The sequence below is a fragment of the Protomyctophum parallelum genome (assembly GCF_964188405.1).
Source record: "Protomyctophum parallelum genome assembly, chromosome: 9".
In the NCBI taxonomy this organism is placed as follows: domain Eukaryota; kingdom Metazoa; phylum Chordata; class Actinopteri; order Myctophiformes; family Myctophidae; genus Protomyctophum; species Protomyctophum parallelum.
Genome location: NC_139706.1, coordinates 46,667,055 through 46,739,143, shown reverse-complemented (window position 1 = coordinate 46,739,143; position 72,089 = coordinate 46,667,055). Strand labels below are relative to the sequence as shown.

General features: G+C 42.3%; 2 protein-coding genes across 2 annotated transcripts; both read left to right on the top strand.

Moving 5' to 3' along the window:
* Window positions 1-13,055: 13,055 nt before the first annotated feature.
* LOC310864598 (pregnancy zone protein-like) lies at window positions 13,056-36,420 on the top strand (the record flags this gene model as incomplete). Its single annotated transcript, XM_083773287.1, has 31 exons — window positions 13,056-13,154; window positions 13,380-13,533; window positions 13,760-13,815; window positions 14,825-14,842; window positions 17,200-17,404; window positions 17,599-17,683; window positions 18,353-18,485; window positions 19,386-19,556; window positions 19,971-20,198; window positions 21,845-21,908; window positions 22,047-22,192; window positions 22,387-22,536; window positions 23,382-23,528; window positions 23,766-23,853; window positions 25,007-25,130; window positions 25,865-26,090; window positions 26,358-26,484; window positions 27,212-27,333; window positions 28,241-28,292; window positions 28,401-28,484; window positions 29,047-29,223; window positions 29,517-29,589; window positions 29,973-30,129; window positions 30,584-30,658; window positions 31,345-31,510; window positions 32,067-32,257; window positions 32,843-33,055; window positions 34,801-34,925; window positions 35,106-35,196; window positions 35,316-35,384; window positions 36,250-36,420. 31 exons carry the CDS (start codon window positions 13,056-13,058, stop codon window positions 36,418-36,420), a joined length of 3,987 nt encoding a protein of 1,328 aa, XP_083629413.1.
* Window positions 36,421-48,010: 11,590 nt separating this feature from the next.
* LOC310864597 (alpha-2-macroglobulin-like) lies at window positions 48,011-59,545 on the top strand (the record flags this gene model as incomplete). The annotated part of the gene is made up of 20 exons (XM_083773286.1): window positions 48,011-48,215; window positions 48,817-48,962; window positions 49,159-49,308; window positions 50,135-50,187; window positions 50,412-50,637; window positions 50,919-51,045; window positions 51,285-51,406; window positions 51,707-51,758; window positions 52,364-52,456; window positions 53,085-53,261; window positions 53,417-53,469; window positions 53,907-54,008; window positions 54,149-54,314; window positions 54,606-54,787; window positions 55,880-56,107; window positions 56,245-56,375; window positions 56,725-56,815; window positions 56,989-57,057; window positions 57,450-57,555; window positions 59,499-59,545. 20 exons carry the CDS (start codon window positions 48,011-48,013, stop codon window positions 59,543-59,545), a joined length of 2,526 nt encoding a protein of 841 aa, XP_083629412.1.
* Between the last annotated feature and the right edge of the window lie 12,544 nt (window positions 59,546-72,089).

Here is a 72,089-nt window from a genome sequence, read left to right as displayed (position 1 = left end):
GGTGCAACCAGCACTGGTCAGCCACACCCGGCCAACAGGGCACTGCATATCACTGCATGGATATTAGTCTCGTCCCTCTCAGTCCATCCATCCATATTCAACCGCTTATCCGTAGTCGGGTCGCGGGGGCAACAGCTCCACCAGAGAGCTCCAGACTTCCCTCTCCAGAGCAACATTATTAGTGACTTCCTCCTGGGGGATTCCGAGACGTTCCAAGGCCAGTGAGTCGATGTATTTCCTCCAACTGCGCCTTGGTCTGCCCCGGGGGTCTCCTCCCAGTGGGACGTGGTCCTTGGTCTGCCCCGGGGTCTCCTCCCACTGGGACGTGGTCCTTGGTCTGCCCCGGGGTCTCCTCCCAGTGGGACGTGATCCTTGGTCTGCTCCGGGGTCTCCTCCCAGTGGGACGTGGTCCTTGGTCTGCCCCGGGGTCTCCTCCCAGTGGGACGTGGTCCTTGGTCTGCCCCGGGGTCTCCTCCCAGTGGGACGTGGTCCTTGGTCTGCCCCGGGGTCTCCTCCCAGTGGGACGTGGTCCTTGGTCTGCCCCGGGGTCTCCTCCCAGTGGGACGTGGTCCTTGGTCTGCCCCGGGGTCTCCTCCCAGTGGGACGTCCCTCTCAGTGTTAGGTCTTGGTTGGTTATATTCTGGTTCCAGACGAATCTGGTTGACTCGTCACCATTTCGGCCCTGAAGTCCTCCCACAATTGAGAGGGCCCAGACTTGATCTGCCTGGGGAAATATGCATTGCGATGGCAGATGAAGGCTGGCTAAGCAAGGCTACCGCTATCCATGGAGCATTGTCCTACCGGCCAGGTGCAGCCAACCACAGCAACGGCCACGCCCAGGGTACCCACCCCCCACCCCTCCAGGCTCCATGAACCCGCCCATTGTCCTTTCTCTTTTATGCCAGAGCCCACTGGAGGCTCTCACTGTCTTGTGTGTTCTTGGGGGGGGGGGGGGGGAATCCCTGTTTAAATTGTCATACGTTTACAAGTGTGTGATATTATAGGTACAAATAAAGTTACATTTCAAAAGTCAATACCGTACCACTGTTATTTTTAATATTACATTTTCACGTCGACTGTAATTTATCGAGCCATGAGGCCCACACTTTCATAAACATTTCAAATGTACTATACAGTTGTTCTCAATGTGTGTCCTCTTGGCTAGAGTCTGTTTATCAAGACCTCATATCATCGTCTATTTTTAGACCGAATCTAGACGATTGAATTTAATACCTTATTCAGTAAATATTGATTAAAAAAACAACTGTAAGTTGCATAATTGATCTCCAAAATATTGGACTAAAATAATTTGAATAGCCATGCATTGATCAAAACTACAGCTACAGTACATAGCACACAAACAATATAGTATGCACGCATTGTGCGTGACATAACATAGTTATGCGGGAATGCCTATTGAGTGGCAAAAAATGACTTTATGCAGTTTCTGGCCTTGACAGCCCATACAGTACATCCAAACAGTCCTATCTGGTTGCATTAAACAATGTTAAACAACGTTAAACTCACTTTGACACTCACTATAATACTATGTAGAGGACACTATATGTACTTAATCTGTGGTTGACTATATCTACAGCATCTAGCTATGTATGTATCTATAGTATATGTTACTTTGAAATACCTTTACACTGATTCTAATCCAGGTTCTTTGCCCCATATACAGTTACAGTATATTCATTATAACATCATCACTGAGTGAGTTATAGGCGGCGGGTATGTAAGGCTAGGGAAGGCTTAGCCTTCCCAAAAATTATGCTGGGTATTTTTTAAATATACAATATATGTGCGCAGCATTATATAGAAGGCTATTGTGTGTGTGTGTGTGTGTGTGTGTGTGTGTGTGTGTGTGTGTGTGTGTGTGTGTGTGTGTGTGTGTGTGTGTCTGTCGCTGCCCCCTGGTGATAGCTGATCGGGTATAGGCTATACAGCAACTGGCCTAATCAGCATATGATTGGCTACTTGGTAATATTATGTCTGTAAACCTCGTCCTTCCAGTCGCTTTGTAGCAAACAGTAGCGCGCTGGTTTGTTTTGGAAAACAGCAAAACGCAAAATGGATACAGCCTAGTACGCCCTACGGTCTTTTTCAAGGCAAAGATAAAGTAACTCAGAACTATTAAAGAAGAAGCTGTGAGTCGGCTCGGCTGTCAGCACTCAGCAGCAGCACCATGCAGTGACCGTCCGCACGGTTCACAGTCCACACCACTGTCTGCAGCAACACTGACACGTTCAGCGGAGTGGCTGCTGTCTCTGTGCCGTCTGTGAAGAGCCATGAGCCGGGAGGGGCATGCAGCAACACACCGCCGGGTAATCTCCACACTGACTCGAGAAGAATACCCCATATCGGCCAAAACAATGCTCGGGGAACTTTTAATTAAAAGTTATATATGCAGTGGCTATAATTGGGTCAAGGGTGTTGCTTTCGTGAGCAAATTTGGTCAAAGTATAGTGGAGGATATTAATGACACGATCGTTCACTTTATGGTACAAGCACCAAATTTGGTACACAAGTGCTTCAGAACCTACTCTCTCAGAAAAGTACGTTGTCCACTTGAAAAAACTAAATGGCCACCATTTTTCAAGATGGCCGCCAAATGAAAAGGGCCTTTTGTGGCGGTTCTGGACAACCGTGGGTCCGACCGACTCGAGACCGGGCACTGCACTCCCTGTGGGTGTGTGGAACATGTGTGTCGAATTTTAAGTCGGTGGGGCGAACGGTTCTCGGGTTATGTGGATTACAGATGTACAGACACACAGACTTGAATATATGTCAATGGGCAATGCCCATTGGGTTTTTTTTTAGATGATGGGTAAGAAGAGAGAGATGTGATGTCAGGTGGTGTGGGCTAAGAAGTGGTCAGGGCTATTTGAGATGTACAGTAAGTGCAAAGAGAGATGGTGAGGGAGGGAGAAATTTATTTGTACCAATTGACCAGACAGTAGACAGTAGTGTAACAGGTTAAGGTGAGTATAGAGATGGAAATGTTCTAGCAAGAGAAGCCAATGTATTGAGAATATGGGACATAGTATGTGTCAGGAGTTATTTGTGACAGAAGGCTACCAGTGAGAGGGAAGATGTATATGATGGTAGTGAGACCAGCCATGCTGTACGGTTGGAAACGGTGGCACTGATGAAAAGGAGGCACAGCTGGAGGTGGCAGAATTAAGGATGCTATGGTTCTCATTAGGAGTGAAAAGGAAGGACATTGTCAGAAATTACTGAATTAGAGGATCAGCCCAGGTTAGAAGGTTTGGGGATAAAGCAAGAGAGGTGAGGTTGAGATGGTTTAGACATGTGAAAAGGAGGGATGAGGGTACATTGGGAGAAGGATGCTGAAGATGTAGCTGCCAGGTAAGAGGATGGCCAAAGACGAGGTTAAAGGATGCTGTGAGAGATGACATGAAGGTGGCAGGTCACAGAGGAAGATGCAGAAAACAAAACCAAATGGGGTCCATGTGTGGTCCAGCCCTATGGAATGTAAAATTCAAGCATGTGCTAATGAAAAGTATTTAAAATATATAGTTTTGATGCTCATCCTAGATCCTACTACTATATATAGGGGATGCAAAGCAATATGTCCGTTTATCCGTCCGACTTCTACCAAATCACTCCGTTAGTACACATCTCTCTATGCACAAAAAATGATGCATGCCACAGAAATCCATCTGCACTACATTGCATCCATGTCATATTTACTGTACAAATATTGCTTTTGTATGACATACTGTTATTGCACAACATTTCACTGTGACACAAATTACATTACAATTTCCACATTACCCGACCCCTCCCCTTTTCCCTGCAAGTGCACACACACACACACACACACACACACACGGTACTGTACAGTACACTATAGTATGTTACAGTACAGTATGGTAAAGTACAGTACGGTACAGTAACGTGCGGTACGGCATGGTACAGTATGATACCATAAAGTATGGTACAGTACAGTATGATGCCGTACAGTACAGTACGGTACGGTACAGTACAGTACAGTACGGTACAGTATGGTACCATGCAGTATGGTACAGTATGGTACAGTACAGTACAGTACGGTACAGTATGATACCATACAGTAAGGTACAGTACGGTACAGTATGGTACCATGCAGTATGGTACAGTACGGTACAGTATGGTACAGTACAGTACGGTACAGTATGGTACAGTATGATACCATACAGTAAGGTACGGTACAGTATGGTACAGTACGGTACAGTATGGTACCATGCAGTACGGTACAGTACGGTACAGTACAGTACAGTACAGTACAGTACGGTACAGTGCAGTACGGTATGGTACTGTACTGTACAGTACAGTACAGTACAGTATGGTACAGTATGGTACAGTATGATGCCCTACAGTGCCGTACAGTATTATACAGTAGTATGGTACATTACATCACAAAGGTATAGCCAAATATATGCTGAAATGCAAAACCAGTCTAATTTTGGTGGCCATCTTGAAATATCACCGCCATATTGGATTTTTGGATGGCTCGGTTTAAGAAGTTAAAGAGTTGACCAAAGGAATGTTCACGGCAAATGTCACGCTTGTATCACCAAGCGAACAACCGTTCCAATGATCTGCTAATTGCACAAATTCTGTGTGTGTGTACGTCTGTAATCCACGTAACTCGAGAACCGTTCTCCCCACCGACTTCAAATTCGACACACACGTTCCACACACCCACAGGGAGTGCAGTGCCCGGTCTCGAGTCGGTCGGACCCACGGTTGTCCAGAACCGCCACAAAAGGCCTTTTTCATTTGGCGGCCATCTTGAAAAATGGTGTCCATTTTGTTTTTTCAAGTGGACAACGTACTTTTCTGAGAGAGTAGGTTCCGAAGCACTCGTGTGCCAATTTTGGTGCTTGTACCATAAAGTGAACGATTCACATGAAATATTGACTTAATATCCTCCACTAGTAGGCCTAACTCATTTTTAGACCATCTGGGGGAAATAAATATATAATTCTAGCCTACCCAAAGGTAAAATCCACCCACCGCCTATAAAATCTCATCCCAACTGGCAACTGGCTTAGTTTAGCCCCTTTTGGTCCCATGCAGTGGATACTTACTGTATGTCCATGATTAGACACGAATGCTTATATGTGAGCAAATTAGTACATTTAGGTTAACAGTGTTTTAAGCAATCCCTTTAATCAGCTATGGCTTTTTTTAAGAACATTATCAGGCCACACTGAGGTTTACTTTTAACCTGACGCTGCCAGATCCAAGAAGCTTGCTACACAAATTGGAACATGGTTATCCAATACCGCCCCCATCTGGCAGCGTCAGGTTAGTTTAGTTTACTTACTACTAGACATCTGATATTTTGCCCTGAGTCATACATTTGTGTGGTCAGCTCAAACATACTCAGAGTAAAGGTCAACAGGTCTAGTTTACTCTAGAAACAGAACTATAGGCTAATAACCATTTTGGATGGGCACATTTACAGTGGCCGATGGGATACTCATTTAAATTTACATCCAAAGTGAAACATTGACTGGTATGGATAATGATGGTTTTAGTGTTGACTGTAATGATTATTTTCTACCCAACAATTATGACCCTGCAGGGTTACCCTGTTTACCAATGGTATAAGATAGAGGCATGATCTAATGAATTGCATTTTTATAGAGCTTTTCCAAGTGCTCAAAGCGCTCATTAATTCATTAATTCATTCATACATTGGGAGGTGAAGCGGCGAACAGTCGACGCCTCACTTCCCACATTCACACACCAATTGGTGGCAAGCTCACACCGACCAACTCATTGGAGGCAATGTAGGGTTGCCCAAGGACACTTTGACATGTGGACAGGAGGAGGAGCCGGGATTCGAACCACCGACCTGCCCTACCTCCTGAGCCACAGCCGCCCATAACTGTATAGGCCTACTATTATAGTAGTAGCATATGCTATATTTAATTATGCAATATATTCAAATAAGTAAACAATGTCAGATCCATGTAAATGTTTAAACGATTTCAGTAAGAATATCACCAGTGTTAAGATAGCATTAACTCATAACATGAGTAAGGCTACTGCACAAACTTGGTTTTGCAAACATTTGTGCTAAAATAAAGTGGGCATTCTAGCCAGTTTGTCCTGTAATTTACTGAAGTCTGCCTGACAGCTAGCTGCTTTCAGCTGTCGGAATTAAAGTTTAGCTGTTTTGCACCAATTGTCCCTCCCATCCCACTGTGTGAGCGTGTGTGTGTGTGTGTGTGTGTGTGTGTCACTGTGTGTGTCAGACTGTCTGTCAGTGTGTGTGTGTATGTGTGTGTGTGTGTTTGTGTGGGGGGGGGGTAGTAGGCCTAGTAGCCTAAGCCTATCTATTTATCTATAGTCTGTCCCCCCTCAGTAGTCATGGCTCTCTCTAGGGTTAAGACGTGGACATGGATTCTTCGGTCTGCCTGTTTAACCTGGATTTGTATCAGTCAAGCAGCAGCAGGACTCCAGTTTTTGGTGATAGGTTATCAGCGTTTTAGGTGATAGCTTATCACCTAAAACGGTGATAAGAGTTGGTTGAGGCCATCATACTCGTGGTGATGTCCTTAAGGATTGACCCCGCCTCCCTGTGGTTTACCCAACTTCTAGAATCTAGACCAATCAGTGAACGGGGTGATAGCTCTAGAGTGAAAAGACTTGTCTGATAGTAAAAACAGAGAGATGGGTCTGTGTCCTCACCAAAAACTGGAGTATGTATGAGCATTTAGTCTAGCTAACTCACAGCTTGAAAAATGATAACAGCATTGTAAAATGTTATGTACGTGTGCAGTATCACTGGATTTGATTTGAACGCGTGCTGACTTGGATATCTTGTTCTATAAGCGTAAATTGTAGCCTGTAGGCTACTGCACGTCGTACATAGTTCCAGTTTTAAAACATTATACAGTAGACATGATACAAGCACTCTTTTCATCCTCTCTCCATCCAACTACCGAACATGTCTGCTATGTTATTTTCCAAGTGTGGTGGTCACCCCTGCCCACTTTGACAGGCTGGAATGGCTTTAGGGTCGATGACTTGTATTGGTAACTTTGACTGTTGCTCTGATCCACAAAGGACTGCTTTACCAGGAGAGGGCGCTGCAGGACGTGACAGAGCCTGCAAGTTAAGGGCACTGCGTGTGTCTCAGCTCAGGTCAGCTCCTATCTGTTCTATAAATACAATACAATTCAATTCAAAGGGCTTTATTGGCATGAGAAAACACGTTTACATTGCCAAAGCAGAAAGCACAATACATCAATACAATCAAAACAAAGATTTGAAAGTCAGAATCTTCAATAGATCAATGTCTATGTACCAAGATCACTGGATGCAGGTACAGTGCAGGAATATACACAATGATTAGTCTTTAGGGTGGTTGTGTTCCGTTTGATATCCTTCTCCTATCACAGCAACTCACGAATCTTGCTGCTGTGTTTGCACATTGTTGTACTTCGCCCAGCAGATATGGGAGTTTTTTTGTCATTGGTCATGTTTTCAAAATCTCCGTGTGTGGTTGTAATCTGTGATGTATGTGTATGTGTCTCTGATGTCTTGGTACAATGGACAGATGGTTAGGAAGTGTAGCTCGGACCGGTTTCCACTTCATGTTGTGTGCAGTGGGTAAATACAGTAGGCCTACTTACCCTGAACGTATTCGTCATGCCTTGTAGTTGTAATGATGTAAGAAAAGGGCTCTTTACTCTTCATAATTGTACAAATCAAATTCCACTTCTGTTTCCTCAGATGTCTCTTAACTACAACATCCCGACACCAGTTGAGTTTGTCCATCAAGGTCACACCACACAGGCTGCAGCAGCAACTCTCTGAGACGGACGATGACTCTGAAACTACAAAGCCTGTAAGGATCACCTGTAGAGACAGACATGTCAATGACACAATAAACTCAATGTGCCGCACAGAAAAATGAAATCCACACTAAACATGAAAAGATTAATTAAATATATGCTACCGAATAGCAAAGATATTGGAAATAGCTTTTGTGAATTCTTGTAAATAATGTAAAATATATTTTCAAATATCTACAGATATAAATGAATGATACTAGAAATTAAGCAACAACAAACATGGTGTTGGTTGATGTAACGATGCTTTCTGGATTCATCCCAGACCCTGAGTCTTCGAAAAGGGTGAGTTATTGTAAACATTTATTGCCTGAGTGAGAAACTTTATTTTGTAGATTTGAGTTACAGAGTTCACAGATAACCAGATCAATGTGATGGTTTCTTCACAGAAAGGGGCGCTGCTGGTGGATGGTGTGTAGAGCAAAAGGATGACCACGTCATGTATTTCAATGAGGTGAGAGACCAGTTCACAACAACACATTATGTTTAATACGAATAAGACCACCTCACACGAAAAGATGAGATTACCTATAGGTTCCATCCTGGAGGCTAATCTTTCCGGTGATAAAATGGCCACCAACATAATCAAAAAAGTCAACCAAGATTCCTTTACAGGATCTCCTCACTGGTCAACAAAAACACCTTGAAGACCCTATCCCTTGTACAAGGTTTCTTCGACTATGCATGCACCTCTTGGTACCACAGCACTTCAAAGGCCCTTAAAACAAGGCTCCAGACTTCCAAAAACAAACTGGTCAGGCTCCTACTTGGCCCCCCGAACCCACCTCACCCCTGCCCACTTTGACAAGCTGGAATGGCTTAGGGTCGACGACAGAGTACAGCATCTTGCAATGGGTCTGGTCCACACGATTCGATACACCACCAAGATACCCATGTACCTGTCTAAATTAATGTTAACTAAGTCCACACCCACAACACCAGAGGGAGTGCAACAAACCATGTGCAACCCATATTCGGCACAAACAAGGGACTAAATTCTTTTCACTCCTATGCCACCAAAATGGGGAACGCCCTACCAACAGTCATTAAGACATGCAAATCCCTTGACTCCTTCAAAACAGCTCTCAAAGGGCACCTACGGAGTACGGACGGCTGCAATTCGAAACTGGCCCCCGTAAAATCGGAATCCATTACAGCTTTACAGAGATTGTGTATTACATTCACCCATTAATTCACACACCGATGCCGGAGGAAACCATGCAGGGCACCAACCAGCACATCGGGAGCAATCAGGGGTTCAGAGTCTTGCTCAAGGACACTTTGACACTAACTCTGAGGGAGCCCACAGGGATCGAACTGGGAACCTTGCAGTTGCCATCCGGTGACTCTACCCCTGGGCCCTGAGCCACAGGGTCAGTGATGTTACCCATGTTTTAAATGGAGAGTTTGTACTTCTGCCCTCTGGGAGAAGAAGGTACAAAGAACCAAAGTGGAAGAAACAGTAGTGACTGTGAAATGTTAGATTAACCACACAGTGTATACTTGTGTAATGTTGTGTCTCTGTTATGTATTTCTGTTTGTCACATGATGTTTCATGTGTGGCTGGCTGGCTGCAGCAGCAGCAGGGGTGTAATATCTTGTGTTTGTGGGTTAGTTCAATAAGGCAACGTTCTTGAAAGAGTAGACGTTATTTACTTAAAGAATATGAGGCGAGTTACAAACAGGAGCACAACAGGTCCTGGCGTGCTCTGTATTGAGAATGCAAGAACAGCACCCTGGGAAAGCTGTGTGTAGTCTTTAGGGCATTACTACAGTAGGCAAACTCTGCAGTGATCAAGACAGATCAATACAACACAGACGTGAATAGTCAATGAAGCTAATTCTCTCATATCATTACAGTCTCCATTTTACGCACGTTGACGCAATGCATGGACAGGTTGGTAACGCTATGCTTGCTGGGAAACCGAGTTTTTTTCCCCCTCTCTTTTTCCCCCTTTTCTGAAGAGCTAGATGTGAGCGTGTGAAAACACTGTGCTCAGGAAGAACATCTTGGTGGACCTCTAACCTTTCACCCCTGTTTGATCCAAATGGATACTGTGTATATCAATAGTCATCGATTGCTTTATTAATTTGTGAACACATTTTAGTTAAAGAGTTTAAAATAACCCTTTTTTTTTGGGTAATCAGCTAGAATAGATGTTTGAGGACGTTATCAGGCCACACTGAGGTTTACTTTACTTACTAGACTAACTGATCTTTTGCCCTGTGAGTCATGAATGTGAAGCTGTTTGTGTGGTCAGCTCAAACATACTCAGAGTAAAGGGCAATGGTACAGAATATTGTCCTAAATTCAACCAACCAGTGTTAATATATTATATAATAATATTAATAATAATATTCTAACTCTAATTATTTATTAGTTTATTAGACTGTGTTCTCCCTATAGCTGCTTTGTTGTTGTTTTTTTGCAACATCCCTGTGGCCTGTTTTGGCTCTGTTTGTGTATGTTGTAAATAGTGTAGGCTACATAAAATACCTCATACCTCAGTGTGCACGTCAAATGCTCAACATCCTATTACTTATTTTACAAAGTCCACCCTCTAAGGGGTTTGTAACAATGAGTTTACTAGGAGTAGGTAGTCGTTTTGAAATGACCAAATGGCAGAAAATGGGCCTAAATAGGAGCTGCAGGGCATGATCAGGGACGTGCACACATAGACATTAACCGATTCTGACCTGAGATCAGATTCATACAAGGTTTCCACTGGGGACATACTGGTCTGATGAACCCATTCTGACCTGAGATCAGATTAAAAAAATGTCAGTCGCTCTTCGATTTTTCAAAAATAGCAGACCTACAAGCTCGTATCGCGCCACTCGGTGGCGCGATATGAGCTTGTAGATCTGCTATTTTTAAATAGCTAAAGCATAACATGATGCTGACACCAAAATGGGTGCCCGTTCAGAATGGGTTAAAGGGGCCTTCAGCCCCTGCCCTTTTTACCCGTCTGTGAAACAACTGCCCTCTCCAGACCACGAGTGCAGCATTTGTGACTACATTTGACTGAGGGACTGCCATTGGATTATTTTTTTTAATTTTCGTTTCTTCATGTCATATGAAAGCAGGGAATCATAGCTTCAAATTGACATATTGGATGTTCAGTTTGACCCACCAGTTTAGAGATATGGCTTTATAGAGTAATGTCTTGCAGAAAACAGCGAGTTGAGAAAACAGGCTTGAAAGGTTGGACGACCCAATTAAGCATTACACTTGTTTACAACAGGGTCCTGTGTGTGTGTGTGTGTGTGTGTGTGTGTGTGTGTGTGTGTGTGTGTGTGTGTGTGTGTGTGTGTGTGTGTGTGTGATAGAATGCATAGAGACAAACTGTAGCCTCCTACCCTAAAGAATGGCTCTGTCACTTATCGGTCAGCCCCCAGGTGGTCTATTTTGAAAGCATCCTGAAGATCTGTTCAAAGAGACCCTAAAGATAATATCAGATCAAAGCTCACTCCCCAAGAATTATCTTGAGAAGTCAATTGGGTAAACCTACAATTTGGAATGACTGTCTCTCAGCCATAGATTGGCTTCCTGCCTGTGGAGCAATTGATATGCAAATAGACTTCAGTTTAAGGCACTTTGGTGAGATGCAGGGAGAAGTTATATACTGTACAATTATGACTAACCATGTAGTTATGAATATGCTATATGGTTCATAATACACCACTCCTTTCCTTTCCATGCCATGCCATACTAGAAGGCAGCATTCAGGAGAATTGCGTTTTTTTTCTCCTGAACAAACACAGTATTTTGCGTTGAACAAAATTTGTTTAGAAATCCATGTCGTTACACACCGCATCTCCACTAGATAAAGAGTGCTGGGTTGCGCCCCAAAAATAGCTGATCTACAAGCTCTCAATGCGTCGCAGCGCAACGCAATGTGAGCTTGTAGATTTGATATTTTTGTCCAAAAGTTACGTCCTCTTACGGGATTTCAGCCCCTGCCTCTCTAACGCTCTCTGCACGTCCCTCTGGGCATGAGGATCCAATGAAGGAATCCTGGGGATTTCTTCTTTATTTTTATTTTTACGATCCTACGGTTCAAGAGTTGTACAGGCCAAAACATGAAGCGTGGCCTGTTGTTACAGCCGGTTTGAAAAGGTTGTACTGGTCAGCTCCCATGCAGGTTCACTCTGTCTGTGTGTTTCTATGTGCACGGCGTTGCTGAAAATTAGCACGTGTGCTCATGCAGATACTACCCTGGGTAAAATAAATAAATACAAAATTGGTTCTTTGTTTTTTTTCTTGGTGTGCGTACAAGGTTTCATGCCAAAATTGGTCTAGCAAACATTTGTACGTGCATTTGTGCGTGCATGGGCACAAAATTCTGTTTGTCTTACTGTACTGTAGCCTACATAAAGCCCCTAATTTACCGTCAAAGCACAGACTGATGAATTAATCTATACCCAGGGACAAATTAGCCATTGGCCCAGTTGGGGCCGTGGCCCTTGGCTCTCAGGGGCCCTTCAGGGAAATTGGACCGCGTGGTACTGGGTTTGACAACCCTGAAAAGGGCTCCTGGGGCCCTTCATTGGCCATTGATTTTGTTAAATTTAGGTTAAAAAAAAGATGATAAAAACACGGAAAAACGCGCGCTATGGGGGACCCTGCAAAAAATGACCAGCCCAGGGGCCCTCGTTGGGGTTAATACGTCCCTGTCTATAGGCTACCTGGAACACATGCTTTCTGCTGTGGGGAAACGTAGGCGGTTTGCACCTTGTCCCTTCCCCCTTCCCCCTGTGTGTGTGGGTGGGGGGGGGGGGGGGGAGGGGCGGGGGGTAACAGTATCTATTTAATAGAGATGATCGCTGAGTCTGTCCCCCCTCAGTAGTCATGGCTCTCTCTAGGGTTAAGATGTGGACATGGATTCTGTCTGCCTGTTTAACCTGGATTTGTATCAGTCAAGTAGCAGCAGGACCGTAAGTATAGAGAGCTCCATAAGTCATAGCTTTAAAACAATAACAGCCTGTAAAACGTAGGTCTGCAGTATCACTGGGTTTGATTGTCCCGCTGGGTTGGATATTCTTATTAAAAACAGTATTATGTATTAGCATTTATTTAACATTACAATTTAGGCATTTGCTGTAACAGATAGGCTAATCAGTAAATCCATGAACATATTTGTATATATTTCTTTTTTGTGCAATTCTAGGCAATACATGGTGGCCATTCCTGCAGTAATGGAGGCGGGTTCTGAGGCCAGGTTCTGTGTGGATTTTAAAAAACCCAACGAGACTTCGACCATGACCATTGTGCTGGTCTCTCAGGAAGCGAACAGAACAATCTTCCAGAAGACCTGTGACACACCGTTCTTCCAATGTGGATTATTCCAGGTCACTTTGTTCAAAAATAAATAATTCTTTGTATAATGCGTCACATTTCAATAGTTCAATATCGGTGGATTTTTGCAACGTGAGCGATGACTTCTCAGAGAGATTTGTGAGGTGTCAATCTTTATGTAACTTCTGTATCCATCACTGCAGGCTCCAGCAGAAGATAAACGAATCTGGAGTCTGGAGGTGGTGGTGAAAGGACGAACATTCCGATCTAGAGAAGTCAGGAAAATCAGGTTCAAATCCTACAGACCCATGACCTTCATCCAGACGGATAAACCAATCTACCTCCCTGGACAAACGGGTAACACTGTCTTTGTTAATATGACATCTTTATTATTTATAACATGAATGAAAGGATAGGCTTAACATTTAATTCAATAACTATCTTAGATGTCAAATAAATTAAATAATGGAAGGGTTACAGAAACCATCGGTTCTGAGTCAATTCCATGTATTAATGCCGTTCCTATTGATTCCTTAGTGTGTCGTAGATGATCTTTAACTATAATCTAATTTATTTATTGCAGTGAAATTCAGAGTTGTGACCATGGACAGCAAGTTCACACCTGTCGATGCAGGGATGGTGAGTCATATCTACTTAATTGTTTATAAGGATCCCCATTAGCTTTTGCCTTGACAAAAGCTAGTCTTCCTGGGGTCCGACACAGACAAACATTTAACATTTAACAAAGGCAATACTTACAATACAATTGTTTACAAACACTAACTCAAAATAAAACATAGTAAAATAAAATATAAAATAAACAGGAGAAATAAAAAACAAAGAAAAACATAGCAAACAATCACTTTCAACACATTATACATTTGAATTATTATTTTCCCAGTTTTACTGCAGTATGATTTACATAAGGTGTTCTTTTAACTTGATTTTAAAGATGAATTTTGTATTTTAATATCCACAATATGGGATTATGGGCATCACTGTACCTAGAGAAAACAGAGAAGAAATACATGTAATATGGTTCAATGTGTTTGAAAATAGATTTCCACTGTCAAATATGTTGTCGGATATACTTTTTCATTAGTTTTTGTTCATTTTTGGGTGAAATACATATTTTCTTTCATCATGGAACAACACAAAGAAGCCAGTTCCCCAAGAACGGGATTATAGCCACAATTTGATTACGTTGGTACTGTAAATGTAACTTTATAGATGTTTAGAGCGGCTGACACTCAGTGATCATAAAGCTGATGATATAACTTACAGTATAAGACAGTAATGGCAGATGAACCAAACCTGCAACAGTGCATATGTGCTCTTTGACCTCTTGTGTTTAACCAGGCTGGACAAACAGCTCAATGTGGAGCCTCTCTGTTGAAGGTCTTATATACATGTGCATAACATAAATGTTTTAGGGTTTTGTAGATGTCAAAAGGGTGCTTTTAGTTTAAATATAGTCTACAACAACCAAAGTAAAGTTACTATGAAACGTAATGATCAGTCAGACTGTGAATGTGGACTCCTTTATCATGTCCTTGGAGTGCTGTGGTTGTATTTAGTGAGACTATGAATCAGATAATGGTTTCCTGTTTTAACACATATCCTTTTTGTTTGTTTTCTCTTCTTGCAGTACAATGTTGAACTGGAGGTAAGACTCACTGTATTGCATACATTAACACTATCTACAACACTGACCTGAGATCAGATTCATACAAGGTTTCCACTGGACACACACTGGTCTGATGAACCCATTCTGACCTGAGATCAGATTCAAAAAAATGTCAGTCGTTCTTCGATTTTTCAAAAAATAGCAGACCTACAAGCTCGTATCGCGCCACTCGGTGGCGCGATATGAGCTTGTAGATCTGCTATTTTTCAATAGCTAAAGCACAACATGATGCTGACACCAAAATGGGTGCCCGGTCAGAATGGATTAACTTGTTGTTGATGTTCAGATCCACACAGTGAATGAATAGTGAATGTTACAGCATGTTAAAGGCACCTGGGAATAGCTTTTTCTACAGTGTATTCAGACAATCTTACATTTCCTCACAGAAAATAATTCAGATAATTCAGAGAATCTAACATTTCCTCACAGAAAATAATTCAGATAATTCAGACAATCTAACATTTCCTCACAGAAAATAATTCAGAGAATTCAGACAATCTAACATTTCCTCACAGAAAATAATTCAGATAATTCAGAGAATCTAACATTTCCTCACAGAAAATAATTCAGATAATTCAGACAATCTAACATTTCCTCACAGAAAATGATTCAGATAATTCAGACAATCTAACATTTCCTCACAGAAAATAATTCAGATAATTCAGACAATCTTACATTTCCTCACAGAAAATAATTCAGATAATTCAGACAATCTAACATTTCCTCACAGAAAATAATTCAGATAATTCAGACAATCTAACATTTCCTCACAGAAAATAATTCAGATAATTCAGAGAATCTTACATTTCCTCACAGAAAATAATTCAGAGAATTCAGAGAATCTAACATTTCCTCACAGAAAATGATTCAGATAATTCAGACAATCTAACATTTCCTCACAGAAAATGATTCAGATAATTCAGACAATCTAACATTTCCTCACAGAACATAATTCAGAGAATCTTACATTTCCTCACAGAAAATAATTCAGAGAATTCAGACAATCTAACATTTCCTCACAGAAAATGATTCAGATAATTCAGACAATCTAACATTTCTTTTTTTTTTTTTTTTTTTTTTTTAAGATATTTTTTTTGCGGCTTACGCCTTTTATTGATTTTTGAAGGGACAGACAGTAGGCTGACAGGAAACGGGAGAGAGATGGGGGGATGACATGCAGTAAAGGCCGTGTCGGGTCCGGGAGTCGAACCCGCGGCACACTGCGACTGGATTACCAGTCCGGTGCCCAGACCGTTACGCTACGGCCTGGGCCAATCTAACATTTCTTCACAGAAAATGATTCAGATAATTCAGACAATCTAACATTTCCTCACAGAAAATGATTCAGATAATTCAGACAATCTAACATTTCCTCACAGAACATAATTCAGAGAATCTTACATTTCCTCACAGAAAATAATGTCCTGAGCAAATCACAGTTTGTCTTCCTACCAAAGAGACCACATTTTCACTCTGAAAATGTTCTCCTGCTTTGTCGACTTGACCCATTCTGACCTGAGATCAGATTCATACGAGGTTTCCACTGGACACACACTGGTCTGATTAACCCATTCTGACCTGAGATCAGATTCTAAAAATGTCAGTCGTTCTTAGATTTTTCAAAAATAGCAGACCTACAAGCTCATATCGCGCCACTCGGTGGCGCGATATGAGCTTGTAGATCTGCTATTTTCCAATAGCTAAAGCATAACATGATGCTAACACCAAAATGGGTTCCCGTTCAGAATGGGTTGAGGCATATGGAAAGTGGCATTGGGGGGAAACTCACATCATAAAATCAATGTACACAAACAACACACAGACTTCTCTCACCAAAGCCGAGGTGAAAAGAGTTAGACTAGGGATGCAGCCTGAGTCAAAGTGTCCAATTAACCCATAGCAATACATCAATGAATTGGCAAAAACACTAGAACAGTCAACAACACCAGGCATCCCGCTAGCAGAAACACAGAAGTCAAATGCCTATATATACTGTTTGCAGATGAAGCTGGTGTAACTGTCTCCTACTAAAGAAGGGTTTCAGAAGCACTTTGCACAAATGCTCACAGGCCTGCAGGGCCCTGACAGTAAATCTAGCCAAGACCAAAATTGTGATTAAAAAAAGACACTCTCTTAATTGACTTAATCTTGCTCTCCTCTCCTCTCCTCTCCTCTCCTCTCCTCTCCTCTCCTCTCCTCTCCTCTCCTCTCCTCTCCTCTCCTCTCCTCTCCTCTCCTCTCCTCTCCTCTCCTCTCCTCTCCTCTCCTCTCCTCTCCTCTCCTCTCCTCTCCTCTCCTCTCCTCTCCTCTCCTCCCCAACATGTATGCTTGAACAGGATGCTAATCACAACCGGATTGGACAGTGGGTGAACCAAACAGCCAATGGAAAGATTCTGCAGCTTTCCTACTCTCTGAACCCCGAGGCCCGTGAAGGAAACTACAAGGTTCTTCTGTTCTTCTGTGCTCCTCTGACGGCATGTCATCAGCATGTTCAGGATAGCGACTGGGAAATATATCATCACTTCAAGGTGGAGAAATACGGTAAGATTTCTTATTCAGAGTGGCCAAACTGTGTGCATGTACTGTATACTACAATAATATTACAATTATCTTCCAAGAGGACTGGCCTATACCCCGTATTTTAACGTATTTCTAAATAAAAAAATAACCACAGTAAAAGTAGATCATAAATCAGTCCTTCTTCCATATAAATGACAACTGTAAATTGTTCCCAGTTTTGCCAAAATTTGATGTCAAAGTAGAAGCACCCGAGTTGATGAGCATCAAACAAGAGGAATTCACAGCTGAAGTGTGTGCAACGTAAGTATAGAATGACGCATCAACTTCTCTTGATCATGTTTATATAGTATATATAATAATAATATATAGTATATTATACAGTATGTAGTCTTGAGAGTTTTACGTCATCAAACATTGAGAAATGGCCAATTTGGCCAAAGATATACGTATTTTAGAGAAGAGATGAGCGGGACATTTTGAGTAGTAAATGTTTTGTAGATTATATTTTATTGTATGGGTAAAAATAAATGGAGGAGACAAAGACTTTCACATGTAGGCTATATGCTCCTTATGTTATCAGGTATACCTATGGACAGCTATAGTATATATATATATATATATATATATACTATATATATATACATATATATATGTATATATATATATAGTTATTGTATGGGTAAAAATAAATGGAGGAGACAAAGACTTTTTCACATGTAGGCTATATGCTCCTTATGTTATCAGGTATACCTATGGACAGCCTGTGTGTTATTCTCTGTATGTTATCAGGTATACCTATGGACAGCCTGTGTGTTATTCTCTGTATGTTATCAGGTATACCTATGGACAGCCTGTGTGTTATTCTCTGTATGTTATCAGGTATACCTATGGACAGCCTGTGTGTTATTCTCTGTATGTTATCAGGTATACCTATGGACAGCCTGTGTGTTATTCTCTGTATGTTATCAGGTATACCTATGGACAGCCTGTGCCTGGCAAGGCAGAAGTGGAGCTATGCCGACCTCTAGACATCTCCTTTAGAATGACCCCAGAACATCCAGAGGGTGACCTTGTTGCGCCCTGTCATAAAGAGAGTAAACAGGTGACTGTCACATGACATGATGTTAATTAATGCATAATTAATTAAGGCATTAATGTCCCTCATTTATTGAGTGTTCTCTCTCTCTCTCTCTCTCTCTCTCTCTCTTGAACAGACGGACAAGACAGGCTGCGCCACCTTTACTTTCAAGATGTCAACCTTTACCAGGACTGCCCAAAAGGCTCTTACTGATATACTGCATCTTAATGCTGAAGTAGAGGAAGATGGAACAGGCAAGTCTTACTGATATACTGCATCTTAATGCTAAAGTAGAGGAAGATGGAACAGGCAAGTCTTTGATACGTTTCCAGAAATAACTATACGATTCAGTGGCTCGTCATCATTCAGTGTATAATGACATTTTTCTAACACTGAATTATTAACCATTTTGACCTGGGAACGATTCTGCAAATGTCTTCTAAATCCTGTTTTCTCTAGCTATGTTTTTCTATGTCAGTCGTTCTCAAACACTTTCATGTGACTTTTCACGATTCTTCAAAAATAGCAGACCTACAAGCTCGTTAGCGCGCCACTCGGTGGCACGCTACGAGCTTGTAGGTCTGCTATTTTCAATAGCTAAAGCATAACATGACGCTGACACCAAAAGGGGCTCCCCTCCCCTCCCGCCCCAAAATGGGTTAAATGACATGGACGTTTTTTTTTCTCCACAGGCACTACACAGAAACAAGGGAAAGCAATCTCTGTCTCATATGTTATCGGAAGCCTTTCCTTTATTCAAACACCCAAGGTGTTTGAGGCCCGATCAGTGATTGAAGGAAAAGTAAGTCCAAATAATAATGGTTTCACAATAATAGCTGCTTCGGACTATATACAGTTCTATATACATACGCATCTGACCATAATGCATTCCGTATAATGTTACTTTGTCTTTTTTACCGACAGGTCAAAGCCGTGTACTTGAATAACACGGCCATTCCCGACACCATGCTGTACATGTTTGAAGGTAAAAGATGGTCGGCGCGTAGCACAGTGAACGTCACCACTGACAGGGACGGCGTGGCCAGTTTCTCATTCGACACGTCGTCCACATCCGGAAAAGAGATCTTTCTCAGAGTATGTCTGTAGGGTTTCTTTTTGTTTTTAACCACCTGCATGCTTGCATCCCACTGAGCAATCTTCGGCTTTTAGACGTAAAATTTTCGGCTTTTAGTCGTCTAAATGACCGTCTAAAAACTGGGGTGAAAATAGTCTAAAAATGAAAGTTTTTTAGCAGTCTAGGCTAAAAAAAACTCGGCTAAAAAACGTTGTTTCAACGTCTATATATAGACAGTCTACATTTAGACAGTCTTTTCATTTTTAGACTATTTTCACCCCAGTTTTTAGACGGTCATTTGGACGTCTAAAAGCCGAGAGCATGCATTCACAATTTGCGTCATTCCCGAGAAGAGGGCAATTATAAGTACAAAACATTGGTTGTAATAAATAAATCACATATTTTTCATTTTCCGTTTTGCTGTGGTGATAAAGGCCAGCGTGCTACCAGCGATAGAATACCATGGATACAGAACGCCACACTATCAAGACGCGGAACACAAACTGTCCCTGGTCCAGGAAGCCACCGTCGACACCAAGACCGTGAGCTCACTGGAGGTGAAGAAGACGGAGAACCCGCTGGTCTGCAACGTGGAGAACCTCATCACCGTCCACTACACTGTAGTTGGAGAGACTGCAGGCCCCGTGGACCTGATGTACCTGGTGAGACGCACGCACACACGCACACAGTGTCAACCTAACCTAAGTAAGTAAGTAGCCTTGCCCGAGCCATGAGGCCCATAGGGGCAGGAGCCTATCTCCTGTTTCTGTAGCCATGAGGCCCATAGGGCAGGAGCCTATCTCCTGTTTCTGTAGCCATGAGGCCCATAGGGGCAGGACTCAGGAGCCTATCTCCTGTTTCTGTAGCCATGAGGCCCATAGGGGCAGGAGCCTATCTCCTGTTTCTGTAGCCATGAGGCCCATAGGGGCAGGAGCCTATCTCCTGTTTCTGTAGCCATGAGGCCCATAGGGGCAGGAGCCAATCTCCTGTTTCTGTAGCTATGAGGCCCATAGGGGCAGGAGCCAATCTCCTGTTTCTGTAGCCATGAGGCCCATAGGGGCAGGAGCCAATCTCCTGTTTCTGTAGCTATGAGGCCCATAGGGGCAGGAGCCAATCTCCTGTTTCTGTAGCCATGAGGCCCATAGGGGCAGGAGCCAATCTCCTGTTTCTGTAGCGTGAGGCAGCTTGATGTACAAGTACACCCCCTGGACATGACGCTAGTATGTCGCAGGGACTTATAAGTACCCCCAATCCAACCCTTGATGCTGAGTGTCAAGCAGGGAGGCACTGGGTCCCATCCCATTTTTAGAGTCTTTGGTATGACACGGCCGGGGATTGAACCCCGACCTCCCAGTCTCAGGGCAGACACTCTAACCACAAGGCCACTGAGCTAACCTAACCTACGCCTACCTATTTAGATCTGATCTGGTGACCTCATTGTGGCCACTTTCATAATAATAATAATAATAAACTTTATTTGTATAGCACCTTTCATACATAAATGCAACTCAAAGTGCTTCAGGGCAGAACAGAACAGGGCTGTTGTTTATTACCGGTTTCACTTAATTAATTGGCATGCCACAGAATATTCAAATTAAGTCTGTTAATCCAGTACCGCTGTAACTTTTTGATAACCATAATGTCTCTGTCTGTAGAATGTGCACCAGTCAACACAAATATGTTCTGAGCCATATGTACTGCATATCTATGTGTATAATGTAATTTATATTTGCACTGTGGTGCTGATGTTATGAACCATATGTCTACTGTACTAACTCAGCTATAGCTTTATGTTTTCTGAACAAACGTTAAAAATCACACCCATGTGAAGTGAGGGGCGCTCTTATTATCTTACAACATGATGATCATGTAAACAAACATTAAAACTCCCTTTATTGTCAATGGCGTTTTTAAAACAAACATTAAACCTGTATATCAAAAATGCCATTGACAATGAACGGAGAACTAATGTTTGTGTGGTCTGAACAAACATTAACATTGACAATGAACGGAGAACTAATGTTTGTGTGGTCTGAACAAACATTAACATTGACAATGAACAAAGAATTTACGTCATATAGTGTCTGAGCAAATCGGCATATGCATGTCTGTGGGAACCATTGGCCAATAAGGGACCACCATTCTTGATGATGATGTATGATGATTAGAGCGCCCCACACTTCACACTTTTTTATTTTAATTTTAATTTTTTACAAAATATGCATATACTGTACATGACCATGTGCATTTACATAAGAGAGCTTATTTCCATTCTCCTCTCCTCATTCTGTCCTTTCTGTGTCAATAGATTTTATCCAGAGCAGCTATTATAACGGAAGGACTTGTAAGCGTTCAAGTGCTGGATTCTCCAGGTAAGTAATCAACAAATACAACAGCACTGATTATCTCTAATTAACCAATACATAAACACAATTAGATTAAAGGAATATAAATAAAACATTCTAGCTGATACATGGACAAACCTCTAACTGCTGTGTGTTTCCATGCAGTCACCGATGGTGAGATCTCCTTCAAGTTGGATGTCACCCCAGAAATGGCTCCGTTGCTCCAGGTCCTTGTGTACGCCGTCCTCCCCAGTGAGAGAGTCATTGCTCACAGCGCAGACTTCACCACGGAGAATTGCTTCCGTAATGAGGTCAGTTCAGGTCTGGCCTCTGCTCTCTTTTGTGCCAATTAATGTTCATGTGATCTCAAGGGATCCCGGTAACCTTGTCTGGTCACTGTGGAGGATGAGGTGTCAGAAGAAGGGGTTTTTTGTGAGTGGGGCTAACATGATTTATTGCAGGTGTCAAGGTCTGCATTCATGGTGATGTTTTGTTTACATGTCAGGTGGTTCTGGAGTTCTCTCCATCCACGGCGATCCCCGGAGAGAAGAACACACTGCAGGTGTCGGCCACGGCAGGCTCTCTGTGTGGCGTCAGTGCCATCGACCAGAGTGTTCACATCAAGGCGCCAGGGAAGCGGCTGGACGCAGACAGGGTGAGTACCTTCCATTCAATGCAGACATGGTAGTTAAAAAGGTCCTTCTTCACACTTACTTCAAGGACAGGTGCGTAGGAGCAGGCAGTCAATGCATGAACAGACTGTCTTTACTTACAGCAAGTATGTATTGACCAGTAAGATAATAACTGAACTCTGACCGGGGAGGGAGTCTAGGAGGTACAGTAGGCGGGTTATTTCCTGAATATTTCAATAGAAGTTGAAAAAGGTTGTTTTATTTGTAGAAAATCTGAATCTGTTGGAAATATCAATGTGGTGTTAGATAAATGGCACACTATCAATAAAATATTAACATGGCTGTTAGGAACTGTTCTAAAGTCTACTAGGGGTTTTACTGTCCGTAACAGGTATGAAAGAACAACACGGCTCATAAAAGAGTTATCGGGTTCAATACTCAATTCACGATAACTTACAAAGTGCATAACGAATGATGAACAGAATGGCTCTGTGAGCCCAGAATGAATACGGAATGACTTACACTACATGAGGTTCAGGCATATCTGTCTAACAAAAGAACCAACCCAACCTAACAGACAGACAAATGGAACCTAACACACAGGACAAACACTCCTTCCCGAAGGGAGTGAACTTAAAGGTCAGCAGGACGAAACACATAAGTAGAGCGGCTGGAGGGAAGGCCACACGCAGCAGTGTTCCCACCCCCAAGTCCAAGCAGAGACTGAGCTTTATAGTCCAGGTAGCGATCGAGGCCTGAGCTTCCACAGACAGGACCAATCCAGGGGCTGATCAGGCTCCAAGTTTGCTGGCCCCTGGTCTACTGTATACCGTCATGATTTTGGCTCTAAACCCTTGTCTTTGAACAGATCTTTGCCCTGTCGCGAGTCAAGAAATCATCCCCTATTCCACAAATACTTGAAGACGCTCAAGAATGTTTTCCTGTGAGATCAAAAAGATATGTTGGCTACCCTGGACACCGCCGTGGTGACAAGGACGCCTACACTGTGTTTAAGGTATATCTATGTGCCTCAATTTAAACTAAAATGGTCCTACACTGTGTTTAAGGTATATATGTGTGCCTCAATTTAAACTAAAATGGTCCTACACTGTGTTTAAGGTATATCTATGTGCCTCAATTTAAACTAAAATGGATACATTATTGCTGCTTTTAAGTTCGTTATCGCTGAAATACATTGTATACGGCTACTTTCTACTTCACCATGACATGTTTTTGTGTCGATTTAATCTAGAATCTGGGACTGTGGATGGCAACAAATTTGCTTACAAGAACACCTGCCTGCATCCTGTTCAGAGGAATAGAGTACTACAATCAGAGAAGTAAGATCCAGATACACATTATTATGTACAGTAAGAAGCATGAATTCAGCTGATTTCAGTGTGTTTGCTATCATTGTCTGAATTCTGGGTGAATGTTTGAAGTGCTTCCAGACAGAGGTTGCCTACAGATTCCAGACCACACCCATTGTAGCTGTCGCAGGTTCAATGGAATGTCCACGCGTCATACAGACGTCTAATTTGGTTTTATTTTGACATGCAACTCCTCCAAACAGTCACCAAAGACACTGTGAAAACTGCAATAAAGAAACAAAGACATTTTGTTCAGTTGAGTCCATATACACATGAAGCAGAGAGTCCTCTAGTTAGTGAGACCAATCAATTTAACAAACAAAGTCTGCAGTTATACATTACAACATTATAAGCAATCCACAACAAACACATCACAATCAAAAGAACACAATAAACAATATATACCGTGTTGTGCCTTTGAACTAAATATCGTCTCTCTCTGACGCTCCCAAAACAATACTAGGAACTCAGTTCAACCTCTGACAGGTCTGATCATGTGACTCACTCCTTTTGCCTTGTTTGTGATATAACCTTTTAACATATTTATTGTCGTTTTTTTAATTCTATTTATTCATAATGAAATTAACCCAAAATATGCATGATCTTACATAAGCAAGTCCACCTTAATATTATTTATCATCATCATCATCATCATCATACTATCATCATCATCATCATCATCATCATCATCATCATCATCATCATACTATCATCATCATCATCATCATCATCATATAATTCTAACAATGTCTGTGTGTGTGTCTGTCAGAAACACCGCCGTAGCTCCTCATTGCCTGCACCAATCGCTCCCACTTTTCACACAGGCATCGGCCATATTAATATGGAGGGCATAACGAAGCCTTTTTTTGATTTGACACATTAATGATTATTAATGAATTTATTAGTGAATTAAAAACGCACCGGGCGCAGTACCCCCCACGGCCACAAGGGTGGGGGGCAAATATCTCACAACGGGTAAGGGCTAGTATTTATAACTGAAAACACTGTCTCTCTCTCTCTCTCTCTCTCTCTCTCTCTCGTTCTGGGACAGTTAGACCCATGACTCGTCATGGTTTCGAAGACGAAGACGGTGTCGTATGGTTGTCGATGTCAGGTCCTACAGGTTCTGGAGGTCCTAACGGTCATGGTGGTTCAGGTGGTGACGGCGGTGCTTCAGTTCCTCCGCCCATACAGACCATCCGCTCCTTCTTCCCAGAGACATGGATATGGGACCTGGTGGAGGTGGGGTGAGTACAACATGAGCATTAGACATTCTCTTTTTATTTTAATATAATTTTCTTTTTTTATCCCACGATTTTGTAACCCATTTTTCACACCTGTGTCAATCATCTATTGTGATCCTGGGCTCTACACACCCTCCACCAACCTAGTCCCCCATATATGGGGGACAAGGGGAGAGCAACGGACTTGAACTCATGCTTCCTTCATGCCTGAGTGTCCAAGTTGCTCCTTTTACACCTGACAGGGGGGAGTTTCCCTGGTTGGACGTATAGCGCGTGGAAGGAACACGTTATTCCAACCAGTTCCTATCCCCTCCATCAGGCGCCCCGGCTGGCCAGGGGGAGGCCAAACATAGGTTTTTCAGAAAACTGTCAGGACTTTGTAGAATTGACCTCAGGTCTAAATGGGTTAAAGGAAGATAAGTGTATACTATAGAGCTTAAGGTTTTTAGGTACATAGGCCAGCTTGTAAATGGTGTGTCATTTGATACGCTAATCACAGAACAGGACGTTTTTAACACACAAAGTCCCTTCAATATATATCAGTTCAGTTTGTGTTATATCTCTTATAGGTTTATTAGCTTTAGCTCTAGTCATTTTATTTTATGTTAATTTGAAGTAAAGATACTTTATCAGAAAGGAAAAAACCTATAGCACATGATCATCTTAAACAATAGTAACAGATTTTATTATTTTCCTGTCTGTCTGTCTGTCTGTCTGTCCATCGTCCTTCCATCCAGGACCTCTGGAAAAGCGGACGTGTCCCTCACCGTCCCAGACACCATCACCACATGGGAGACGGAGGCTTTCTGCTTGTCCTCAAGCGGCTTCGGTCTCGCTCCTCCCAAGGAGCTCAAAGTCTTCCAGCCCTTCTTCCTGGAGCTCAGCTTGCCTTACTCCATCGTCAGGGGAGAGACATTTGTTCTGAAGGCTACCGTCTTCAACTACCAGTCCAGCTGCATCATGGTTCGTTCGTTCTGCCTGAGGATTTGAGGCTATAGGAGTATCCACAATTCCACATCATCGCCTAGCACGCTTTGCTTGTCTTATTTTGTTGTGATTTATTTTATTTATTTATGGTTGTTATTTTAGCACTGAATGCTCATTGACTGCTGCTTCTCTTCATGGTTGTATTTTATCTTGGTTTTGTAAAGCACTTTGTATTCACTGAAAAGCGCTTTGCAAATAAAATTAAAAATTTGTATTATTAATTATCCTCCACTCTTCCATCAGGTGAGAGCGACTCCCAGCCCCTCATCAGATTACACTCTCTCAGCCATCCCTGGTGAAGAGTACTCCTCCTGTGTCTGTGCCAACGGACGCAAGACCTTCCGCTGGACTATGGATGCCTCTGTCCTGGGTGAGACCTGCGCTCTATGCCTTTATCTTGTACTACAGTTTGTCACATTCAAACCAATACAATTTACAATTTAGGCATTTAGCAGACGCTCTTAATCTAGAGCGACTTACATTTAAGCAAGAACAAAAGCATGGGATTACATCACATAAAAGCATTTATCATGAAACATGCGTAAGCTAAGAAAGTAACAGTGGAATATCTATATAATGAAACTATACATACACTATACATATAAACTATACATATTTACTACTATGCTTATTATGTACTATGGCGTGCTATGACTATATACAATACAATTATAGTGCTGTCTACATAACATGCTATAAGTCTGTGTCAAATGCTATCTAAGCCAACAGAAATGCTATCTAAGGGGTTAGGGTAAGTGCTATGGGCCATGATGGAGTCTGAAAAGGTGGGTTTTCAGGCTACGGCGGAAGATTGGGAGTGATGCTGCAGTTCTGACTGCAATGGGAAGTGCATTCCACAGTTTTGGAGCCAGAAGGGAGAAGAGTTTGGGACAGAGTTTGGGAATAGAATTATATAAGATTACCCACACTCATGGAAACTTCGCCTTCGGGTTCGTGTGACACATAATCAACCCCCTACATGACACAAAGTCTTCTAGTACTATTATTATTATTATTTCCTGACCCCTATCTGCATGCTGTATTATCAGATATGCTGACAAGGCGTTACTTGACCGTTGGTTGTGGATGTTTTCCAGAGGTTGTCAACGTGACGGTGAGCGCTGAGGCGGTGGCGTCCCACGCATCGTGTGACAACGAGATAGTCAGCGTGCCAGAGAGAGGCCGCATCGATGTCGTCACACGCCCTTTGATCATCAAGGTAGGCGGAAGTTGTGACAGTTGTGAACGAGATTTATAATCTAGTTTTTAATATAGGCTTAACCCATTCTGACCTGAGATCAGATTCATACGAGGTTTCCACTGGACACACACTGGTCTGATTAACCCATTCTGACCTGAGATCAGATTCTAAAAAAATGTCAGTCTTTCTTTGATTTTTCAAAAATAGCAGACCTGGCCCAGGCCGTAGCGTAACGGTCTGGGCACCGGACTGGTGATCCAGTCGCAGTGTGCCGCGGGTTCGACTCCCGGACCCGACACGGCCTTTACCGCATGTCATCCCCCCATCTCTCTCCCGTTTCCTGTCAGCCTACTTTCTATCCCTTAAAAAATCAATAAAGGCGTAAGCCGCAAAAAAATAAAAAAAATAAAAAGAAATAGCAGACCTACAAGCTCGTATCGCGCCACTCGGTGGCGCGATATGAGCTTGTAGATCTGCTATTTTTCAATAGCTAAAGCCCAGAATGGGTTAGTTCCCTTTTTTTTCCCTTCAATTTACAATTTAGGCATTTAGCAGATGCTCTTGATCCAGAGAGACTTACATTAAGCAAAAACAAAAGAATGGCATACATCACATATATAAAAAGTAGTTATCATGAATCATGTATAAACTAAGAACGTAACAGTGGAGTATCTATATGTCAACTATACATACTATACTATATTATATATTATACAATATACATGTGTACTATAAAGTGCTATGACTACATAGAATGCAATTCTATAGTGCTGTCTACGTAACGAGCTATAAGTCTGTCTAAAATACTATCTAAGTCTACAGAAAGTGCTTTCTAAGGGGCTAGGCTATAGTATAGGGCAAGTGCTACGGGCCATGATGGAGTCTGAATGAACTGAAATCCTTTTCTGCCTTCCTCTCCTTGCAGGCAGAGGGAACAGAAGTGACTCAGACCTACAACTGGTTGCTGTGTCCGAAAGGTGAGTGTGGATCGAGTGTACAGTACATGAAGGGTAAAGTACCATTATAGTACATTCCAACGTTTATGTGCCTAACGTGATTATTTCATATCTCTATCCCTGTCTTAGGAGAGACTTTGACAGAGGAAACCCAGCTCCAACTCCCTGATAACGTGATCGTGGGATCTGCCCGTTCTTCTGTGTCCGTCCTGGGTAAATAGACTTGAGTTTTCTGCTCTTTTGTATTTGGTGCATTTCCTCTTTATCACAAACTACAGTGAGGAAGGACGGTTTAGAGAAAGGAGATTACCAGCTGTGACATAATTTACAAGCAAGATTCAAACCTCACGTCATTGCAACTAGGTCTCAGCTGCTGTCTGTCCCTCCTATGCTGTCTCCCTTTCATCTGTCCTATTGTCTCTCCTACCGTGTCTCTTTCATATCTTCCTGCTGTCTGTCTCAACAAGTTGTCCTTATATATATATATTGTGTGTGGGTGTGGGGTGTGGGTGTGGGTGTGGGTGTGTGTTCCTTCCACACGCTACGCCCTACTGGAGAAACTCCCCCCTGTCAGGTCATAAGAGAAGCAGCCTGCTCACTCCCTCGTGCATTGAAGGAAGCAGGAGCTCAGTTCTGGGTTCTCCCCATGTTGGCAGAGGGAGAGTAGCGCCCAGGATTACATTTTAGGCAATTGGCACCGGGTGAAAAATGGGTTACAGAAAACATAATCAGTCTAACAGCCTCTCTCTCTCTCTCTCTCTCTCTCTGACGACAGGCGACATCCTGGGCCGTGCCATGAAGAACCTGGATGGACTGCTGAGGATGCCGTATGGATGTGGGGAACAGAATATGGCGCTCTTAGCTCCCAACATCTACATCCTGGAATACCTGAAGAACACAAACCAGCTGACAGCGGCCATCAAGGAGAAGGCCTTTCCCTTCCTGGTCAGCGGTGAGTCCAACTCTCCTTTATCTGGATTGTTTGGCAACCGTTTCTAACCTACTCTGCGGTAGTATTTTCTACATAGTCATTGGCCATCTCACCCCCCCCTCCCCCCCAGTTCAGTTATTGTTGATGTCATTAATGTACTTTTTTTTTTTTTTTTTTTTTTTTTTCTTTTTTACTTTTATATTTTTTACATGAATGTTGAGTACTGGTGTTGTTGTTGGTTTGTCATGTATCTGTTGTCTGTCCTGTCTTATACAAAAAACTTCAATAAAAATACTTGAATAAACTACATGCAGGCTACCAGAGGCAACTGAACTACAAGCAACGTGGAGCCTACAGCACGTTTGGAACTGGACCAGGGAACACTTGGTGAGAATCCTGTACCTGAGATCAGATTCATACGAGCTTTCCACTGGACACACACTGGTCTGATTAACCCATTCTGACCTGAGATCAGATTCTAAAAATGTCAGTCGTTCTTCGATTTTTCAAAAATAGCAGACCTACAAGCTCATAGCGCGCCACTCGGTGGTGCGATATGAGCTTGTAGATCTGCTATTTTTCAATAGCTAAAGCACGACATGATGCTAACACCAAAATGGGTTCCCGTACAGAATGGGATAATGAATGCCTGCTGGGTGTGTGGGTGGTGGACCGTCAAATGCAGATTTTATGGACTCAAATGCCCAAATAGCACAATACACAACTTGAGCATTACATAATGTGGTAAACGTGTGTTTGTCCATCATCAGGTTGACTGCATTCGTCCTGAGAGCTTTTGTCCAGGCGAAGTCTTTCGTCTTCATCGACCAGTCCAACATAGAACAGTCAAAGACCTGGCTGGAGAGTAAACAGCAGGGCAACGGCTGCTTTGAACAATCTGGAAAACTCTTCAACAACAGAATGAAGGTACGAGTGAGGAGGGATTAGGTCTATGGTACACACACAGTGTAAATACTTAGTGTATCACCTTCATAATATCATATTAAGAGAAGAGGTATTGGGGAATAATATATCTCTGCTGCAGTGTCGGAAGAAATCACAAAACTTTTCAGGAAGTGAAAAATATACATCTTTCAGGAAATTAAGAAAACCTTTTACTTTGAAAACAAAGCAATACTGCCTCATCAAAGTTGGCATTGGTATAATATGACTTATATTATATTATCATGAGAGGGGGAGAGGTGGTGCAGTTAGCTGCTTTAGCAGACAGTTTGAGGGTCCAATGGAGTTAAGAGGTTTTGTCTACTTTTCATTGGTTCAATATTTTTCTTAACCAACACACAGACTTACTGTAGGTGTTACTGTAGCTGGTGTCATCCCGACAGTAACCATAATTATGTAATTGTGTGTTTTAATGCAGGGTGGAGTGTCGGATGAAGTGACTCTCAGTGCTTACATCACTGCTTCGTTCCTGGAGATGAATTCCTCACATACAGTAAGTCATGTCATGCCTACACATACAGTAAGTCATGTCATACCTACACATACAGTAAGTCATGTCGACTGGGGCGACTGTGGCTCAGGAGGTAGAGCAGGTCGTCCAATGATCCGTGGGTCGGCGGTTTCGAATCCCGGCTCCTCCTCCTCCTGTCTACATGTCAAAGTGTCCTTGTGGGCAAGAAGACACTGAACCCCACATTGCTCCCGATGTGCTGTTTGGTATACCTTGCATGGCTTCCGCCGCAATCGGTGTATGAATGTGTGTGTGAATGGGTGAATGTAATGCACAATCTATGTAAAGCGCCTTGGATAAAGGCGCTATATAAATGCACCATTTACCAATTATGTCATGCCTACACATACAGTAAGTAATCTCATGCCTACACATACAGTATGCTAATCTCAATTAGAACCCACGATGTCCCTCATGATCACTTGTGCTTCACATCCACATACAGTACGTCATTGTTTTGTTTTTTTAAACATATGTTTATTGATTTTCTTTACAAAGTAGTATTTTTCAAAACAATTTACATATATTTTTCAGTACGTCATTGTAAACATTTTGAAAGGTCTACAAGGTCACAATCTATTGCGAGTTGCTATTTTCACAAATTCTGCCCCTAAAAAGCAATACTTTGTACTAATTTGTATGTAATGCCTGTCTGTGTCTCTCTGTAGGATCCTGTGGTGAAAAGCCTGTCTTGTCTGAGGGAGGCCATCGATGTGTCCATGGAGACCAACACCTACACCACAGCTCTGCTGGCCTACGTCTTCTCTCTGGCGGGGGAAACGGAGACGCGTGCACTGCTCCTACAACACCTGGACAGGACTGCATCACAAGATGGTGAGAGATAGAAAAAACAGATGCATTTAGATCACATGAAATGATGAAATGAGATGGTTAAAACAGTTTAAGTGGTGCTCCTACAACACCTGGACAGGACTGCATCACAAGATGGTGAGAGATAGAAACAGACAGATGCATTTAGATCACATGAAATGAGATAGTTAAAACAGTGTAAGTGCCATAAACGTTAAGACGAGTTGAATCCAATTATGCACTGATTGCCATGGACGATAAGACGAGTTTTTTTTCTTTTCTTTTATATATTCTTTTTTTTCTTTAATCCATATTTTGAAAATTCCTCTAATTTGGTGTGCAGGTGATGTACATGCACATTACATGCATAATATAATTACATTTTCTTTCTTTTTTTTAATAATGGGCTAATTGGCAACCAAAGCCTAAACTGGTGACCACCAGGTGGCGCTGAAAGATATGACAAAACAAAATCCACTTTTTTAGCACGAATAAATGATTACTGCTGTATATTGTCACTGTGCATTTACCAGTAAAGGTTGGTTTTGACGAATGCTTGTTTTGTTGGTTGTTTCCCCAGGAGGTTTCCTGCATTGGTCTCAGACCTCCAGCGAGACTTCGGCCTCTCTGTCCGTAGAGATCACCTCCTACGTGCTGCTGGCCAAGCTTGCCAGCCCCAATCCTAGCGCTGCAGACCTTGGTGATGCTGCTCGCATCGTGAGGTGGTTGGCCCGCCAGCAGAACTCCTACGGTGGCTTCTCCTCCACACAGGTTCAACTCAAATAATATGTCCCACACTACAGTATCTGTCTTAGAAGTTCTGGGCGTTTCTGTAGATAGGTGTTGCGGTTAAAATGCTCACCTTTGAGTCTGAACCGCTCAAGGCCCTTACTGGTCTTTCTTCCTTTTCAAAATCTTTTTATTTTCGTTTTATAACAGTATGGGTGTCATGTCACAGATTCATAGAAGAAAAAAAATATCAGATTTTAGTATCAGTGACTGGGGTAAACAAACGTACTGTATGATCGTGGGCAAACATAATGAAAAGACTGTTATTATGCAAAACATGGCCCTTCAAGACAAAAGAAAAAACGAAAAACATTTTCTCCCCAATTTAGTAAAGCCAATTCCCAATTCCCCAGCCTCTCTACAAGTACTCCATCTCTGCTAACGCCCACAATCAGTCACTGGGAGGGTGAAGAAACGTACTGGTCTTTCTGTCTGTACATGTTTCATGTACTGTAACTCCTTTTCGTCCCCGTTATAGTCTGCATGCTTTACTGGTCCCTCTAGAATCATGCCATGCTCCCATATGCTATATAAATAAAGTGTATTCATGGTTTGTGTGCTCTGTAGGACACCGTAGTGGCTCTGCAGGCTCTGGCTCGCTACTCCACTCTGGTCTTCAGCCCAGAGGGCTCCAGCACTGTGACGGTCAAATCCTCCAAGGGGGACCAAGTCTTCCAGGTGGATCAGAGCAACAGACTGCTTTACCAGGAGAGGGCGCTGCAGGACGTGACGGGGAAGTACAGCCTGGAGGTTAAGGGCACTGCGTGTGTCTCAGCACAGGTCAGCCCCACTATCTGTTCAAATGTCATAAGTAGGCCCAGGCCGTAGCGTAACGGTCTGGGCACCGGACTGGTAATCCAGTCGCAGTGTGCCGCGGGTTCGACTCCCGGACCCGACACGGCCTTTACTGCATGTCATCCCCCCATCTCTCTCCCGTTTCCTGTCAGCCTACTGTCTGTCCCTTCAAAAATCAATAAAAGGAGTAAGCTGCAAAAAAAAAAAAAAAAAAAATGTCATAAGTAATGATGTCATTGTGACCTTGGTAGACTACAGGGTTGTAATGGAATCACAGTTTGATGAACATACCAATGTGGGGGGGGGGGGGGGGGTGCATATCTTTGGTCCGATGTACTAACAGTCCCCGACACGCAATAGTCCGACACCCTACCCTAAACCCTAACCGCACGCTAAAGCCATGGGGGAGTCTGAACCAGAGCCTTAGATATAGACAGAGTAGGGGGCACGGTGGCACAGTTGGTAGTGCTGTCGCCTCACAGCTAGAAGGTCCTGGGTTCGATTCCCACTCGGGACGCTGTGGGTGCTGGCGGCGTGTTTCCTCCTCCGCGTCATCAGTGCCCATACCCGAGGCGGGGTTGGCGAAAGGGCCCTTCTGTGTGGTGTTTGCATGTTCTCCCCGTGTCCCCTAGGGTAGGTACCCTCACAAAAAACATGCAGTAATCCTGGTCTCTTAACTGCCAGCCGGGGCGCCTGATGGAGGGGAAAGGACCTGGTTGGAATAACGTGTTCCTCCCACGCGCTACGTCCAACTAGGGAAACTCCCCCCTGGCAGGTGTAAACTTGGAGACTCAGGCATGAAGGAAGCATTAGTTCAAGTCCGTTGCTCTCCCCTTGTCCCCCATATATGGGGACTAGGTTGGTGGAGGGTGTGTAGAGCCCAGGATCACATTAGATAATTGACACAGGGGTGAAAAATGGGTTATAAAATCGTGGGATAAAGAATTTAATAAATAAAAAAAGATATAGACAGAGTTATGCAAACTGCGTTCACTTCATGGGGCTTCAGTCCAGTCTTCTACATTGAGAATGCGGGGACAACCACCTGGGACCGGACCTGAAGTAGGCAGACATGCATTGGACTCAGGGCAACAGCCCAGCTTTATTCATCTTAAATCCCTTTATTTTAGATTGTTTTGTAGTAATCGTACAACATAAACATTAAAGAGACTTTAGTTGTTACTGTACAATGCTTTAAAACAGTTGTCATGTGTAAAATAGCTCTTATTTGCGCCGCCCTCGTTGAAAACAATTTATTTCCAACTCCAGCTTTGTCTCACTTCAGGCGCTCGAGTGCTCGGCGTCTGCCACCTCTTTTATTAGATGGCTCTGGTCTTAACCAGCCGCATGTCGGACCGCTGGTATGTCGGATCAACGGATGCCCTGTAACAATACTTTGCAGCAGCATATTAATACCACGGTCTACTGGATTGTGGTATACAGTATGCTATATGCTTTGGGTATATGCATAGACAGATAGATGCCTCCTGTGGCTCTGGGGCGTCTGTACGGTATATGTGATGCTGTACTGTATATGTGATGCTGTACTGTATATGTGATGCTGTACTGTATATGTGACAAAATGTTCTGTCATGTTCCTTCCTTCGGACGGAACAACAAACAAATGCACTTATTCTACATGACGTAGTAGTTGTAATGATGTAAGAAAATGCCACTTTACTCTTCGGATCTGATTGTACAAATGAAACTCTATACTTCTGTTTCCTCAGATGTCTCTTAACTACAACATCCCGACACCAGTTGAGGAAAGCAGTTTGTCCATCAAGGTCACACCCGAGGCCGACTGCAACAGCAACTCTATGACACAGACGATGACTCTGAAACTACAAAGCCTGTAAGGATCACCTGTAGACACAGACAATACAGCCATGTCAATGACATACACAACAAACGCACGGAGAAAAAAAATTCATACTAAATATGAAATAGTTCACGTTACAACAGAATATACCAAAAAATGAGATTGTTGTGAATTCTTGTAAAAAATATATTATCAAATATTTTATACCTACAGATATACTGGAAATGAAGCAACAACAAACATGGTGTTGGTTGATGTAACGATGCTTTCTGGATTCATCCCAGATCCAGAGTCTTTGAAAAAGGTGAGTTATTGTAAACATTTTGTGTGAAAAGCTTTTAAGTTTTAACTTTATCTTGTACATGTTTCTATTTGAGTGCAGAGTTCACAGATAACCAGTTCAATGTGATGGTTTCTTCACAGCTGAAAAAGGCTCTGCTGGTGGATCGTGTAGAGCAGAAGGACGACCACGTCATTATGTATTTCAAAGAGGTGAGAGACCAGTTCACAACAACACATTATTGTTCAATACAAATCAGACCACCTTTAAAGGAGAATTCCATACTAGAAGGCTTTCTTACCTTTCTTTGTAGTTGTTATGTAGCCACCAAAGAGGTCCAGGTGTTATTTTGTGCAAAAGCTCCTTATTGGCTATTTCCCTTACCATAAGGCTTAGATGAATTGCATTGAATTGAATGGGGCTATGGGGTGTTGTGCTAATTCGCTTATTTCCATCGCTCAAAATTAATGAATAACAAAAATTTGTATATATCCTCTCTTCATAATGTAAATAATATCCCAAGCGGCACACTTTACTACTTATTTCGATGGAAAATAAGCAAATTAGCACAACACCCCATAGCCCCATTCAATTCCCATTCAATGAAATGCAATTCATTGAGGGCTTATGGTAGGGGAAATAGCCAATAAGGAGCTTTTGCACACAAAAAACACCTGGACCTCTTTGGTGGGGACGTAACGACTACAAAGAAAGGTAAGAAAGCCTTCTAGCATGGAATTCTGCTTTAACCCATTCTGACCGGGAACCCATTTTGGTGTTAGCATCATGTTATGCTTTAGCTATTGAAAAATAGCAGATCTACAAGCTCATAGCGCGCCACCGAGTGGCGCGCTAAGAGCTTGTAGGTCTGCTATTTTTGAAAAATCGACTGAACGACTGACATTTTTAGAATCTGATCTCAGGTCAGAATGGGTTAATCAGGCCAGTGTGTGTCCAGTGGAAACCTCGTATGAATCTGATCTCAGGTCAGAAGTAAAAATCTAACCTTACAGGTAGGCTAATCTATACTCTATACTCACATACTCTTGATCATCTACTGTACATTTCTGCCAACAGTTAACAAAAGGAATAGCCATCAACCACGTCTTAGAGCTCATACAGGAAGTCCCAGTTCAGAACCTGAAGCCAGCACTGGTCAAGATCTATGATTACTACCAGCCAAGTAAGTACATGTGTAACGCCCGGGGTTCGAACTCGGGCCTCCCACCTGAAAGTCCAACACCTTAACCACTAGACCAAAGGGATATCCCTCTGGACTGGGGGAGATATTAGACTGTTGAGGCCATCAGGCAGAGGCTCTGCTACACAGTACAGTACAGTACAGTACAGTACAGTACAGTACAGTACAGTACAGTACAGTACAGTACAGTACAGTACAGTACAGTACAGTACAGTACAGTACAGTACAGTACAGTACAGTACAGTACAGTACAGTACAGTACAGTACAGTACAGTACAGTACAGTACAGTACAGTACAGTGTTACACAACCTCTCCTGTGGCTATCTGCATAGACTACAACACTACACTACACACCAGTGCTCCTCCTTTTTCTCAGGATTCAATCTACAAAAATACACATTTTAAGCATTTTCTTTTTTAACTCTTTCTTTTTTGAATTTTTGAATAATGCAAGACGAGACACAAAAGACAAACAAACTTGGCATACAATAAAACAAAAACATCAACAGAAAAAAACAGAATGAAAAACGAACACATCATGGGATGTACAGTACAGCAACAAGCAACAACAATACATATTACATTTAAGCATTTTAACGACACAAATCATGTATGGATGGATGCCCCTGGCATGCCTTTCAGATGTGGGTCCATGGTCAAATACGCATTCATTTGGGGGTCCTTGACATGAAAAGATTTTAAAGCACATGCTGCATTAGAAACCTTTTCTCTCATCTAAAGTTTTACTTTTATTATTATTTCAGTTTATTAGACCAATCAGTTGAGACGAATAACAGTCTAAAAAGTCCATAGTTATTCTGACCCCTCCACATTCATACATGATGGATAAAGACTGTTATTCGTCTCAACTGCTCATAATTATGTTCATGCTGAAACTGAACTATAAACGAACATTGGACTAAAATGCAAAATGGTGTTTTTGTATCACGCAGGTGACAACATGGAGACAGAATACAGCTATCCTTGTGATTTACAGTAATGGCCATGCGTGTCATAAGCCAGCAGTTCAGCAGGTATTGCATCATCATCATCATGTGAAGAATGTTACCATTGGCCCAGGCGGTGGCGTAACCGTCTGGGCACCCGACTGTCGATCCAGTCACAGTGTGCCGCGGGTTCGACTCCCGAGCCCGACACGGCCTTTAACTGCATGTCTTCCCCCCCCATCTCTCTCCCGTTTCCTGTCAGCCTACTGTCTGTCCCTGGCTCTGATAAATGTATGTGCAGTGCGAGGTTTTGAGTGTATCTAAACTTATCTAATCAAAATGACCTAATTATCTGTACTTTTAAATACTATATGCAATCATCTATTAACCCCCCCCCCCCTGTGTTTCTGACACACAGACACTCAGACATTGTTGCGAACGCAGTGAGCCACTTACTATGACAGCAAGGGCTGAATGTCTGTCTGTGTGTCTGTGTGTGTGTCTGTCTGTCCCGCTGTTACACCACCCGCCCGCCACCAGAGGGCGCAGCTGTAGCACACACACACACACACACACACAGGGCGCAGCTGTAGCACACACACACACACACACACACACACACACACACACACACACACACACACACACACACAACCACACACACACAAGCTGCGTTCGCTTCCCGCGTTTGCGCGTCTTACTTGTTAGAATTATAGTATGATGATGATGATAGTATGATGATGATGATGATGATGATTATATAATTATATAAATCCATTTGTTAACATTACTGGAGAGATTTATTATCACAATGAATAACCCTAAAAGTAGGTTGGAAAGGGTTGGACATTTACATAGGTACAGTATAAATGCTATGTACAACACATCAGTTCGATCCCAGGCTCCCCTAGACAGAGTGTCGAAGTGTACTAATTGCTCTCGGTGAGCAGGTTGGTGCCTTGCGCACACACACACACACACACACACACACACACACACACACACACACACACACACACACACACACACACACACACACACACACACACACACACACACACACACACAATGTGTGAATCTACAATCTATATGTAAAGCGCTTGGATAAGCACTATATAAAAATGCACCATTTACTATGTATGTAAAATTACCCCTTTTGAATAAGAAAATACAAATGTAATGTATATATTTAGAACTGACCTCAATGTTTAGTAGTTTCTTTTAAATATTCCATTTTCCCCCCCCATCCAACAGATGTTTCAAAGAGAACCATCAACCAGAACTCATTCTTCAGCCTAATGTGTTGAAAATACACCTGATTAGCATGGAGAATAATACATGTGTGTTCTTCTCTAATGTGTTGAAAATACACCTGATTAGCATGGAGAATAATACATGTGTGTTCTTCTCTAATGTGTTGAAAATACACCTGATTAGCATGGAGAATAATACATGTGTGTTCTTCTCTAATGTGTTGAAAATACACCTGATTAGCATGGAGAATAATACATGTGTGTTCTTCTCTAATGTGTTGAAAATACACCTGATTAGCATGGAGAATAATACATGTGTGTTCTTCTCTAATGTGTTGAAAATACACCTGATTAGCATGGAGAATAATACATGTGTGTTCTTCTCTAATGTGTTGAAAATACACCTGATTAACATGGAGAATAATACATGTGTGTTCTTCGTGTATGTGTTTGTGATTGCATCATTTTATAGCCTATGCTGCCTTCCAGTTATACCTTAAAGTAAGAAATTGTTTAATCAAGCAAGCTGCTTTTGTGTATTTTCTACTTGGCTTCTGTTCATGCTTAGAAGTCCGATATTACAAAATACTGACAAAAAATATATATATATTAATATTAATTATTAAAATGATGACGTCATGAACGGGGCCTCCCGATCCTTAAGGCCGCCCCTGACTGGCACTATAGAAGCAACCTATAAGTACTTGTCAAAACTTGTCAAACATGATATTCAACCACCAAACGGTTTCTGCAGATGGTAGGCTTCAGAGTTCATGGGTGAGGAGGAGGAGAGAGTTTGACCAGATGAAGAGCCTTGGCTCGAAACGTCGTCAGTAACTTTATCTTTCGGAGCAAATGAGTGTGCGGTGTTCCCTTCTCTTTTCATATTGTGTTACTTTTTGAACCCAGCACCTCCACGAAGTGATGTGCGTATTTTACTATAGTTTCTGAGGAGGAGAGAGACACAATTGTATCCATCCAGGTGCAAAGAAACCAAAACACTGAAACCTTTGATGTTCACAGAATGATTGCATACCAATCCTCCATAATAATAATCTTTATTGTCCCGAAGGATATTCATCTTCACAGGTCTGTTCAACACCAACAACAAAAGCAGCACATAGTACAGAAAAACATTACACTAAGACAAAAATACAAAAAAATGAGTTCCCCACTGTGTACAGAAACCATCCTATTGGCGGGGCAGTTTGTTTAATGCCGCGATGGCTGAGGGGACAAAACTCCTACTGAAACGAACCTTTTTCCAGGGTAAGGTTCTGTATCTTTGTCCTGATGGCATGAGGTTGAAGAAGCGATACAGGGGATGATCAGTGTCACGTGATATTGAGAGTGCTAGCCGTGTGATGGCATTATTGTTCATATCAGAAAGTGTTGGTGTGGGAAGTCCGATAATCTTGGAAGCAATACGGGTAATACTGAAAAGTTTGTTTCTGTTAGGCATGGGTAGTATGTTGTAAAAACATGCGGAACAGTACAACAGAATAGGTTGGATAATGCTTTTGTACAATAATAAAAGAAGATGAGGAGCAACAGATAATGATCTTAACTTGCGGATTACATGAAGTCTATGGACTATGAAGTCCATGGTCAAATACACATTCATTTGGGGGTCCTTGACATAGATCTCCAATTCTCCATTATGGATATATGTCAGAACCTGTTCTGAACATTACAATTTACAATTTACAATTTAGGCATTTAGCAGACGCTCTTAATCCAGAGCGACTTACATTTAGGCAAGAACAAAAGCATGGGAATACATCACATAAAAGCATTTATCATGAAACATGCGTAAGCTAAGAAGGTAACAGTGGAATATCTATATGATGAAACTATACATACACTATACATAATAAACTATACATATTCACTACTATGCTATACATATGTACTATGGCGTGCTATGACTATATACAATACAATTATAGTGCTGTCTACATAACATGCTATAAGTCTAAGTCAAATGCTATCTAAGCCAACAGAAATTCTATCTAAGGGGTTAGGGTAAGTGCTATGGGCCATGATGGAGTCTGAAAAGGTGGGTTTTCAGGCTACGGCGGAAGATTGGGAGTGATGCTGCAGTTCTGACTGCAATGGGAAGTGCATTCCACAGTTTTGGAGCCAGAAGGGAGAAGAGTTTGGGACGTGTGGAGCGTTGTCCCGGCGTTTTTAGTGAGGGTACTTCCAGTTTCCCTGCGTTGGCTGATCTGAGTGCGCGGGAGGGTTTGTAGGGTTCAATCATACTTGTAAGATATGGGGGAGCCATACCTTTGGTTGCTTTGAATGCCAGCATCAGAGTTTTGTATTCTGTGCGGGCAGCGACCGGGAGCCAGTGGAGGGAGCGGAGCAGGGGGGAGACATGTGAGAATTTTGGCTGGTTGAAGACCAAGCGAGCTGCTGCATTTTGGATCAGCTGGAGAGGCTTAAGTGCACATGCTGGTAGGCCAGTAAGGAGGGAGTTACAATAGTCGAGTTTTGACAAGACTGTTGTCTGGATTAGGAGCTGGGCTGATTCCTGGGTGAGGAACGGTCTAATTCGTCGTATGTTATAGAGTGTGAACCTACATGATCGAGTGACAGCTGTGATGTGAGCTTTGAACGAGAGCTGACTGTCCAGGACAACACCAAGATTCCTGGCTGTTGGGACAGACGTTACCAGGGCGTTGTCTACGGAAATAGTTAGCTCCTGCATAGGGCAGGACTTAGCTGGGAACATTCCATATGTTGATCCTTCCCCATCCATCCTTCCTCTTCGATGTCTCCCTTTTGACTGATGCCTCCATTCAAACTCTAGACGGGCCTGCCCCAAAGTTATTAGTGCAGCCGCACCCGCGGCATCCGGTGAAAACTAGAGTTCTCAACAGGCCTGAAAATGAAGGCCCGGCCCTACCTGGGCCCTCATGATCAAACCCTGTACACTCAAGATACTGCCCCCGCTGCCACCCATAGATCTCTATGGAGCTGACATGTTCTGACATTCCATGGATATGTTGATATCGGGCAGACCAGGATCAGATGGTCTGGAGGGATCACATATCTCCAAAATGGTCCGGGAACGCCTCAAGATCCCCCAGAAGTAGTTACTAACGTCGCTCTGGAGAGATAAGTCTGGAGCTCTCTGGTGGAGCTGTTGCCCCCACAACCCGACTATACGGATAATAAGCAGTTGAAGATGGATGGGTGGATCATCGATGGATTGTGATAATAAATCTTTTCAGTAATGTCAGTAATGTTATAAACAACATTTCAGATGCAATACTGCAATATGCTATATTTGAGTGGAAAAACTGTAGATGATTGCATAATATTTAAAAGTGCAGATAATTAACTCTCCACAAATATAACACTTATTTATAGGCATGAGACTTCTAGTGATACATTTAGATTAGATTTGTTCAGATACATTTAAGCCAGCTATAGGGAGTCTAAATAAAACTCACACACAAATGCACAATGTCACAAGTTTGTAAAAGCATGTAGGTTCAACAGTCTATAACAAAAAACATCGCATGGATGCACCTGGGACGTATCCTCAGTGATGTATCCTGAGGTCAACGGGGTTTCGGGTCTCGCAACATCATACCCCTCACTCAGGCGACCCAGCCGGGAGTGATCAAGTCCCGACTTACGTCCCAGTAGCTACCCTCGATCAGTCCCATTAGGGAAAAACCAGGGGCACACAATCCGTTGGAACTACTCCAGAACTACTCTGCCAGGGCTTGGAGGTACACTTCTGGCACATGGAGGGACTAGGCTCTGTGGGTTGTCTCCTGTCCGGGCCCCTAGTCAGTAACTATATAAATTTAATAACATCCTTTTATGATTTTGATACCAATTATGTTGATGTGGTTTTCATAATGTCACTGAGGTCTGAGAGATGGGTGCGTCCTTGGGTAGCTTCATGATGCTCAGTGACATTTGATTGATTGATTGATTTATTAACAGTACAGCAGAATTACAGTACATTTCAAGTACAACTCAATACAAAAACAGTTAACTGTGAGTGGACGACACCATAAAGCATTACACTTGTTTACAATGGGGCCCACCATTTTCTACCAGCACATATTTGGATAAATTTCACCTGGGATTAGTGATATATAGGATTAATACAAAGGAAAAGTATCCCAGCTCCATTATTTTTGTATGGAATATTTTTAATAGCCACATTTCCCCCCCTTTATCATAGCCATATATAGGGCCCGTGATCAATTTTTCATTTTTTTCTGACATTTCATGTTTAAATATTAAAGAAGACTACCTCAAAATCAAATCGCCTTGTATTGCTAATTTGCTATACTTTAATATATTTTGATATATTTGTTTTATGCACTACAATTACATTGGGTAAAATATACCAGGGTTTAGTGATGGTGTAACACAAGTTGGGTTTAATGTTCTACAGTTAGGCCTATAGGATTTATATTTCATAGGCTATATTTAAAACAAAAAATTTGCAATACATTTTTGTGAATGTATTTTATTATGTAGATTGTCTTTACATTCAATTGATTGATTGAAGTATTTATTGACAGTTAGCAGAATTACAGTACATTTCAAGTACAACTCAATACAAAGACTTAACTGTGAGTGGACGACACCATAAACTAAAGCATTACACTAGTATGTTTACAATAGGCTCCACCATTTTCAATTCATCAATGTTAGTATCCACGATAAATATATATTTTACTTTTTTATTTGTTTGTGGAGAGTCGTCTAGACCTATAGGCCTACTGTATAAATACCAAACCAAACACATATTGAGGGATTTGTGAATACTTGCAATACTCAATTCCTTAATTTCGAAACTGGTCTAATTACCGCCACCTCCTGGCGAAGTCAGGTTAAGTCTCACAATGTGTACCTGTTCTGTCAAAAGACGTTGAGGGGTGATTTCACCCTCCTGCCACAAAGCACAGCCAATGAGCCCAGTCTAATTAATTTGACTCGGGTCAGGTGTGCACTCGTCTCAGGCAGCTTAAAATCAGCCTTCACCTCCACCACGGGCATTGTTGCTCACTCACTGCTGTGTGAGTGTATGTAGCAGGCAGCAGTAGAGACAACTGATTCTGTATCCCTCAGTCATGGCTCTCTCTTGGATTCAGCCTGCCTGTTTAACCTGGATTTGTATCAGTCAAGCAGCAGCAATCATGTAAGTATACAGAGCTCCACTCCACAGCTCATTTGAATGTCTGTTGGGTTGGATGATATTGTGTTCTTGAAAGTTGAAAGGGTACACTTTAGTTTACAGTTTAGGCTTTTAGCAAATGCAACGATGTATGTATAAACATTTCCATGATTTTATAGGCATTACATGGTGACCATTCCTGCAGTCATCCAGGCCGGCTCTGAGACCATGTTCTGCGTGGATTTTATGAAGCCCTTCGAAAATGTCAACATCACCATCTTTCTAGCTTACCCTGAATCAAACAAAACCATCTTCCAGAAGACTACAGACCAACCATTCCGCCACCGTGGTCTATTCCAGGTCACCTCTGGCACAGTTGATTTCACTTGGTTTTGTTGTTCCCATTTCAACATAATGCTAACTTAATTTTCCTGTATCCACCACAGGCTTGTCCACAAGTGACGAATGAACTGGTGCTGAGTCTTGTTGTGGTGATTGAAGGACCAACATTCCTATCCAGAGAAGTCAGGAAAATAATGATCAAATCCTACAAAAACATGACCTTCATCCAAACTGATAAACCAATCTACCTCCCTGGACAAACGGGTAAATGCTGTCTCATCAATATGAGATTTAACTAAATTTGCACAATTTGAAAATTAAGTTTAGTAAAAGTTTTATAAACCACTAAGTTGGAGAGAGGAATGTCATCAGGTGTGAGTCGACAGCTGTCCCATTTAGCATTTATTCAATCCATTCCTTTGTAGATAATTTTATCCAATGTCATTTATTGCAGTGAAATTCAGAATCTTTACCATGAATACCACGTTCGCGCCTGTCAATGAGCTGGTGAGTGGTTGATACTTGTATTACATCCGTGTGTGTGGGTGCAGTTAAATATTTTCTGGAGAAAATGTATATGAAAACTAGAAAAGGGCTCTGGAGTGCAGGTATTCTGTCCAATCGGCAGATGGCTGCTCAGATGGCAGACGAGACTACTCACAAGGGGGAAAATGCCATCTCCCCTCTGTACTAGCCTGGCTAATAAGCCAGACCGAATCAGCTGTTGGGAGAAAAAAAAAGCCTGCCGTACCACACAAGTTACACAACAGTGATTTGAGTCTGGCTTATTAGCCAGGCTACCTCTGTACTAGCTGTCTGTCTGCTATTAGGCTAATGTGGATATAAATGTACATTTGTGACGACTACAGTATATAAATGTTCAGAGTGTTTGATAATGAGACTGATACAGATGATAGTTTCCTGTTTAACAATTGTCTTTTTTCCTATCTCAGTACAAGATGGTAGAGATTGAGGTAAGACTCACTGCGTTTGACATATAACGTCATGCACTGCATATATTACCAAATCAGATGTCATACTACTACAGATGAGCTACCATACCAGTAGACAACATGACATATGTTTGTTTGTGAGATGATATGGTTGTTCGTTGCCTCTTCTCTCCACAATTCTTGTTTGATCAGGATGCTCGTGGTAACCGCATTGCACAGTGGGTGAACCAAATGTCTAATGAGAGCATTGTGGAGCATTCTTACCCATTGAACCCTGAGGCCCACCAAGGACCCTACAGAGTTATTGTTCATGTTGACGGCACGGAACTGGATCATTATTTCAATGTGGAGAAATACGGTAAGGGTTCATTTGTTGGACATTAAGCATTTATGTGAAAATGTCTATCTCTTGTGAGGCATCTACTTTCATGACAAAATGTGCAACAATTGTCCATAGTTTTGCCAAGATTTGAAGTCAAATTGGAAGTGGATGACAAGCTGAGCATTGAACAAAAAGAATTTACAGCTAAAGTTTGTGCAACGTAAGTATGATGCATCAACTCTTGGCTTTAATGTCTTTGTCTACACATTGTGGTTTCCCACAGAAAATAAACATGTAATTTAAACTTTATAATTTTACAGCAAGCCTACTTTCCTGCATGGAAAAAAACGCCTTTAAATGTTATGGGTGACTACCTTTTTAGAGCTTAGTTTGTATGTCTCTTCATCAGGTACACCTATGGACAGCCTGTGCCTGGTACGGTAGAAGTGGAGCTCTGCCGACCACTTGATCGTTATAGTGTATACAGTCCTGCCATGACTGTGCCCTGCCATAAAGAGAGTAAACGGGTAATATGATCTATTATAATATATGTGTATATATAAATTGTGCAGTGAAAAAATTGAACATTTTGCAACGCTGGTACTAGATTAAAGGCAATTGGTTTCTCAGTGGCCACTGACTGACTTCGTTCATTTGGATTACATATAAGTCTTCCTTGGAAGAATGTTATGCAGCTACACCCCCAAAAATGTACACACTTTGCTAGTTTGAGATGGCTCAGGGTAGAAGACTGAGTTAAGCAGTTTGAGATGGCTCTGGGTAGAAGACTGTGTTAAGCAGTTTGAGATGGCTCAGGGTAGAAGACTGTGTTAAGCAGTTTGAGATGGCTCAGGGTAGAAGACTGTGTTAAGCAGTTTGAGATGGCTCAGGGTAGAAGACTGTGTTGAGCAGTTTGAGATGGCTCGGGGTAGAAGACTGTGTTGAGCAGTTTGAGATGGCTCAGGGTAGAAGACTGTGTTGAGCAGTTTGAGATGGCTCGGGGTAGAAGACAGTGTTAAGCAGTTTGAGATGGCTCGGGGTAGAAGACTGTGTTGAGCAGTTTGAGATGGCTCAGGGTAGAAGACTGTGTTGAGCAGTTTGAGATGGCTCGGGGTAGAAGACTGTGTTGAGCAGTTTGCGATGGCTCGGGGTAGAAGACTGTGTTGAGCAGTTTGCGATGGCTCAGGGTAGAAGACTGTGTTAAGCAGTTTGAGATGGCTCAGGGTAGAAGACTGTGTTAAGCAGTTTGAGATGGCTCAGGGTAGAAGACAGTGTTAAGCAAATATGTATTTGAAGATGGCCAAAGAAACTGACCTCAATCCCCTCATACCTAGACAATTATTTTTAGCCTTAATGTCTTGCACTAAAGTATTCAATCAATGATCTTGGATATTTCATAAAAGCAACGGTCAAACTATCTCCAATACAAGGTTTGGCTATGGCTACCAAAACATTTTACATATTGTACTAGATGTCTAATGAACACTGTTTCACAAATTGCAGATTAGGTCTTGGCCAACGCTTTGCCTGGCTTTGGCTTTTGCTTTAATCCATGACGTTATGTGCCTAAATGCCCTCATCAAATTTATGGCAATCTATAACCATTGGCTTCTGAGGTCTATCTGGTGCACAAGAGGAAGGGGAGAATCTCAGTCATTATGTTTAAATCGCACATTATGTATTTTCTTTTCCTCTTGTACAGACGTGTGCGAATGGCTGTGGGACTTTCACTTTCAATATGACCACTTTCACCTCACCTGCCAAAAAGTCTCTTGACGATAAACTGCAACTCAATGCAAAAGTAGTGGAAGATGGAACAGGCAAGTCTTCACACTGTTGGAACTGTTTTAAGCAAAAATGAAGCCATGAGCTTATAGTAGCTCATCATCAATGTTTCTAACACTGAAATGACATGGGGTTATCTCCACAGGTATTGCACTGTCTGCACAAGAAAAAGTGATCTCTCTAGTTTATTGTGTTGGATACCTTTCCTTCATTGAAACACCCATGGTGTATAAGGACCCATCAGTGATTGAAGGAAAAGTAAGTCCAAATGCTTCATAGTATAGTTGTACACATTTGGCCATATTATTATGCACTCTGTATAATCTGTTTATTTCCAACAGGTCAAAGCACGTTACTTGAATCACGCACCCATTCCTGACATGACGGTGTACATATTTGACGGTCAAATGCGGTCAACGGCGCATACAATATTGACTGTCAAGACTGACCGCAACGGTGAGGCCAGTTTCTCATTCAACACGGCAGACTCCAAAGACTCAGGACATGACATCTTTCTCACAGTAAGTCAGCCTTGGTTATGTAATTTCCTGCATGAGAAGGTTGTCATTTTAGAAAGGTGAAGGCACAGACTGGCACTCAAAACTATGTGTATAATTGTGTGTATATATATGTACAGTATGAGCCTTAACCCAGTCCCCCAGGAGTCTACATTGAAATCCATTTTTTTCACGTTACACCAAAATGGCAGCTCTAAGGTTATGTGTCAGATCATAGGGAACGAATTGTTCCAAAATGTTGCTGAAGCATCACCGGAAGTCTAAAAAGGGAACGTATACAAAATAATATTCTGGTTGACTGACTTAATTTATATATTTAACCTCTCTCATCAAGGCTAGTGCGACACCAGAGTTGCAGTACCACATGTACAGAGTGCCACACATTGAGGAAGAGAAACATCAGCTGTCCCTGGTCCAGGAAGGCACCGTTGACCCCAAGACCGTGAGCTCACTGGAGGTGAAGAGGAGCTGGAACCCACTGGTCTGCAATGGAGAAAACAACATCACCATCCACTACACTGTCGTTGGAGAGACTAAAGGCCCCGTGGACCTGGTGTACCTGGTGAGTAGTACCACACTGCTTGGCTGGGCACGCCAGCGAACTCTATTGGCATAAAGTTTACTGGAGACATTGGGGAAACCTGGGACTACACTGATCCAGAAATAATGCACCCTTTACAGGTTGTTTACATGTCTGTTCAGCAGAGCTGAACTAAGAGGGAGCATCTTCCTCTCAATGAAACTCTTAATGTCTGATATAAAATGGTGGTGACATGTGTATTAGAGGCCATGTGGTTGTCTACATCTACACCCTGGCAATAGTACACATTCAGTACTTTGATTAAACTTGTGTACATGTATGTATCATCGGCATATCTCCATTTTGTCTCTAGATTTTATCCAGAGCAGCCATTCGCCACCAAGGACTAGTAACTATTGATGTGCCGTGTAGTTCGACAAGTAAGTCTACACGGGACGTAATTGCCGTTGTCTTTTGTTAAGCTTCCTGTGTTTCATTTGACATTAAACTGTGAATTTAGTTTGAGAGCTATAAGGTTATTAAAATTCAGAAAAATAAGCAGAAATGCTTATAAGCTGCAGCAGTAATATACATTCATATCCGATTAAGCTACAGTTTACTACAAATTTCCTTACCTGCTGTGTTTCCAGTCACCGATGGTGAGATCTCCTTCAAGTTGGATGTCACCCCAGTAATGGCTCCATTGCTCCAGGTGCTTGTGTACGCCGTCCTCCCCAGTGACACGGTCATTGCTCACAGCGCAGACTTCACCACGGAGAAATGCTTCCGTAATGAGGTCAGTTCAGGTTTGGCCTCTGCTCTCTTTTGTGCCAATTAATGTTCATGTGATCTCAAGGCATCTGGGTAACCTTGTCTGGTCACTGTGGTCAGAACTCAGAAGACCCTTCAAATGTGAGTGGGGCTAACCTGTGGCTTGACACATTGCACGTGTCAAGGTCTGCCTTCATGGTGATGTTTTGTTTACATGTCAGGTGTTTCTGGAGTTCTCTCCATCCACGGCGATCCCCGGAGAGAAGAACACACTGCAGGTGTCAGCCATGTCAGGCTCGCTGTGTGGCGTCAGTGCCATCGACAAGAGTGTTCACATCAAGGCGCCAGGGAAGCGGCTGGATGCAGACAAGGTGAGACTTTCTTATTCCCTGACATAATCATTTATGGCCTTTAATTTGTTTCTGTTACAGTACCTCAGTTTAGATAAACGCCATGGCAGTTTCTGTATCTAGTCTTTTCCTGTCTTCATTTATACGCTGTGTGTACAGTAGTAGAGGGTACCCACAGTCAGACTTGCTTGAGCATCGTACTGGGTCCAGTAATTTTGACCTTTAACAATTTGGACCTTGTTTGTTTACCCCAACCACCCTGTATTTTACAAAAGACTCGGGTCATTTTCACAACCTCTCTTCTTTTGAACAGATATTTGACCGGTTGCCGGTCAAGACGGCAAACTATATTCCGTTTGAACTTCACGATGCTGTGCAGCCTGTTCAATGTTTGCCTGTGAGACAAAAAAGACGTGTCCCAGTTGGACGTGATGAAATAAAGGATGCTTTCACAGTGTTTACGGTATCTCTTTGCAATAATATCATGTCAAATTTTCAAAATGTATAACATTTATATTTCTAAAGGATAATATGTACAGTATATATTTATTCTTTTGAGGTCTGCTAAAGGATGCACTCCCAATTTACTAGAGCATTAATGTTTTCTCTAGGACCTGGGACTGAAGCTTGCAACAGATGTGCGTGTCAAAGCACATTCCTGTGTCCTCTTCAAGGGAAGAGAGTACTACAAAAACGTCCCAAGTAAATTTAACAAGCGTGACATTAGTTTTCAGTGTGCTTGTTTGCATTCATGCATAGTGATTTATTTTATTTTCCCTCAGTGCCCATGTGGAGGGGATCAGGAGGCTATGTATTAGGTAGTGCTGGGCCAGGATCTTCCATACAGACCATCCGCTCCTTCTTCCCAGAGACATGGATATGGGACCTGGTGGCGGTGGGGTGAGTGCACAGAGCTACAACACAAGCGTTAAACAGCCTATTCTTTGAAATGGAATTTGAGTAGTTCAAGATTCACTTCAAATCTGTATTTATGAGGTTGGTGTCTTTACAATTCAACCTCATAAATACAGGGGGGAGAACTTGTTCTCATAAGCCCGTATGTACCGGTACTTGATGTCCAATAGTTTAATATTTGCCTGTCTGTCCATCGTCCTTCCATCCAGGACCTCGGGAAAAGCGGACTTGTCCCTCACCGTCCCAGACACCATCACCACATGGGAGACGGAGGCTTTCTGCTTGTCCTCAAGCGGCTTTGGTCTCGCTCCTCCCAAGGAGCTCAAAGTCTTCCAGCCCTTCTTCCTGGAGCTCAGCCTGCCTTACTCCATCGTCAGGGGAGAGACATTTGTTCTGAAGGCTACCGTCTTCAACTATCTGTCCAGCTGCATCATGGTACTTTGTTGTTAAATGCCAGTACATTTGTGGCAACTTTTGGTACATTCTGTAACCTGTGTAGACGTATTTACAATATTCATTGGTGGCTAACTCGGGCTGAAACATTGCCCAAATATTTAGTCTAAGTCATACTGTAGAAATCATATGAAAATTATAGGTTGGCCAGATGACTAAGATCTATAATAAGCTACACTGTAGTTGGAGCCCTGGCTTGTTATATTTTAATGGTCAAAGTATGGTTGAATCATCTCATTTCACATTGTTTTTTATTCCATCAGGTGAAGGCGACTCCCAGCCGCTCATCAGATTACACTCTCTCAGCCATCCGTGGTGAAGAGTACTCCTCCTGTGTCTGTGCCAACGGACGCAAGACCTACAACTGGACTATGGGTGTCTATGTCCTAGGTGAGACCTGAACTCTACCACAGTTTAAATCATCAATACCATGCAATAACGTTGTACCAACACTCATGGAAATGCCTTTGGCTTCCCTCTGGGACAAGCTATGACACATAATCAAACGGCACATTGCCCACGGAAGGCGGCTTCCATTACTTCCACAACTTCCAGTCCATTTTCAAGAGGACCTTCTGATCTGCATGTTATCAGATGTTTGACGTGTCATTGCTAATGTCTGTTTCCAGGCGTTGTTAATGTGACTGTGACTGCTGAGGCAGTGGCGTCCACTGTATCGTGTAACAACGAGGCGGTCAGTGTACCCGAGAGAGGTCGCGTTGATGTCATCACTCGCTCTCTGATAATCAAGGTAGAGTTTTGTCTGTCTCCCTAACGAATTGTAATGGTCCTAAGATTTTAAACCCACAATCTATAGTTATTTGTTTATGCAACGATTTCCAAAGTCACATGTCCAATCTGGTGTACCCTCTGCTCCAAATAACTTAATAAAATTAATTGGAGTCAAACTTTTCTAAATTCACTTTAGTTATTGGCCCCACTAGGGGTGTCTGGCCAGTTATAGTCCAGCACTTTTGAAAGTGCACTTTGCTTTACTCGATGTACATTTGGCCGATACTGGATTGAATTGTCTGCCTTTCTCCCTTTTCAGTCAGAAGGAACGGAAGTAAGACGGACCTACAACTGGTTGTTGTCTGCTAAAGGTGAGTACATGGAGGACTGGCAGAACTAACACAGGGGTGGATGGTTTCAGGGCAAAGATTATTTAAAATATATATATATGCTTATGATGCTAAGGACGTGTGTGTACAGGTTTTCTATTAAATGATATAAAACGGGACCACTGAAATCACTAAAAAAAGATTTTACAGCGGCCATTGCTACATTAGGCAACTCCTTGCTCAGAGCTCCCGGAAACAGCCATTCACTTGTTTTCGGGCAGACAAAACTTTCTCTAAATATACGATGCTCAACATGGTTTTGATCAGAACGCCGATGTTCTGTCCTAATTTCTGACTTAACCTGAGCATCTTGTTTGGAATATTAACACTTCTAAAGAGACCAGACTTATTAGCGTGATCTAGTAATTAAACATTTCACCTGCTGGTATTGTGGGGGGGGTGGAAGGCGGGACTTCATTCTGAAAAATTCCCAGGCAAAAGTAGTGTTAAATTACTTCAGTGGTTGACACCGGGACCTAATATAATAATAATAATGCCTGTTTCCAGAGTGTGACTGAGGTGATTGTTTCATTTCTGCTCCTCGAGTTCATGTTTTGTTCAAAGTTAAATCTTTTTCCTCTGTCTAGGATTGGTCGGAGAGACTCTAACGGAGGACTTCCAGCTCCAACTCCCTGAGAATGTGATTACGGGATCTGCCAGTTGTTCTATATCCGTCCTGGGTAAGGATGCCTGTTTCTTTTTTTTTTTTTTTTACTCAATTTCAAGGTTTTCTGTTTATGATACGTAGCTTGCGGAGGCAGTTCAGTCAAATATACTCGAGCGGCTTCATGCTATGCTCAAGGGTCATGCATGTACTGGAAGGGTCATACATGTACTGGAGGGTTTAATATGATGCATTACTATGTGTGTATACAGTGTTTGCAACTAGACCCACATTGCTGATGTGGCAGTCAGCTGACCAATTGGGCGGGGTATATGGGGCTCTATTTTCGTCACCGCTAAACCCCTTATCCCTACACTTTTCTTTTTTTTACTATTTTGCAAAACATTTTTGAATAGTTAAAATGGCCAGTCTACAATCTCACAACATGTCCATGTAGATTGGCTAGTTGAACTAGTCAAATGTTTTTCCATAGTAAAAAAAGGCAGACCCAGACCCTTCCCTTAATTCATAACCTCACATTTTATTTTTTCATCATCTTGTTTCCATAGGTGATACATTTTCAAATATTAACTTGTACATACTGCCAGTAGTTTACAAGAGCTGTTGAGACTGATAGGCCAACATTGCTGTCCTTGGAGCCCCTTTGCTGTTACAGTTTCAATCTAGTATCTCTTTGACGACAGGCGACCTCCTGGGCCGTGCCATGAAGAACGTGGATGGACTGCTGAGGATGCCGTATGGATGTGGGGAACAGAATATGGCGCTCTTAGCTCCCAACGTCTACGTCTTGCAATACCTGGAGAACACAAACCAGCTGACAGCGGCCATCAGGGAGAAGGCCCTGCCCTTCCTGGTCGGCGGTGAGTCAAGTGTCTGGATTGTCTTAATTTAGTAAATGTTTCAAGGGCCAGCAATCGAGTGTCTCCCTCCCTCCCAACGCACCTTTACCTCACCCACAATGCTGTGTTCCTCTGTATTTTTCATGACTTTATAATAATGAATAATCTAAATGCAGGCTACTACAGACAACTAAACTTCAAGCACAGCAATGGTGCCTACAGCACGTTTGTAAATGGTGAAGAGAACACTTGGTGAGACTATTATTAAATGTGTATAACAAATGCCTACAGTATAATTTAGTTTGATGTATGGGATATAATCATTCCTAAACTAATGTCTTGATAACACACAGGTTGACTACATTTGTCCTGAGAACTTTGGTCCAAGCGAAGCCTTTCTACAACTCCCTCGATCAGTTGAACGTACAGTCGACCATAGACCAAGCGAAGACCTGGCTGGATAGTAAACGGAAACCCAATGGCTGTTTTGAACAATCTGGAAGACTCTTAAACAACAGATTGAAGGTATAGAGAGGACCAATTGGAGTCGGGTACACACTCGGTAAAGGAGTTTAGTGTAGCATGTTAATGTTTCTAAAATATATTTTGGAGTAAAAACTCAAAAATATATTTTAGATGTCTTTGTATTATTGCTCTCCTCTGCAGGGTGGAGTGTCAGATGAAGTGACTCTCAGTGCTTACATCACTGCTACATTCCTAGAATCTCTGACGATAATGGGCAAGGAGAAATTCCGTGTCGATGCAAAGGTAATTGTCCTGAGAATTTTGAGTTTTGATGCAATAAGATTCAGAGAATGCTGTGGTGCTATTATTCAAATGAAGCACATTTGCCTGGAGAATGCTAGCTTATGTCACTGGAGGTAAGGCCTACTTGTGTCTCTCTGTAGGAACATGTGGGGAGTCTGTCTTGCCTGAAGGATGCCATCAATGTGTCCATGGAGACCAACAACTACACTACAGCTCTGCTGGCCTACGTCTTCTCTCTGGCGGGTGACACGACTGCCAGCTCACAGCTCCTTAATCGCCTGGACGAGATTGCATTGAAAAGCGATGGTGCGACTGAAAGCATTTGGATAACGTAAAATTAGATGATATTGTTATCAAACTGTATTTACTTGATTAGCAGCCATAAAGCATTACTGCTGTCAGTGCTGTGTTATATACAGTGGATGTTATGCGGGAGTGACAAACAATACTTTATGGCCATGACGATCCATAATGTACAGTAAAACATTAGACGACGCTAAACTCGGCACTCACTTTATGCATGCGCAGACCCTTTTTCTTGTTGTGCATTTACCAGTAAAGTTGATAGATTTGTTTTGTGTCTTGGTGCTTCCCCAGGAGGTTTCCTGCATTGGTCTCAGACCTCAGACGACTCTTCGGCCTCTCTGTCCGTAGAGATCACCTCCTACGTGCTGCTGGCCAAGCTTGCCAGCCCTGACCCTAGAGCTGCAGACTATGCGCCCATCGTGAGGTGGTTGGCCCGCCAGCAGAACTCCTACGGTGGCTTCTCCTCCACACAGGTTCGGCTCAAATCTTTCTATCGGATGACATGCTGCCTACTGTACGTCCACAGACTCCACACCTTGTTGCACTGTTTGCGAGAGTATAGTCGCCTCGTTCTAAATGGTTCGTCTTTCTTAAGCTCTAAACAGCAGGTCCTTAGATCTCTGAAACTTTCTTATGCTCTCCTTAGATCTCTGAAACTGCACATCTTTGTAACTATTATGATGTTGCTCTCCTGTAGTCTCGCTTTCACGTAATACACAGTATTAAAACATAAAAGCCATTGCAACATCTCTTATCTGTGATGCTGCAGTATTATACATTAATTGATTTAGGCCAGTGGCATGAGTAGGGAGGTTCTATTGTAATAATAATGAAGAGAATTGGACATTTATTTTGACAACTTTGTTCAAAATTGTGAAATATGAAATGGTTCATTGTTGACACCCTGAGCGCACAGGACAAAGTTCACCGTCCTTTCAATTGGTAACACCCAGGACTGTTTGATCAGAAAGACGGAGGTTATTCATATCCAAACCCATCGCATCGCTCCACAGGCTGGGAGCGCCTGTTGCGCAACGTTCGGTGCGACGTCATCTAAAATGTTCCCCTGCTTTTTTACACACGAGACTGAGAATCTTAAATGTTAACTCTTGATCTAAATCACGTCTAAGATGTCTTAGAAGGCCCACTGCGGTCCTGTCGCGGTAGATTTAATCATAACTCCCGTTGTCGATCGCCTCTAGAGTGTTTTGGCTAAATTTAGCTGCTGCAGCCACATCTGGGATAACATCAGGAACACTGAACTGAGCTAGGTGGTGTGAAATTACACTGATCAGCTTCTTGCATAATATGCCCTTGCTGGTGTATCCCTATGGAGACTTCCTCCTGCTTCCCCACTGTTCTGTTAGTCAGTAAACACGGATGGTGAAGATGTGGTGAATTAAACTGTTCCATTCAAACGTAGAAGTAGGCTTGTAGACGGATCAATCCCACCACACGGCCTGTCTGGTGACTTTCATCAGAAAGTCACCAGACGGCACTGTTCAGCTGGTCAACAAGCTGTACGTGGCAGACTGATTTTCAGAGGGGGTTTGTGTGCTTTGTAGGACACGGTAGTGGCTATTCAGGCCATGGCTCGCTTCGCCGAGCTGTACTTCAAAGCGTCCTACGACCCCGAGGCCTCCAGCACGCTGACGGTCAAGTCCTCCAGCGGTGAAGAGACCTTCGATGTGAATATGGCCAACAGACTGCTCTACCAGGAGAAGGCGCTGCACATTGTGAGGGGAGGAGTGTACAGCCTGGAGGTCAAGGGCACTGCATGCCTCGCAGTGCAGGTCAGCTCACCATCTATAAAGTTGTATATTAACCGTCCTATATGTCATTACAAATGGCCTTTTTCTTAAAAACAAGCCATGTAGAATAAAGCCTCTTCATGACTGTAGAAATGAGAATTCCTCTTCTGTTTCCTCAGATGTCTCTTAAGTACAACATCCCGACACCAGTTGAGAAAAGCAGTTTGTCCATCAAGGTCACACCTGAGGCCAACTGCAGCAGAAACTCTCACTCTCTGACACCGACGATGACTCTGAAACTACAAAGCCTGTAAGGATCACTTGTAGAGATGGAACCACAACCATGTTAAATGTACCCATTATTGACGACAAGGAAATCCCCACTAAATATGAGAATTATGAACAAATTATAGGCAATATTATTGTATATTCAAAAGCTTCCCAAAACTTCCCCAAAATACTTTAATTAGAAATGATGTTTTAACATGTTATACCCACACAGATATACTGGAAATGAAACCAGAAATGATGTTTTAACATGTTATACCCACACAGATACTGGAAATGAAACCAGAAATGATGTTTTAACATGTTATACCCACACAGATATACTGGAAATGAAACCAGAAATGATGTTTTAACATGTTATAACCACACAGATATACTGGAAATGAAACCACTTCCAACATGGTGTTGGTTGATGTAGCGATGCTTTCTGGATTCATCCCACACCCAGAGTCTTTGAAAAAGGTGAGTTATAAACATTTTTGTCTTGGTGAGAACTTTTAATTTGTAGACGTTAACGTTCCAACACATTGGTTATCATCCATTACCTCTGTATTGGTCGTCATATTTTACCAGTTTAATATGATAAGATTACAGAGGTAATGGATGATAACCAGTTTAATATGGTTTCTTCACAGCTGAAAAAGGCTCTGCTGGTGGATCTTCTAGAGCAAAAGGACGACCACATCATTCTGTATCTAACAGAGGTGAGAGTTGGGGATAAGTAAGGGATAATGTCTGCCTATAGGTGGTCACATTGTAGAGAGAATTCACAGACGGGGCGTTTATAACCACCGACGTGAAGCGTCACCCTGAAGGTGAATTATATCCTACAATGACCACCTAGGCAGACATTATTACACGGCTACTTAATACATTAATGAATTGTTGGAAACGGCAGTAAATCAGCGGGGTGCAGCATGTGCCCCCGAGGCTTTGCTTAGACGTCGGCCTTGTTATAGAGTGGAGCAACAGTCCTAGTGGTCCTGGTACAATAGAAAGACCAAGTAGGACTATTGGGAACCACTTGGCATGAGTATTACATTTATGACAATATATAGTGATGGTGTGGTATGGTGAACTACATTTCTGCCAACAGTTATCACGAGGCATACCTGTCAACCACACCTTGGAGCTCATACAGAATGTCCCTGTTAAGAACCTGAAACCAGCACTGGTCAAGATCTACGATTACTACCATCCGAGTGAGTACATGTGTGACTAAACCCTGAGTGAGTACATGTGTGACTAAACCCTGAGTGAGTACATGTGTGACTAAACCCTGAGTGAGTACATGTGTGACTAAACCCTGAGTGAGTACATGTGTGACTAAACCCTGAGTGAGTACATGTGTGACTAAACCCTGAGTGAGTACATGTGTGACTAAACCCTGGGTGAGTACATGTGTGACTAAACCCTGAGTGAGTACATGTGTGACTAAACCCTGAGTGAGTACATGTGTGACTAAACCCTGGGTGAGTACATGTGTGACTAAACCCTGAGTGAGTACATGTGTGACTAAACCCTGAGTGAGTACATGTGTGACTAAACCCTGAGTGAGTACATGTGTGACTAAACCCTGAGTGAGTACATGTGTGACTAAACCCTGAGTGAGTACATGTGTGCCTAAACCCTGAGTGAGTACATGTGTGACTAAACCCTGAGTGAGTACATGTGTGACTAAACCCTGGGTGAGTACATGTGTGACTAAACCCTGAGTGAGTACATGTGTGACTAAACCCTGAGTGAGTACATGTGTGACTGAACCCTGAGTGAGTACATGTGTGACTGAACCCTGGGTGAGTACATGTGTGACTAAACCCTGAGTGAGTACATGTGTGACTAAACCCTGAGTGAGTACATGTGTGACTAAACCCTGAGTGAGTACATGTGTGACTAAACCCTGGGTGAGTACATGTGTGACTAAACCCTGAGTGAGTACATGTGTGACTAAACCCTGAGTGAGTACATGTGTGACTAAACCCTGAGTGAGTACATGTGTGACTAAACCCTGAGTGAGTACATGTGTGACTAAACCCTGGGTGAGTACATGTGTGACTAAACCCTGAGTGAGTACATGTGTGACTAAACCCTGAGTGAGTACATGTGTGACTAAACCCTGAGTGAGTACATGTGTGACTAAACCCTGGGTGAGTACATGTGTGACTAAACCCTGGGTGAGTACATGTGTGACTAAACCCTGGGTGAGTACATGTGTGACTAAACCCTGGGTGAGTACATGTGTGACTAAACCCTGGGTGAGTACATGTGTGACTAAACCCTGGGTGAGTACATGTGTGACTAAACCCTGAGTGAGTACATGTGTGACTAAACCCTGGGTGAGTACATGTGTGACTAAACCCTGAGTGAGTACATGTGTGACAGAGGTAGGGGAGGTTTAACACTGTACTAGTATTTGAGGATGTGCATGCATTTTACAGTAGATTATTGTGCAATTCTGACGGTGTTGTAGGCAAATTGACAATACATGCACTTTGCTTTTATGTGTTCCGCATACAGTATATCGGCCATTTCCAGATTTGGCCACGGTTTGAGCCGATCTGTCCTCCTTTACTTCCATTATGAATAACTAATAATAAAACCTGTGGAAGGAGGTCTGCAGGTACTACTGTATGTTGACCTATACTGGCACAAGACATTTATTTGGCAGCGGCAGATTGCAAGATTAGCTCTGGGGCAAAGACACTCCTGGAGAAAATCAAATGGTTTGATTATAGTTTCATGCAGTTTATTATACATTTACATTGATCTAAAATGGTGATTAACCCATTCTGACCGGGCACCCATTTTGGTGTCAGCATCATGTTATGCTTTAGCTATTTAAAAATAGCAGATCTACAAGCTCATATCGCGCCACCGAGTGGCGCGATACGAGCTTGTAGGTCTGCTATTTTTTGAAAAATCGAAGAACGACTGACATTTTTTAGAATCTGATCTCAGGTCAGAATGGGTTAATCAGACCAGTGTGTGTCCAGTGGAAACCTCGTATGAATCTGATCTCAGGTCAGAATGGGTTAAGCTGTTGGTCAATCTGCGTTTTGAGTTGTTCCAATATGTGATTAACGGACACCAAATGGAGGACTCTTCTGTCCTGTTGAAGTAAACTCGTGGTCTTGTTTTCACTCAGGTGACTACATGGAGACGGAATACAGCTATCCTTGTCATTGCCAGTAACCATGCATGATGTAGCCAGCAGGTACAGACTATTTCACTAATTGATTCCTCAATGTGTGTTTACAGTAAGTGTACCTGTATCTTCTAAATGCATCCCTTTTTTATATAATGTATTGACCAATAAGTATCGATGTACATGGCATGCTCTACAGTGGTTCCCAAAATAGGGGTCCTTGAGGGAGTTCCAGGGGGTCCCCAGCTAAATGTTTGGAACCAAATGGACCCTTATGGGGAAAAATCTGCTCTCATGGCTGGTCTATAATGTCAATTTGGGGGTCCTTGACATGAAAAGGTCAATGTGGGGGTTCCTGACATGAAAAGCTTTGGGGACAACTTTGTAGTAGAGCAGTGGTTCCCAAACTTTTTGTTTTTACTCTGGGCAATTCTATTAACTTTTCCTCAATGTGCTTATTGCTTATTACAGTATAGCACAAAATGAGTAATGGATCATATGGTAGATGTTTGCTTAACCCATTTTTTATAAATAAAAATATGTGAATATTTTGAATTGCTCACAATGTCTTTATATATATATATAATCTATTGTTGTTCATTTACAGGTAGAGTACTTGAAGAGAAACGTCGTCTTAACTACTTCAACCTATAATTGGAAATGTATCATGGAAGATAATAAAGTTGTGTTAACATTGAAGGTAGTGAATGTGTCTTTAAATGTATCACTAAGTCTCATGCCTTAGCCTATAAATAAGTGTTATATTTGTGGAGAGTTAATTATCTGCACTTTTAAATATTATGCAATCATCTACAGTTTTTCCACTCAAATATAGCATATTGCATCTGAAATGTTGTTTAACATTGCTGACATTACTGAAGAGATTTATTATCACAATCCATCCATGATCCACCCATCCATCTTCAACCGCTTATTATCCGTAGTGGGGTTGCGGGGGCAACAGCTCCACCAGAGAGCCAGCTATAGGGAGTCTAAATAAAACTCTCACACAAATGCAGTCACAAGTTTGTAAAAGCATGCAGGTTCAACTTTCAGTAACTATATAAATGTAACGACATCCTTTTGATTTTGATACCAATTTCAAATCTGTTTAACCCTAGAACACTCAACCTGGGTGATTTTCACCCTAGAACACTCAACCTGGGTGATTTTAACCCTAGAACACTCAACCTGGGTGATTTTAACCCTAGAACACTCAACCTGGGTGATTTTAACCCTAGAACACTCAACCTGGGTGATTTTAACCCTAGAACACTCAACCTGGGTGATTTTCACCCGGACAATTATGTTGATGTGGTTTTCATAATGAGGTCTGAGAGATGGGCGGGTCCTTGGGTAGCATCATGGTGCTCAGTTACATTTGATTTATTAACAGTACAGCAGAATTACAGTACATTTCAAGTATACAACTCAATACAAAAACAGGTAACTGTGAGTGGACAACACCATAAAGCATTACACTTGTTTACAATAGGGCCCACCATTTTCCAGTGGTGGAAAATGACAAAGTACAATTACTTCGTTACTGTACTTAAGTACACGTTTTGAGAATTTGTACTTTTATTTACTATTTTTATTTTGCTGTATTTTTACTTTTACTTAAGTAACTTTCTTAATGGGTACTTTGTACTTTTACTTTAATTTTCAAGTAGAGAATCAGTACTTAAGTAAAATATTTACTTTTTCCACCACTGTGCTAGAGAGGCTAAACATGTTGCCTGAACTGCAGCTTAACAAGGAGGAACATATAGCTTAACATGACGGATGTATTGAACTAAAAGACTGATGAAGGAACATAGCTTAACATGACGGGGATGTATTGAACTAAAAGACTGATGAAGGAACATAGCTTAACATGACGGGGATGTATTGAACTAAAAGACTGATGAAGGAACATAGCTTAACATGACTGGGATGTATTGAACTAAAAGACTGATGAAGGAACATAGCTTAACATGACGGGGATGTATTGAACTAAAAGACTGATGAAGGAACATAGCTTAACATGACGGGATGTATTGAACTAAAAGTGCTTTGAAGGTGCATTTCTGTCCGGATGAAAAAAACCCTAAACTTTTCAATTCAATCAAACTGCTCATTTTCTGCATTGTTGCTGGACAATGTTGTATATAGACACTGAACAATGATACTTTTCCGCGCCAACTTGTATTGCTAATACAGCCACTTCTCATCCAGAACTCACCTACCTATACAGTCTACAGAATTCTCTATCACAGATAGACTTTACTGCACTGCTTGCTGACGTTTTGTGGGACAAGAATAGCGTTGAAGAAGAGGATAATATCTTCTTTGCTATGGCACTGTCTGCGGCTATTCGGTCGCCAAAGGAACCACAAAACATGGACATGGTAGTTTCCATGTTAGTTCCAACCAGTGTTGTTTTTGGCAGTGAATTTCTATTTTAGTTTTAGTCATTAGTCTCCTGAATAGTTTTCACTTAGTCTTAGTCACATTTTAGTCACCTGGAATGTATTAGTGTTAGTCTAGTTTTAGTCGACTAAATCTACAGGCGATTTAGTCGACTAAAATGTATTTTGGCGGGCCTTGATGCCGTCATAATGACTTATTTTACACTTGCTGAAAATAGATCTGCTATTTTCAGCATGCAACCAAGTGTAAAATTACTTTTACTGGATCTGTTATCCACTAGTCCCTTCCTAACATTTTAGTCTAGTTTTTATTTGTTGACAAAATTGTCAGTACTGTATATTTAGTCTTAGTTCATCATAGCTTAGTTTTAATTTAGTTTCCATTTAGTTTTCTTCAGTGGAAAAAGGTGTCAACAAACATTTGTACAAGGGGAGAGCAACGGACTTGAACTCATGCTTCCTTCATGCCTGAGTGTCTTAAGTCGCTCCTTTACACCTGACAGGGGGGAGTTTCCCTGGTTGGACGTAGCGCGTGGAAGGAACACGTTATTCCAACCAGTTCCTTTCTCCTCCATTTCATGCTAGTGTTTGACTTTTCTGTTTGGCTGAATGGGCTCTCTATGGGAAGTGTCACCTAGACGTATCACCTTGCTGGCAAGATGGCAGCCGTGTGAATATCACCAATAGTAGGCCTATGTCGAAACTAATAAGCCTGTACCCCTCATCTGCACTTTAGTGTCTGGTTTGTAAACTAAAGCCTGTACCCCTCATCTGCACTTTAGTGTCTGGTTTGTAAACTAAAGCCTGTACCCCTCATCTGCACTTTAGTGTCTGGTTTGTAAACTAAAGCCTGTACCCCTCATCTGCACTTTAGTGTCTGGTTTGTAAACTAAAGCCTGTACCCCTCATCTGTACTTTAGTGTCTGGTTTGTAAACTAAAGCCTGTACCCCTCATCTGCACTTTAGTGTCTGGTTTGTAAACTAAAGCCTGTACCCCTCATCTGTACTTTAGTGTCTGGTTTGTAAACTAAAGCCTGTACCCCTCATCTGCACTTTAGTGTCTGGTTTGTAAACTAAAGCCTGTACCCCTCATCTGTACTTTAGTGTCTGGTTTGTAAACTAAAGCCTGTACCCCTCATCTGCACTTTAGTGTCTGGTTTGTAAACTAAAGCCTGTACCCCTCATCTGTACTTTAGTGTCTGGTTTGTAAACTAAAGCCTGTACCCCTCATCTGTACTTTAGTGTCTGGTTTGTAAACTAAAGCCTGTACCCCTCATCTGCACTTTAGTGTCTGGTTTGTAAACTAAAGCCTGTACCCCTCATCTGCACTTTAGTGTCTGGTTTGTAAACTAAAGCCTGTACCCCTCATCTGTACTTTAGTGTCTGGTTTGTAAACTAAAGCCTGTACCCCTCATCTGCACTTTAGTGTCTGGTTTGTAAACTAAAGCCTGTACCCCTCATCTGCACTTTAATGTCTGGTTTGTAAACTAAAGCCTGTGCCCCTCATCTGCACTTTAGTGTCTGGTTTGTAAACTAAAGCCTGTACCCCTCATCTGCACTTTAGTGTCTGGTTTGTAAACTAAAGCCTGTACCCCTCATCTGCACTTTAGTGTCTGGTTTGTAAACTAAAGCCTGTACCCCTCATCTGCACTTTAGTGTCTGGTTTGTAAACTAAAGCCTGTACCCCTCATCTGTACTTTAGTGTCTGGTTTGTAAACTAAAGCCTGTACCCCTCATCTGCACTTTAGTGTCTGGTTTGTAAACTAAAGCCTGTACCCCTCATCTGCACTTTAGTGTCTGGTTTGTAAACTAAAGCCTGTACCCCTCATCTGCACTTTAGTGTCTGGTTTGTAAACTAAAGCCTGTACCCCTCATCTGCACTTTAGTGTCTGGTTTGTAAACTAAAGCCTGTACCCCTCATCTGCACTTTAGTGTCTGGTTTGTGGTTGGTTAAACTAAAGCCTGTACCCCTCATCTGCACTTTAGTGTCTGGTTTGTGGTTGGTTAAACTAAAGCCTCTACCCCTCATCTGCACTTTAGTGTCTGGTTTGTGGTTGGTTAAACTAAAGCCTCTACCCCTCATCTGCACTTTAGTGTCTGGTTTGTGGTTGGTTCGCTACTGAAAGGCATCGCATCAATTCAGAACAGGGCTGCTTAATGAGAGGACATGAGAAGAGGACTTAGATTAAATTAAAATGTTCTTTATTGCCGCCTGGACCTTTAAAAGGAGAGGCATCCCTCATCACAGCATACTAGAGAGAGAGAGAGAGAGAGAGAGAGGGAGAAATAATTGCTTGCTGAGAAAATAGGGCCACCTGCCCAGACTGCATGTCTGTGCGTGCGTGTGTGCGTGCGTGCGTGCGTCCATGCTGCTAACCTCCATCACCGCTAGACGGATGGACGTGAAACTTTGCCTACACGTTCCCAGCAGGCCGAGGTAGAACCTCCATCCCAGATTGTTGTAATCATTATAACCGCCCACTTCATGTTTTAGCCTGTAACTGTACAAGCCATAGCTTGTATATAGGCCTTAATAGAGCCCCCCCCCCCCTCAAGAAACCCGGAAAATAAATCCCCGTTAATTTTCCTCATAGACTTTTCAGAAAGTATTTATTTAAATACGTTTACGCCGCGGACAAAGCCAACTCTTGTCGTGACAAATCATGACAATAAACACAATGTTTTGGGCCAAACAAAGAATTAGAAAGTAGAAAAAAACGGCAGGTTATACAACACTTTTTTGGTTGTTTTTTTATACTTTGTAAATTATTAGTTTGGTCCAAAATATTGTGTTTGTTGTGATGGTGTGTCACAACTCGAGTCGGCTTTGTACGACGCTTAAAAGGAATTTTACTTTTTGAAATGTCTATGGGGAAAAATGCATAGGGATTTATTTCCTGGGCCTGGCGTCGTCATGAAAGGCGTAGGGTGACCGGATGTCCCCCTTTGCGTGGGACAGTCCCTCATTGTCCTCCAGATGTCCCCCTTTGCGTGGGACAGTCCCTCATTGTCCCCCAGATGTCCCCCTTTGCGTGTGACAGTCCCTCATTGTCCCCCAGATGTCCCCCTTTGCGTGGGACAGTCCTTCATTGTCCCCCAGATGTCCCCCTTTGCGTGGGACAGTCCCTCATTGTCCCCCAGATGTCCCCCTTTGCATGGGACAGTCCCTCATTGTCCCCCAGATGTCCCCCTTTGCGTGGGACAGTCCCTCATTGTCCCCCAGATGTCCCCCTTTGCGTGGGACAGTCCCTCATTGTCCCCCAGATGTCCCCCTTTGCGTGGGACAGTCCCTCATTGCCAGGACTTTTCAGGCGTCCCACATATTGAGACTCTGTCTGTCCCACATTGTGACTAGCAGTGTTCAAATGCCCTAATAGTTTAGTCCCATAATAGTTGGCTTTCTGTTGTAAAGCTCTCATTGCCTCTTTCCTGCAAAATGTAGCCTACTATTAAGTCTGTTAAAATAACATGAGAAATATCCCCTAGGCTGTACGGTACCAAGTCAGCCATACTACCCATGACCAAAATTTGCATTTAAAACCAAATGTGAGATCAGCAGCTACAGAACAACAACAGGTATAAGTGCTTGTCTTTGAAGTCTATGTAACTGTGTCTCTGCAGTGCAGGGTGACAGGTTTGAACTGCATGGCCACATTGTGTCTGTTTATAGACAGAGCTTTGAAACTAGAACCTGTATTCTCAGTTGAGATTCTGGTTGGTTTACATTATACTGGTCAGTATAGTCAGGCTGCATGCAGGTGTTAATGACAGTCGGACCAATAGTATGTCGAAACTAAAGCCTGTACCCCTCATCTGCACTTTAGTGTCTGGTTTGTAAACTAAAGCCTGTACCCCTCATCTGCACTTTAGTGTCTGGTTTGTAAACTAAAGCCTGTACCCAGAGATGGGCAAAATACATTGAAAATGTATTTTGATACAAAATACAAATACTGGGTCAAAAATGTATCTAAATACAAAATACAAATACTGGTCTGAGAAATGTATTTGAGATACAAATACGTATTTTGTATTTTGAAAATACATGAAAATACATTTTCATGAACATGTGTATAATGATAAGTAAATTCATAATTGATTGCCAAATATTAAATGAATGACCTGTCAGAATGTCTAATACATTGAAGATTATTAAGAAGAACTTGAAGATATGAGCCTTGTGAGGTTAGTCTCCAACAACTGAAGGCCCGCCCTACTCTGCCTCTCATTTGTGGTTCAATTTGAGTGTGTAAGCTTTGATTGATTGATTGATTGATTGAAATATGTATTAACAGTTTGCAGAATTACAGTACATTTCAAGCAAAAAATCAATACAAAGACTGTTAACTGTGAGTGGACGACCCAATTAATCATTACACTTGTTTACAACAGGGTCCACCGCATGTTCAATTCATCAAAACATTTAGAGACGTACAAATAGACACTTCTATTTAGTCAAAGAACAGAACAGGAATTCATCATAAAGGAAGCAAAAAGGGCAAAGAAACATATACAGTGAGGGGAAAAAAGGGGGGGTGGTCGGGGGGGGGGATTCAGATTTTCCGGGGGCCAGTTTTGAATTGCAGCCGTCCGTAGGTGCCCTTTGAGAGCGGTTTTGAAGGAGTCAAGGGATTCACATGTCTTAATGACTGTTGGTAGGGCGTTCCACATTTTGGTGGCATAGGAGCGAAAATAATTTAGTCCCTTGTTTGTGCCGAATCTGGGTTGTACATGGTTTGTTGCACTCGCTCTGGTGTTGTGGGTGTGGACTTTGTTTACATTAAGGAAGTATTTAGACAGGTACATGGGTATCTTGGTGGTGTGTCGAATCTTGTGGACCAGACCCATTGCAAGATGCTGTAGTCTGTCGTCGACCCTAAGCCACCCCAACTGGGTGTGTGTGTGTGTGTGTGTGTGTGTGTGTGTTGGGTGGGGGCGTGTCCACTCAGTGTAAAATGTGTGTGTAGGGGGCGGGGCCATGTGCATACTCAGTTTCTACCATACCTGCACGCTGACACACCCACACCTGTTATGCCTGCTGCACTGACACACACACACACACACACGCACGCACGCACGCACGCACGCACGCACGCACGCACGCACGCACACACACACACTGCTTCAACCTGTGGGCTGACACACACACCACTTCAACCTGTGTGCTGACACACACACACCTCTTCAAACTGCAGCACCAGAGCACAGGTAAGAGAAAGACTTGCACTGATCACACACACACACACACACACACACACACACACACACACACACACACACACAGTTGGTTTGAAAACATGAGAAAAGACAACAAACCTCCCATACTGTACCTACTGTACTGTGTGAACTGTTGTGATAAAAGAAGGTTAGCCGATGGAATACAAAGACAGCCTTTACAAATAAATGATGTATAATAGTAATGGTGTTTGGTTTGGTCCAACTGTTTCCTATATTCAGTGTTTGGTTTTGGTCCAACTGTTTCCTATATTCAGTGTTTGGTTTGGTCCAACTGTTTCCTATATTCAGTGTTTGGTTTTGGTCCAACTGTTTGTGTGTGTGTGTGTGTGTGTGTGTGTGTGTGTGTGTGTGTGCGCCTCCTCCAACTGAAAATACTTTTTCTATTTGGACTCTTGCCTTGTCAATGTAAGTGTGTGTTTCCTTGTCAATGTAAGCGTGTGTTTTCTCGTGCCAACAAAGATACTTTGAATGGAATTTAATGGAACTTGGATTGTGGCTCTTAATGGAAAAATATGGAATTAATGCAATAAGAGGAGGATTCATATTTAAACTTGGTGTTTTAAGGATTTATTTTTAGTCCTGATCTTTTGAAGAAAATGTCACAAACATTTGATATTTTACTCGTCTTAAATATAAACATAGCCTGATGAAGGCCGTATAGGCTGACATGTTGCTGGTTCAACTATTCAAATATTTCACTGCATTTGAAGACGGTGTTTCTTCTATTAAAGGTATATTCAGTGATTTCACTTAATTCAAATATCACCTCTTTTTTGTTTTGTTGTGATAATCTTCCCTACTATAGAGTGTACTGACCATATAAGGAGTTCCTCCCTGTCCCCAGTTAACCCTTGGGGTCAACAAACCATAGGTTTTGGTTTTGGCTGGGTGGCCCAGCCTTCATCCAATCAGGATAGAGCCTTCTGCCAATCGAGCGGTGGCGGGCCTTTTTAGGCATTTAGTAGACGCTCTTAATCCAGAGTGGTTTACATTAAGCACACACTGTAGAGCGTGCATGTGCACATCTTGTTACCGGGGCAGACCGGGGTTTTTTTCCAAGGCACCCAAATCACTGAATGCTCCTTTAACCCCATTCTGACCTGAGATCAGATTCATACGAGGTTTCCATTGGACAGACACTGGTCTGATTAACCCATTCTGACCTGAGATCAGATTCTAAAAATGTCAGTCGTTCTTCGATTTTTCAAAAATAGCAGATCTACAAGCTCATAGCGCGCCACTCGGTGGCGCGCTATGAGCTTGTAGATCTGCTATTTTTCAATAGCTAAAGCATAACATGATGCTGACACCAAAATGGGTTCCCGTTCAGAATGGGTTAAAGATGGAGTGCCGTGTTTTATTTCCCATCAGGTAGGCCTACTATGATTAAACTAGGAGGAAGATTTCTTTCAAAAAAAGTGTGCAGAAAGTGTTAAAATCATGTTTTTTTGTGGCCACACCCACCAGTTCATTAAGTATGCCTGGTTTTCACTTAGCATCACCCACCTGAACCTAAGCTCCGCCCACAGCTGTTGTTGTATGATAATGTGGGAGGGGTTAGGGTTATGATGTCACTACAATGGTGTTATTTCAATTGGGCCTTTTGACTCAAAGGTCTTTCAGCTTTCAGGAAGAAACCAAAAATACACAGAATACATATTTACAATATTATAACCACACCTGGGGGTCTATTAGAGTAATGTTAACTCCATACAGAACACCTGGGGGTCTATTAGAGTAATGTTAACTCCATACTAAACACCTGGGGGTCTATTAGAGTAATGTTAACTCCATACTAAACACCTGGGGGTCTATTAGAGTAATGTTAACTCCATACTAAACACCTGGGGGTCTATTAGAGTAATGTTAACTCCATACTAAACACCTGGGGGTCTATTAGAGTAATGTTAACTCCATACTAAACACCTGGGGGTCTATTAGAGTAATGTTAACTCCATACTAAACACCTGGGGGTCTATTAGAGTAATGTTAACTCCATACTAAACACCTGGGGATCTATTAGAGTAATGTTAACTCCATACAGAACACCTGGGGGTCTATTAGAGTAATGTTAACTCCATACAGAACACCTGGGGGTCTATTAGAGTAATTTTAACTCCATAGACACATGCAAAACAGAAACTGAACTCCATCTTTAAACTATTTCACTGCATTTGACGACAGTGTGCAGCTGTTTCTTCTTGTTCATGACGTTGGCCACTTTGTTGTCCTTGTTATTGTTTTTGTAATAAGTAATAATTTCGCCCGGTCTTTATGCACCGTGCCAGCCAACCCGCCACTTGATGCGTATGCAAATAAAACAGCAAAATTGTGCATGGTTTGCTGGGACCAGATTACATATGGTCATAAATGACCATATGTCTTACGTCATCATTTAGAGCTAGTCATACGTATACTATATACATAATCAGTAAAATAAAATAGCAAATTGTGCCTGATTTGCTGGGACCAGAGTACATGGTATTTATATGTATGACTAGCTCTCAATGATGACGTAAGAAATATGGTCAATTATGTAATCTGGTCCCAGCAAACCAGGCACAAATCTGCTGTTTTATTTGCATACGCATCAAGTGGCGGGTTGGCTGGCACGGCTTTTGGTGCAAAGTAACCAGTAACGTTCCTTCACAGAGATACTGAGATTCCACAGTTTACAGCAGTCGAAAGTACTTGCGCGCTCTGCTTGCGCACTAGTTGGCCATTTATGGCCTACTAGTGTGCAACAAGCAAGTATGCACTCGACAGAGTGCAGTTCTAGTTTTAGTCTAGTTTTAGTCGATTAAACATCATAAGATTTCTGTCGACTAAATCTGCAGTTGATTTGGTCAAGACAAATGTTTTTTTTATGGGCCTTGATTGATTGATTGAAGTATTTATCAACAGTTTGCAGAATTACAGTATACATTTCAAGCACAACTCAATACAAAAACTGTTAACTGTGGACAACACCATAAACTTTAGAATTACACTTGTTTACAATAGGGTCCACCATGTTCAATTCATCATAACATTTAGAGACGTACAACTATACACTTCTACATAGCCAAAGACAGGAAATCATCATATTATTATTATTATTATTATAAAAGGAGGTAAAAAATAACATACAGTGAGGGGAAAAGGGGGGTGGGGGGGGGATTCAGATTTTACAGGGGCCAGTTTAGAATTGCAGCCGTCCGTAGGTGCCCTTTGAGAGCAAGTTTTGAAGGAGTCAAGGGATTTGCATGTCTTAATGACTGTTGGTGTTGGTAGGACGTTCTACATTTTGGTGGCATAGGAGCGAAATTAATTTAGTCCCTTGTTTGTGCCGAATCTGGGTTGCACATGGTTTGTTGAACTCCCTCTGGTGTTGTGGGTGTGGATTTAGTTGACATTAAGGAAGTATTTAGCCGGGTACATGCAGGTATCTTGGTGGTGTATCGAATCTTGTGGACCAGACCCATTGCAAGATGCTGTACTCTGTTGACTGTCCTAAGCCATTCTAGCCTGTCAAAGTGGGCAGGGGTGAGGTGGGTTTGGGGAGTGAGGCCAAGTATAGCAGCCTGACCAGTTTGTTTTGGGAAGTCTGGAGCCTTGTTTTAAGGGCCTGTGAGGTGCTGTGGTACCAGGAGGTGCATGCATAGTCGAAGAAACCTTGTACGAGGGCTCCTGTTAGGGTGTTCAAGGTGTAGAAACCTTGTACGAGGGCTCCTGTTAGGGTCTTCAAGGTGTAGAAACCTTGTACGAGGGCTCCTGTTAGGGTCTTCAAGGCGTCTCATTTTGTATGTGCGTGGCAAACAGAATGTTGACAAAATGTCACCACTAGCATTTCAGAGATGTCTGATTATTGGAGAAGTACTGCTTAGGGAGCGGCCATACCAACACACACACACACACACACACACACACACACACACATACACACACACACACACACACACACACATACACACACACACACACACACACACACACACACACACACACACACACACACACACACACACACACACACACACACACTAACATCACATAGATGTTCTGCTACGTGCAGAATGTTGTCAGGTGATCACTGATGTCACACCGGCCACTCCCATTTCCACCTGGACAAAAATAAATGCAATACTTTGCCTTTGTTGCACGCATGCACGCACGCACGCACTCTCTCTCTCACACACACACACACACACACACACACACACACACACACACACACACACACGCAGAGCAAAGGCCTGCCTGTCTGCCTGCCAGTTTGAGAGGGGGAGTGGTGGTGGAGTTAGCTGCTTTAGCAGACAGTTTAAGAGGAGGAAAGGTGGTGTTGTCACTTATAGGCACACAACTCTCACACTGTTACATTAAACCTGTGCACAAAAACTGGCCTAAGGTTTTTTTGGACTGCTCTTTTCTGTCGACAATACGTCTCTTTGGCAAACATAGCAGATCTACAAGCTCACAACAACACGGTTATGAGCTTGTCTGCCAAATGCCTAAGTTGTAGATCAGCATTTTTTGGCTCACAACGCGTCTGTCTGTCTGCCTTAATGTGGTCCATGTGCACCATCTATTGGACAGTGTAAAACTACACCACTTGTTTTTGCCTGCTGTAGTGTTTCAGCAGTAGAGCGACCACTTGGTTAGCTTTGACACTATTTAATGGAAACTACAACTTATAATGTAGTCATTTATCATTTAATGGAAGCTACAATTTATATTGTAGTCATTTATCAGCCCCTCTTAATCCAGAACGATTTAAAATAAGCAAGACCAACACATGGTAATTAGAAAATACGTAGAAATAGTCATCTAGGATCAATATAGGTATAAGAACCTAACAGCTGTCTAACAGTAGAATATCAATTAAACTATAAGTAGCCTATATACACTCTACAATGCTATGTCTAGGCCAGTGTTTTTTTACAATATATAGAGCTATTTAACACTG